At 46.3% G+C, this 55,570-nt stretch overlaps 1 protein-coding gene across 11 annotated transcripts; it reads right to left on the bottom strand.

The window, feature by feature from the left end:
* Positions 1–3,938: 3,938 nt before the first annotated feature.
* MX1 (MX dynamin like GTPase 1) lies at positions 3,939–38,524 on the bottom strand. Of its 11 annotated transcripts, none has more exons than XM_063720792.1 (17): positions 38,294–38,524; positions 37,150–37,248; positions 36,588–36,699; positions 33,870–33,945; positions 32,317–32,461; positions 29,676–29,868; positions 28,553–28,690; positions 25,867–26,021; positions 24,684–24,822; positions 23,624–23,822; positions 21,683–21,761; positions 20,011–20,133; positions 19,447–19,588; positions 16,304–16,462; positions 14,347–14,423; positions 12,710–12,958; positions 3,939–4,625 (listed from the first exon to the last, which is right to left on the bottom strand). In XM_063720792.1, exons 5-17 carry the CDS (start codon positions 32,419–32,421, stop codon positions 4,395–4,397), a joined length of 1,989 nt encoding a protein of 662 aa, XP_063576862.1. In that variant the 5' UTR covers positions 32,422–32,461; positions 33,870–33,945; positions 36,588–36,699; positions 37,150–37,248; positions 38,294–38,524; the 3' UTR covers positions 3,939–4,394.
* Positions 38,525–55,570: the final 17,046 nt, after the last annotated feature.

The raw sequence follows: 55,570 nt of genomic DNA, 5'->3' as shown, positions 1-55,570 counted from the left end.
GAAGTGTTGGGGATGGCCTTGCCTTAAACTCAGGTGCCTCGTGTGTTCCCGCTTTTTCTTCTGGTTCTCCCATGGCTACCTGAAACAGCTCCAATCCCATTTTCCCTTCAGGCCAAGACTATCACCCCAGAGCCTGACTCCGTAAAGAGCCACACCCACCCCTGACTGGAGTTCAACCCCAGGCACAGCCCTCTGCTGCTCTGGACACGAAGGGAGCATGGTGTATTAAGATGGCTCAGCATGAGCCACAGCTCACATTCCTGGTGCACTTGGTGTTTTAAGACAAATGCTGGAATTTGTGCTACTTCTAAAGTACCACTGAAAAAATTCACTAATGCAGCAGCTTACTCCTTTTAAACGTGCTTACCCCATAAATAAGATAGATATTTGTAGGGCATATACAATAAGCTAGATATTTGTTGGGATATATTTGGCTAGATGGCTTGTTGGAGCCATCCTCTTTGCTGGGATTGAAGAGGCTGATTTTATAGTCGCCTAAAAATCTCACTGAACTACTTGGACAGTCAGATCTTTTATTTTACCTTGGATGAAAATGAAAGTGGGATCTGACCATTTGAAATCAAGGACTGTGTCCCTTTTGTTGCTTTTACTGCTACCTGGAGGAGGATTTGCCACTCGGATTGGATTCTCTTCCTCTGAAACAAAAACTGTTGTTTGGGGGACCTTTCTGGTTGGCTGGTTGCTTTTGTCTTTGCTTTTTGCTTGAGAAGGGTAGTAAGAGAGGCATGTGCTCCTGAGCATCTTAGAAGATAGTTACAAGTTGATATAGTCTGGCTGTGTCCCCACCCAAATCTCATCTTGAATTGTAGCTCCCATAATTCCCACATGTTGTGGGAAGGTCCTGGTGGGAGATAATTGACTCATGGGGGCAGTTTCCCCCATATTGTTCTCATGGTAGTGAATGAGGCTCACAAGATCTGATCATTTTATAAGGAGTTTCCCCTTTTGCTTGGCTCTCATTCTCTCTTCCCTGCCACCATGTAAGATGTGCCTCTTTCCTTCTGCCATGATTGTGAGGCCTTCTCAGCCACGTGGAACTGTGAGTCCATTAAAACTCTTTTTCTTTATAAGTTACCCAGTCTTGGGTATGTCTTGATCAGCAGCATGAAAACTAATACACAAGTCCTGAATGTCATTCAAACAAGGCTCACACCCAGCACCCCCAAGTCTCCACTCCTCCCACAGCATTTATTAAGCACCTGCAGCATGACAGACCCTGGGTTCCAGAAAACCGGGGCTTTCTGCTTCGGTTTGTTCAATACGCTCCTGGCCCTGTCATTGCTCTGCTCCTAATTCAACCCATCCTATGGGGTCCCCTGAGCCCCAGATGTGCCTGGAGTGAAGGTCACTTAGCAGACATCATTATATTCCTGTCTGTTCTACACAGGCCAATGGACCATTGAGCCAGTGCTTACGTTGCTGATGGTGAGTGTCCAGGTTCTTGGTGTCTTGAACAAAGAATTAGGCAGAATGCACAAACAAAGCAAGAAAAGAATGAAGCAACAAAAGCAAAGATGTATTGAAAATGAAAGTACACACCACAGGGTGGGAGCGGGCCCAAGCCTAGGGGCTCAATGGCCCCATTACAGTTTTTTGGGGGTTTAAATACCCTCTAGAGGTTTCCATTGGTTACTTTGGGGGCCCTATGTAAATGAAGAGGATAAAGTAAAGTTACAAAGTCATTTACTCGGCATACGCCCTGTGAAGGGGATAGTTCCTGTTAGTGTTGAAGTGTGACTCAGCCTTACGTTCCTGCCTCCAGACCCGATTTTCCTGCCTCACTTACAGGGCAGGCCACAGAAGCCGGAGACAGGCTCTGATCCCGGCGCTGCCCGTCATGGGTGGGAATGGAGGGGTGGGTAGGGAGGGGGCAGTTCCATTGCTTGCCTGAGCCCAGGGCCCCTCTAAGTGCAGGAAGGAGTCACACAAAGTGGTCTCCAGGGCTCTTTCCGAGTTCTGGCCACTGGCGCCACTCCCCTCTCCGCTCTCGATGACTAGTTAGGACAGGCCTGGGGGATCACCACACATGTTCATTTTGGCTGAAAGGAATGTTCTTGCGGGCACCTTGGAGCATCCCCAGCAGGTTCACCCCCCCCTGGGGAAATTGAAATTGCTGTTCTCTGGGACACATACTGTAAACTTTCTTCCTCCATCCTCTCTGGTTATCACTAGCAAAATTCTAACAACAGGAAAATAGAATCCCGTGCAACGCTTTGACACCTCTGACTCTGTCTCCTGTGCAGCAGAAACTTAAGGCGGATGGAAGACTGACTTGGGTGGTGGTGGAAGGAAGGGATATCTTGTAGTGGAGAAGTTTCCCAGGCCTGCCACGAGAGGGCACCCGCCTCATTGAAGGGCCAGCCCGTCTGACGCACCAACACAGCCAGAGGACCTGGGCCATGCCCACTGCGAGAATGCGTGCCTAGTATTGAATTAAGAATGCTTGGATCCGCCCAGCCTTACTCTTGCAAACCTGTGTGTGTGTTGGTGTCGTCTCTCCCTTAAGCATGAGTCAAACTGATCAGCCTCTGCTAACAGTAGATCGCGTCAACCTGCCGGTGCACTTAAGCACCCGGGGGAGCCATAAAGGTACTGCCCAGCGGCAGCTGCTGACCTGGGCTTGTGAAATGCCCACTGCTCTCCAGACATCCTCTCTTATAAATGAATTCTCAAACTTCCCGAAGAATTGAGAATTATACAGTCCCAAGAGTCAGAAGAGATCTGGGATGGGGGTGCGGTCCAGAGGGGAGAGGATGGTGTTGCTGGTCCAGCCCCCACCCCCAACCTGACAAGAAGCTGTGCAGCTTGGCCTGATGCCCCCACTGCCTGGGACCTCACAGCTCTTGAGGAAGCCATGCCATCCGGGGGCCCCTCTGTAGAAAGTACCCCCATTCCCCACACTGATCATCTAGAATGTACCTCCCCAGAGGATGTCGCATCTTGGTGCTCACACTTCATCTCTCTTGTTGCCTCCTGGCCTTCTCTTCCCTAGGCGTGGGGAATCCTGATCCTTCAACTCTCCCCTTGAGGGACAGAGTGTCCGGTCCTCTCCTGCCCCATCCATCTAGTCCACTGTTCAATTTCCTGCCCTTGAGCCTGCCCTGGCCTCATGGTGAGGAGGCCCAGCAGCAGCACTGATTGGGAGCCACGGTTCTCAGAGTCAGGGCGTAGGAGTGTGGCTCGAGCCTCCCCCCAGCAGGCTAGACCAAAGAGAACTTCAGTAGGGTTCTCCTCCAAGGTTAGTGTTCTGCCTTCTCTGCTTCCTAGACCACTCCCCCAGCCACAGCCTCTGCAGGTAAAGTCTCACTGGGAAACCTTTTTTTTTTTTCTGAGATGGAGTCTTGCTCTGTAGCCCAGGCTGGAGTGCAGTGGCACAGTATGGGCTCACTGCAACCTCCACCTCCCGGGTTCAAGCAATTCTTCTGTCTCAGCCTCCCGAGTAGCTGGGACTACAGGCACATGCCACCACACGTAGCTAATTTTTGTATTTTCAGTAGAGACGGGGTTTCACCATATTGGTCAGGCTGGTCCCGAACTCCTGACCTCAGGTGATCCACCCACCTCGGCCTCCCAGTGCTGGGATTACAGCGTGAGCCACTGCACCTGGCCTGGCAACCACTTCTTGACGGGGCCTTGTGCTTTTCAACTCCACGCCAGGTACCCAGTGACTCAACAAATTGGACATTTGATCAATGCACATTATTAAGAGTTAGCACCGCTGGCTTCATGTTCTGTTTCATTTTTTAAAGTGTGTTCCCCCATTTCCCTCCAGTCTCTGGGAAATCATCAGACCCTGTTCTTTTGCTTGTTCCTACCTGGCCCCGCCACAGAGGGCAGCTTTAGCGCCGACTGCTCCACTGCACCCTACCTGCTAGTTTCAGGCTTCTCGCCAAAATACAAAACATGGCAGAACAGTGTCTGCTAGAAATGAGTTTATTACAAACAGAGGAGACAGGGCTCTGACAGGACTCACACACATGGCACTCATGCCCCTAAAACACTGGGTTTGTGAAGGGATCTTATAAAAACCAGGAAATAAGCTGTGATGCTCAGCATGTGTCTGTTTCTAAGAATACAGAGAAGGGGAGAGCTGCAAGGCGGAGCGATTCTGAGGGCTGAAAATCCCTTTCCCGGTACAAAGACAGCATCCTTCATCCCCGCCAGCTCATGTGCATCTGAGGGTGGGGCTCTGTCTTCATGCTGGAAACCAAATGGCTCTCACAGCTTCTTGCTAAATCGCCATGGCTAATGGATAAGCAGAGACTGACTATCAAGTCTGACTACTGAGCACTCAAGTAGTCTGTCCAGTGGCTACCCGGGAACGGGGGCAGACGATGTGAGTGCACGTCTACGGGGCTGGACAGAGAGCTTGGTTAACCGGGGAACTGGGCGAGCCGGCGCCGAGCCTGCGTCAGCCGTGCAAGCCGCTCCTTCAGGAACTTCCGCTTGTCGCTGGTGTCGCTCCGCTCCTTCAGGAGCCAGCTGTAGGTGTCCTTGTCCTGCAGGAGCTGCAGCATGGCCTTCTGAAGCTGCTGGCCGTACGTCTGGAGCATGAAGAACTGGATGATCAAAGGGATGTGGCTGGAGATGCGCTTGCTGGCCTCCTGGAAGGAAAGAACAGTTCACGGGAGGATGGAGGGGACACTGTGAGGAGGGGACTCTGACCTCACCATGTGCACATGAGGGGATCCAGATTCTCAATGAGGGAGACCCTCGCAGGGCAAGGACCTTCCCCTGGGTTTCAAACCCATCAGTCTCCTCCATGGTGGTGGTAGAGAGGAACTATGCACAGTGCAGAGAATGTCCCAGCTATGAGTCATATTCCCACCTGCTTTTCCTGACCATTAAATGGGTAGCTCTGATGGAAGAGGGCAAAATATGCTCTATAAAGGTAGGCAGGCAGACAGTGCAAAAACTGCATTTCCAGACCAGCCTGGTCAATGTGGGGAAACCGCGTCTCTACTAAAAATACAAAAAGTAGCCAGGTGTGGTGGCATGAGCCTGTAGTTCAGCTAATTGGGAGGCTGAGGCAGGAGAATCACTTGATCCCCAGAGGTGGAGGCTGCAGTGAGCCGAGATTGCACCACGGCACTCCAGCCTGGGCGACAGAGCAAGACTCCGTCTCAAAAAAAAAAAAGAAAAAAACTGCATTTCCAAATTATTTACAAGCCTGCCAAAGAGATTTGAAGGTTTCTTTTTCTTTTTAATCAACACCAAATGACTCAAGAAAAGACATTGGGCTTTCAAAAGCCACAAAATGGAGCTGTCCGAGTTACGCGCATGTAGACATTTTCTACCACTTCCTTTCTCCCTCCCCAGGTCCCACCTATTAGCAAAACTTTTTCTTTCCCAGGATGGGTGGATCTCTCAGGAAGTTGCAGTGTACTGGTCCCTCAGCAAGGTTCTGGTATCTTCTCTATGAAACAGGGCTAATGTGAGGCACTGGTCTCATGGGGTTCTTAAAAAGCTTAAAGGGGTTAAAGGATGCAAGTTTAGAAAGATGCCAGGCATGTAATAAGCACTCAGTATTGGTGAGACTGAGGCAGAACTCCCGATCCGTGTTCTGTGACCAGAGTGACCGAGAGGCAGGGTAGTCACCACCTGGACATGGGGGGAAGGAGACAGGACCAGGCCGAAGGCAGGCATTCAGGGCAATGCTAGAGCCCCAGACGGGGGCAGACAGTGTGAGTACTCACCAGGAGAACTGATGAGAATCAGCTGCAAAACTGCTGCAAACAGTAAGAGTCAGCAGGGGTGTGAGGTGTGGCACTGATACATCTAAAGCTCATATACCAAAATCGCATCTACCACCACCAAACAGGAGACATAAAGGGAGAAAAACCCCTTTACAGTACACAGCAATGAGAACATGTAGGCATAAACCTCGGAGATGTGCACCTTATACAAAGAAAACTTTAAAATACTCCTAAGGCCCCGGCAAAAGGAAGCGTTAAAAACGGAAAGACTTGGGAGGCCGAGGCAGGTGGATCACGAGGTCAGGAGATTGAGACCATCCTGGCTAACACGGTGAAACCCAGTCTCTACTAAAAATACAAAAAAATTAGCCGGGCGTATTGGCGGGTACCTGTAGTCCCAGCTACTCAGGAGGCTGAGGCAGGAGAATGCGTGAACCTGGGAGACGGAGCTTGCAGTGAGCCGAGATCGGGCCACTGCACTCCAGCCTGGGCGACAGAGCGAGACTCCATCTCAAAAACAAAAACAACAACAACAACAACAAAAAAAACCGGAAAGACTAGGGCCGGGCATGGTGGCTCACACCTGTAATCCCAGCATTTTGGGAGGCTGAGGCAGGTGAATCACTTGAGGTCAGGAGTTCGAGATCAGCCTGGCCAATATGGTGAAACCCCATCTCTACAATAAAACCACCATCACCACCACCACAACAACAAAACTTAGCAGGGCATGGTGGTGTGCAACTGTAGTCCCAGCTACTTGGGAGGCTGAGGCTGGAGAATTGCTGGAACCTGGGAAATGGGGGTTGCAGTGAGCTGAGATCGAGCCACTGCACTCCAGACTGGGCAACAGAGCGAGACTCTGTCTCAAAAAAAAAAAAAAAAAAAAAAAAAAATTCAATAAAAAACCGGAAAGACTGAAGATGTTCTTAGAAAAAGACATGGTGTCAGCACGACATCAGCTCTCCCCACAGAGGGCTATTCAGTGAATGTAAACCCAGTACATACAGCAGCAGTTCTCCTCGTTCATGAGAAACTGGATACACTAATTCTGAAATTCATATTGAAACTGTACAAACACAAAGAGGCAGAACATCTCTACATAAAAACAAGTGGGAACTCAGATAACTGGACACCCATGTTCTTAGCAGCACTGTTTACAACAGCCAAAAGGTGAACAAGCTAAGTATCCACGGATAAAATAAATGGGTAAAAATAATGTGGTATATCTATCAACGAAACAGTATTCTGCCTTCATTAAAAAGGAATGAACCTGTAATCCCAGCACTTTGGGAGGCTGAGGTGGGAGGACTGCTTGAGCCATCAAAGTTGAGTTCAAAGACCAACCTGAGCAACACAAGGACACCCCGTCTCTACAAAAAATTAAAAAATTACCCGGGTGTGGTGGTGCACGCCTATGGTCCCAGCTACTTGGGCGGCGGAGGTTGGAGGATGGCTTCAGCCTGGGAGATTGAGGTAGCAGTGACCTAGGATCACACCACTGCACTCAAGCCTGGACAATAACAGCGAGGCCCTGTCTCTAAAAATAATAATACACTTTGGAAGGCCTAGGCGGGCAGATCATTTGAAGTCAGGAATTTGAGAACAGCTTGGCCAACATGGTGAAACCCCATCTCTATAAAAAATACAAAAATTGGCCAGGTGTGGTAGCACACGCCTGTAATCTCAGCTACTCGGGAGGCTGAGGCAGGAGAATTGTTTGAACCCTGGCAGGGGGAGGCTGCAGTGAGCTATCACACCATTGTGCTCCAGGCTGGGTGACAGAGCAAGACTCTGTCTCATAATAATAAATAAATAGGCGTGGAACTCTGACACTTGCTACCACCTGGATGAGGACATCATGCCACATGAAGTAAGCCAGTCACAACTCCTATGAGGTACTTAGGTTAGTTGAATTCACAGAGACAGACAGTAGGATGGTAGCTGTCAGGGACTCAGGGGCGGGGAATGGGGAATGTGTTTAATGGGGACAGAGTTTCAGCGTGGGAAGGTGATAGGGTCCTGGAGGTGGCTGCTGGTGATGCTGGCACAATATGAATGTACTTAATGCCACTGAGCTATGTACCCCAAAATGGTTAAGATGGCAAAATAGACATGATGAATATTTCTGCACAATTTAAAGAAAGAAAAAGTGAGGGTGATGTGGGGGTGCTGGCTGCACTAGATGGTAAAACATAAGAGAGTGATGTACCAGTGTGACCTTGGTGACACTGACGGATGAAAAGAAGGAAAACAGGGCTGAAGACAGGATGCAGACAGGACCCAACGCAGAGGGGAAGTGAGTGCCTGAGCGGGCATGTGGAGTACCAGCGGGAACTAGACGACCCTTCCAGGATGGGACTGGGACCTCTGCTGCCATCTGGATCCTGCCTTATTCTTGACATCAAAGAACTCCAAATGGACCAAAGGTACCATGTAACAGTTAAAATAAGAAATTACTTAAAGAAAATATTGTCCACCTCATTTATCATCTCAGGGAGACAAAGTCCTTTTAAAGTATGGCAAAAACCACTGAGGTCCAAATCCAACTCGAGTTTTCTGCTCTAGAAAACTTCAGCATAGTCTAAAACAACCATAGACAAAAATGACAAAGCAAATGACAAAATGCAGATCGTCTGCATCAGAAATTGCAGAGGTCTACTATCTCACCGAGAAGCTCCTCCTGGATGAACTGTTTGCTGAGGAAGAAATAGAAATAACCCTCAACACACAAAAAGATGCCCCACCTTGTTGTCATAAGAGAATGCCAATTAAAATTGTAATGAGATGTCATTTTCACCTATTAGGCTGTCAAAAAACCCCAACAAGGCCGGGCAGGGTGGCTCACGCCTGTAAACCCAGCACTTTGGTAGACCGAGGTGGATGGATCACAAGGTCAGGCGTTCAAGACCAGCCTGGCCAATATGGTGAAACCCCGTCTCTACTGAAAAAACAAAAATTAGCTGAGTGTGGTGGCACGTGCCTGTAGTCCCAGCTACTCAGGAGGCTGAGGCAGGAGAATCGCTTGATCTCAGGAGGCAGAGGTTGCAGTGAGCTGAGATTGCACCACTGCACTCCAGCCTGGGTGACAGAGTGAGACTCTGTCACCAAAAAAAAAAAAAAAAACAAAAAACCAACAACAGACTAAACTGGCCAGTGTGGATGGAGCAGGCCTTCTCTGGGTCATCTTTACCAGTCTAAGACAAGCCATCCTTTCCTCAGATGGTGGTCTGTTTCATGTGTCAGCTTGGCTAGGCTCGAGTCCCCAGTGATTCCATCAAACACGAATCTAGGTATTGCTGCGGAGGTATTCTATAGATGTGGGTAACATGTGTAACCCACTGACTTTAAGTGAAGGAGACCATTCTCAATGATGTGGATGGGCCTCATCCAATCGGTTGAGGGTCTTAAGAAGAAAAATGAGGTTTCCCTAAAAAGAAAAAATTCTGCCTGTGGACTCAGCCTTAGCTCCTGCTGTAATTTCTGGCCTGCTCTCCCTGCTGACCTGCCCTGGGATTTTGGACTTGCCAGCTCCCAAAATGGCAGAAGCTAATTCCTTGAAATATATATATATTTCTTTCTTTCCTTCTGTTTTTTCTTTGTTTGTTTTTGTTGTTGTTGTTTTTTGAGATGGAGTCTCGCTCTGTCACCCAGGCTGGAGTGCAGTGGTGTGATCTTGGCTCACTGCAACCTCTGCCTCCCAGGTTCAAGCAATTCTCATGTCTCAGCTTCCCAAGTAGCTGGGACTATAGGCATGGGCCACCATGCCCAGCTAATTTTTTTGTATTTTTAGTAGAGATCGGGTTTCGCCATGTTGGCCAGGCTGGTCTCAAACTCCTGGCCTCAAGAGATCCACCCACCTCAGCCTTCCAGAGTACTGGGATTACAGGCATGAGCCACCATGCCTAACTGAAATATATTTCTTTACATACATATATCTGTGGTTCTGTTTCCCTGCACAATCCTAATGTACCAGGAATCTCATTTCTGGGAATTGATGCTTCCAGATACATGATATACAAACAAGCCTATTCACAGCAACACGCCTGCATTAGCAAAAGACTGCGAACAAACTGTCCGCTTAAAGGGAGCTGGCTCAATATACCACATCCATAAAATGGGATACTCAGCAGCCATTGAAAAGAACAAGGCAGGCCCATCAGAACTGAGGCAGAACAATCTCCCAGGTACAGCAAAAGAGGCAGGGTACAGAGCAGCACCTCCACTCCTCTGCTAACCTTTGTGTAAAAACCATTATAAAATGTATATGCATGGGAGCTTTTGAGTGCATGAATCAGCCTCGGAGGACAGAAATGAACCTGGAGAAGGGCTGCTTCTGTCCGGGGAGCTGCTTGGCTCAGAGATTCCTTTGTCATTGTCACTCATCCTATTGTTGGGATTCTGTGCATGTGTATGCCTCACCTACTCTCAAGGTAACTGTTCATTCTAGGAGGCAGTGGAAGCAGCAGACAGGTGTGAGCTTGGCTGTAGGAGAAGCTGATGTGCATGCCTGTCTTCCCCTTAACTGGCTTCACTCACGTGCGTGCAGCTCCCAGTGTCTGGAGGAATCGATGTTGACCCTCGGTTTAGAGCCTTGCTGCTCAAAGTGTGGCCTCCATCCAGTAGTATGGCGACCCCTGAGAGCCCGTTAGAAATGCAGAGGCCGGGCGTGGTGGCTCACACCTGTAATCTCAGCACTTTGGGAGGCCGAGGCAGGCAGATCACTTGAGGTCAGTAGTTCAAGACCAGCCTGGCCAACATGGTGAAACTCTGTCTCTACTAAAAATAGCAAAAATAGCTAGGCATGGTGGCAAGGTGCCTGTAATCCCAGCTACTTGGGAGGCTGAGGCAGGTGAATTGCTTGAACCCAGGATGCAGAGGTTGCAGTGAGCTGAGATTGTGCCACTGTACTCCAGCCTGGGTAATGGAGTGAGACTCGGTTTCAAAAAAAAAAAAAAAAGGCAGAATCTCAGCCTCATCCTGACCCGCAATCAGCATCTGCATTTCCACAAGATTCCAGGAGGCCCCTGTGCTGGGTGCAGTTTGAGAGGCACTGCTTTAAAGCATCCAAATAGTAAGGCAATGGGGACATCTGATAAACCGAGAGATTACAATTTGCTTTACCTCCTCAGGTGTTTACACATCCCAAGGGCTCTACCTGAGTTGTGCCTGTGTTCACTGCCTCCTTCCCTAGGATGAATTAGATGGTACTTCAGGTTATCTGAATCATGCAGTATCAACCAAAGCATGTGTCTACGAGATAGCTTCCATTTAGTCTGCTACCATGCATTCCCATGCTGCACTAAGGAACTTGTTGTAAACCAGAAATAAAATCCTATGCCTTCCAGCCAACTCAACAGACCCCCTCTTGGCCAAGTGGACCCCAGAGAAACCAGAAAATCTGAATTCCTGGCCGTAACAGGAAGAGAAGCCAGGCTCTTTTGGAGTTTAGGTTGAAATTGAGATCATAAGACTGGCCAAAAAGACTCTGTGGTAGTAAGATACCATATTATAAAGTCATGTGAGGCAGGGGTTAAGTCACACACACCCCATAAACCATAAAATCTCCTTGGATGAGTTTTCATGAACTCAGTGTAAAGTGGCTTACTTTCCAGCCCGACTCTAGTATAGCATCACAAGACAGATTGCAGACCCTAAAGAACATACAAATATTTTACCTAAAAATATATTTTTTGGACATATTTTGAAATGGCTGTAACAGGACCAACAGATCGAAATGGCCCTGCCATGTTCTGTGGTGGGGAATTCACACCTGTAGAGAATCTCCATTAATGCAGTCAGACCTCTCCCCTTCTAGGCCTTCCCTGAATCTAGGAGAGATTAACTGAGAGCCTGCTGCCTCTAAGGCCTGAAAAGAAACATTTACCATTTATTCTCTCTGAAGGCTGCTACCCAGAGTCTTCATCTACATACCTTTGGCCTCTAACACTGCCCTTAACTCAGGCATTTCTTTCTATTGATGTCAAGTCTGTAGACAAAGTTTAACTCTTTCAAGCAATTGCCAACCGGAAAATCTCTGAACTCACCTACGACCGGTAAGCTCCCCTCCTTCAAGGTGTCCTGCCTCTTTAGGGAGGGCAAGTACACCTCCCATGTATGGATTTATGATTTTACCTACAATTTCTGCCTCCCTAAAATGTATAAAATCAAACTGCATCCCGACAGCCTCAGGCACACTTCCTCAGGACCTCCTGAGACTGTTCCCAGAGCCATGGTCCCTCATATTTGACTCAGAATAAACCTCTTTCAAATATTTTAACAGAGTTTGGCTTTTCCATTACCAATCCATTATCATCATCCACACTCATCTCCTGGAGTATGCACTAGAAATCTATGAGGAGACACCATTTTACAAAGAAAGCTGAGGCTCAGAGAGGTTAAGTAACTTGGCCAGAGCTAGACAGCCATCAAAACCAGATGTCAGTGGCTCTAAAGCCACCATCTCTCTGTCTGAGGTTGAGCTGCCTCTATGGAGGCGATATGGTTTGGCTCTGTGTCCCCACCCAAATCTCATCTTGAATTGTACTCCCATAATTCCCACATGTTGTGGGAGGGACTCAGGGGGAGATAATTGAATCATGGGGGCAGTTTCTCCAATACTGTTCTCGTGGTAGTGAGTAAGTCTCATGAGATCTGACGGTTTGATAAGGGGAAACCCCTTTCACTTGGCTGTCATTCTTTCTCTTGCTGCCGCCGCCAGGTAAGAAGTGCCCTTTGCCTTCTGTCATGATGGTAGAAGGCCTCCCCAGCCACGTGGAACTGTAAATCCGTTAAACCTCTTTCTTTTGTAAATTGCCCAGTCTCAGGTATGTCTTTATCAGCAGCATGAAAATGGACTAATACAGGAGGCTAACAAGGAGGTAAACGACAGAGCTGACCAACGTCACCTACAGAGAGAGCAAGACTAAAGAGAGAGGCGTTCAGAAGAAAAGGAAAGAATGGAAGCTGCCATCCTGAACCACGCGAAGACGTACCTGGTGATAGGCCATCAGGTGCTGAAAGATCTCCTCCATGGAAGAGTCTGTTGCCGAGCTGGACTGGAAAGCCCCAAAATCCCAGGATTTCTTCTTCTTTTCTTCTTCCAGCTCCTTCTCTCTGACCTTCTGCAACGCACCCCTGTATACCTGGTCCTGGCAGTAGACAATCTGCTCCATCTGGAAGTGGAGGCGGATCAGCTTCTCACCTTCTCTCTCTTGTTCCGCTCTAATGTCTTCGATTTTGGACTACAGTAAAAAAAAAAAAAAAAAAAAAAAAAAAAAAAAAATACACAACTCAGTTTCCCTCAAGACACAAATTCCTGAGTCACAGGAAAATAGGTAAGAAGTCCGTAAACACCAGGTTACCCAATGTGAGTGAAACGGCACGTTTCCCGGAACGCCCTCTGGGCAGCGCCCTGGTGTTTCTAAGGCAGGTTTCTAGCCCTGGCTGAGGGTCAGAGCTTCCCAGGAGGCTTGAGCCACAGATGGGCCGGACCCCCATCCCGGGGCCTGGGGACTTGCACAGGCTTGCTTTCAGGCCCCGTAACTCAGCTTCTTTCCTTTCTCTTTTAAGGGCTTCTATATCTGATGGCGAGGATTGTCATATCCATCGGATAATCCACAGGGATGAGCAGGGGAGCCATGTTTAAGTCAGACAAATTCTGTTTTACGTTTCCGGGGTTTAGAGAAACTGGTTGCCAAAACCTGAGGAGGAGAAACTTCACCCCTGGACCCTCCAGGCCTTGATGAGAGGCACAGTGCACAGTGGCAGGTGCATCCTAAACATCTTACTCCACGTCCATCTCGACCTTCTGAGGAAGGCCTTATTAGTCTTATTTTATGAATGAGGAGTCAGGGGCACAGGCTGGAAGTGGCACATCCCAAGGCCTCCAGCTGGTGAATCATGGGGCCAGGCTCCTCATCTGTGCCGGGGATGCCTGTTTCTAAGAGTGGCTAAGTCTGGTCTCTTGGCCCAGTCTGTCCCCCAGGCTCATTTCCTGTAGGCTCTTTCCTCACTCTGGATGGAAAGATTTTTTTTTTTTTTTTTTTTGAGACAGGGTCTCGCTCCATCGCCTAGGCTAGAGTGCAGTGGTGCAATCTTGGCTCACTGCAACTTCTGCCTCCTGGGCTCAATCAATTCTAAAGTGTCAGCCTCCCAAGTAGCTGGGACTACAGGCATGCACCACCATGTCCAGCTACTTTTTTGCATTTTTAGTAGAGATGGGGTTTTGCCATGTTGGCCAGGCTGGTCTCAAACTCCTGGCTTTAAGTCATCTACCGGCCTCAGCCTCCCAAAGTGCTGGGATTACAGGCTCATCGTGCCCACTCGGGCCAGAAAGATTCTATTTTTATATGTAGTTTCCTCAGTGAGTTTCTGGATTTGGAGCCATTGCCCTTAGATGTGATAATCTTCTCCACTAACTGTGGATCTCTTGTTCTATGCGTTTAAGCACTCCCTCCTTTATTGCTTTTAACCAGACATCACCAGTAACATCAGAAGAAGCACTAGTGAGTGATGTTATTTGCTGCTCTAAATGTATACAATAAAGTTGAAATAATCCTTATCCAAGAAATCTGTTTTCTAATGTCAAGCTTATTATTATTTTTTTTTAATAACACATGGTTGGTTTTACCTTGGCGGTTCTGTGGAGGTTAAAAAATTCTTCAAAATTTTTTATCGAAACATCTGTGAAAGCAAGCCGGACCATATCTAATCAAAGAGAGAAAAATAGTTCAATATTGGTAGGATCATTTGTTCTCTTCCTAAGATGCAAAAAAAATATGAGGATCAAATGGTATGAAGTAAAGTTTCCCCTCTCGCCGCTCCCTTCTTCTCTTTACCATGAAAAAGGAAGGCGTGCTCTTTTTGCTTAATAACTTGCTAGAAGAATCTTAAAAGCAAATGACCCCTGGCATACGTTTATTTGATATTTAAACTTTTTATCCTAAATAGTTGCAAAGAATGTAATTTCTGTTAAATTATAAATATTAATATTTTATAATACAACTCTTAATAAAAAGTCAAATCACTCTTAAATATATCAATGGAATTTGAGTATCTACATTATCCATTTGAAAAAAATACAAGAACAAGCTCTTATTTAGATTTAAAAATTTATATTATTTATCTTTTATTTTTGAAATTCATTTCTATTCTACTTCCTCACAGAATTTTACTGTAATACAATGTATAATATCTTTATGATTGAAAACCTCTTATTGATCTCCATGTCATACATTTCAGAAAAAGAAATAGGTATATCTATATTGATTTTTATGACTATCAGGCTCTAAGTATTACAAACTTTCCTCTGGAATGAGTTAAGAGTCTACAATGGACCAAAACAACACGATTGCAGGTTTTGGTATATGATTACTAGGGCTAAAAGGTCAATTTTACTGGAAATACACCTCTGAATGAGCTGTTCTGAGGCGATCTCCAGCTCCTTAGTTCATGGATCCATGAGTGATTATTAATTACTGCTAAGATGAGGCAGCTGAAGTATAAGTAAGGATGCTGTCAGTCAAGGAGAAGATGAAGAAAAGAGATTCAATAACATCTGGAAAATCAAGAAAGCAAAGCATTTCAAGAAGGGAGTGGATCCACAGTAGGATCTAGTTTCCTACCTATCCGTGACACACCTCGATTCCTACAGCACCCTAAAAGGCTCCAAACACGTCTACACGTGCAGTTATGGGACCATTGGCTTTACTCCTCGGAGATTTCAAATAAACAGCCTATTTTGAGTGTGAAGTCAGCATAGCAGTGGAGCAGGGTGGAGGTGTGGTGTGATAGGAAAAATATAAATATTTTGTCTTTGTCCCCAGTTCCTAACACAGAGCCCCTACATCTCTTGGAATGTCCGGCCTTAGGAGTATCTCGTGTTTTTAAGAGATGATGCCTGGTGGGCCCCTACATAGCTTCAGGATTGGGGCCGGGCACTAGAAAGACCAAGCCTTGGCTAGAAACTTAGAACTTCCAGCTCCACAGAGGAAGGAGGGCCTGGAGATTGAGTCAATCCTCCATCACGCCTTCATGATGAAGCCTCCATAAAACCTTCTCAGCGGTGGGGTTCTAAGAGCTCCCTGGCTGATGACCACATCCCTGTGCCATGAGGGTGGTGCCCCCAATGCCGTGGGGACAGAAGCTTCTGTGTTCAGGCCCCTGCTATGTGCCTCTCCAATAGCTTCATTTGTGCCCCTTATCAAATCCTTTCTAATAGACCAGTAAATGTCAGTGAAGTGTGTTCCAGAGTTCTTGGTTGACCTGAGGAATGGGTTGCAAGAACCTTGATTTATAAACAGTCCGTCAGAAGAATGGGAGACCTGGGACTTGTGACCAGCATTTGTAGTTGGGGCCACTGTTGTGGAACTGAGCCCTTAAGCTATGGGGTCCACACTGACTCAGGGTAGTTAGTGTCAGAATTGAATCGAATTGTTGAACACCAACTTGGCATCTGGAGAATGAGAGGTTTGCTCGTTGGTGTGGGATGCGCCCCAGGAGGAAAGTGCTGAAGTTTGGTGCTGGCTTTGGTTCGAACCTTTCCCTTCTTTAGAAATCAATGCTCAGAAGTGAAACTGAGCACTCACCCGTCACGGTGTGTAGCATATCCACAGCCGGCTCTTCCAGCGCCTTGATTTGCTGTTTCACGATTGTCTCAAATGTCCTGTAATTCACAAAGCCTGGCAGCTCTCTACCACGATACTGATTTTCAAATTTCTGGATTTTTCTACTCAAAATTTTATGGCCTATAGCAGGAAAAAAAAAAAAAACCTCTAAATTATTTTACAAAAATAATCTTGCACATTTTTCTAAACACAATACCGTTCTAAATTTTCTGAAAATATAAATGGCAAGAAAAAGTGGTATCAAATCAAATCTAACTGGTAAACTAAAAATATCCAGGGATTGCACACACACACACACACACACACACAGACACACACAAGCCAGATCTCAAGATAATTTTCCTTAGTCATCTCAGGAAGGGGAGTGCAGAGCCAGGTACGATGCCAGGAACCCACACCTGCAGAAACTTCGAGTAAGACCCTTTTTGTTCATTTGTTTGTTTGTTTGTGACGGAGTCTCGCTCTCTCACCCAGGCTGGAGTGCAGTGGTGTGATCTCAGCTCACTGCAAGCTCCACCTCCCGGGTTCACGCCATTCTCCTGCCTCAGTCTCCCAAGTAGCTGGGACTACAGGTGCCTGCCACCATGCCCGGCTAATTTTTTTGTATTTTTAGTAGACACAGGGTTTCACTGTGTTAGTCAGGATGGTCTCAATCTCCTGACCTCATGATCTGCCTGCCTCAGCCTCCCAAAGTGCTGGGATTACAGGCGTGAGCCACTGTGCCCGGCCAAGACCCCTTCTTAAAAACGTACTCGAGTATGAAGTTTTGTGAATCCAATTTTAGTTTTACCAAAGAAATTGTACCATAATACATTCCTTGCCCTCAACTGCACGCCCATTAGAAATGAGCATGAACACTTTCTGAAATTAACAGTACATCACATATTCATATGTCGAAAGTGTTGCCACGTGTAGAAAGTGTTTACAAGTCAAATGGGATAACAGAGTAAACCAGGCACATCAACTTGTATGAATGTGATACAGTAGCACTGTTCACTGTGTAAGATGCTGCATTTTTCTTTAAACTTTTGGAATTATTTGTACTCCCAACAGCCCACACTATAGAGAGTTAGCCCCATCAGAAGTTCAGAGGGTTTGAGATCCTTTTTGAATGGTAATCTAGAACACTTTTTTTAGTCAGGAAATATTTTCCCATATTTTCTAACTGAGATGTCATTTACATAGTATAAAATTCACTCTATTAAAAATATATGGTTCAGACCAGGCACAGTGGCTCACGCCCGTAATCCCAGCACTCTGGGAGGCTGAGGCCGGTGGATCACCTGAGGTCAGGAGGTCGAGACCAGCCTGGCCAACGTGGTGAAACCCCATCTCTACTAAAAATACAAAAATTAGCCAGGTGCCTGTAATCCCAGCTACTAGGGAGGTGGAGGCTTAAGCAGGAGAATCGCTTGAATCTGGGAGGCAGAGGGTGCAGTAAGCCGAGACTGAGCCACTGCATCCCAGCCTGGGCAACAGAGTGAGATCCTGTCTCCAGAGAAAAAGAAAAAAAAAGTGTATGGGTGAGTGAATTTTAGTATATTCACAAAGTTGTGCAACCATCCCCAGACATAACTCCCAAACCCCATACCCATCACCCATCAGTGATCACTTCCCACTTTTCCCTCCCCAGCCCCTGGCAGCCACTATTCTGCTTTCTGCCTGCCTGGGTTTGCCCGTTCTAGCCATTTTCTATCAATGGAATCATAGACCGTGTGGCCTTTGTGTCTGGCTTCTTTCACTCAGCATGACATTTTCAAGGTTCATCCATGGGGTGCTGTGGACCAGCACTCTGTGCCTGTCTGTGGCTGGAAATATTCCAGGGCTTGGTATTATGGGCTGAGTTTGAGTTGTGACCTCTTCAAATTCCTACGTTGAAGTCCTAACCCTCAGAAACTCGGAATCTGACTGTGTTTGGAGACAGGCAAAGAGGTAATTAAATTGAAATCAGGTCACTAGGGTGGGCTCTCATCCCATCTGCCTAGTGTCCTTGTAGGAGGAGATGAGGACACACACACAGAGGGACAACCACACGGGGACCCAGCGAGAAGACGCCATCTGCAAGGCAAGGAGAGAGGCCTTAGAAGGAACCAACTCCACGAACACCTTGAGCTTGGACTTCCAGCCTCGAGAACTGTAAGAAAATAAATTTCTACTGTTTAAGCCCCCCCAAGTCTGTGGTACTTTGTTATGACAGCCAAAGCCAACTGCTACACAGACACACGACAGTTGGCTTATCGATTCATCAGTGGATGGTCATTTGGGTTCAGTGCTATAGAAGAGAGCAAATGTGGCTTTAGTTGTCACTAGCTCGTTATCCTGACCGTCCTCCCCAACTGCCCCACTCTTCTCTGTCTTAAGCCAACATATCAGGTTTACTACGCTATTGACTCATTGCTATGATCTACATGTTGGTGTCCCCTAAAAATTCCTATGTTGAAACTTAATCCCCAGTGTGATGGTATCAGCAGAGGAGACCTTTAGGAAGGACTGGGTTATGAGCACTCTGCCCTCATGAATGGGATTCCAGGCATACCTTGTTTTATTGCACTTCACAGATACCGTATTTTTTACAAATTGAAGGTCTGTGGCAATCCCATGTCAAGCAAATCAGCACCATTTTTTTCCAGTAGCACATGCTCACTTTTTGTTTCTGTATCAGCCATTTTTTAGCAATAAGGTGTTTTAAACTAAGGTACATACATATTTTTAGGCCTAATGCTATTACATACTTAATAGACTGCAGTACGGCATAAATGAACTGTTTATGCACCAGGAACCGAAAAGTTTATGTGACTTGCATTATTGCAATATTCGTTTTGTCTGGAACTGAACCCACAATATCTCTGAGGTATGCCTGTGGTACCCCTGTAAAAAAGAGGTCCGAGGAAGCTTGTTCGTCCCTTATCCCATGAGAGGACACAGCTAGAAGGTGCCATCTTTGAAGCAGAGAAAAAGCTCTCACCAGACACCAAATTTCCTGATTCCTTAAGAACAGATTTCTCGCCTCCAGAACAATGAGCAATAAGTTTCTACTGTTTATAAATGACCCAGTCTCAGGTATTCGGTTGTAGCAGCCCAAAAGAAGGGACTAAGACACTCACCTTCTTGAAAATTGTTTTCAATTATTATACTCCATTTGTGGAACTCGTGTCGGAGTCTGGTAAACAGCCGAATGTCTTCCTCCCCTACAGTTTCCTCTCCTTGTATGAGAGCAGTGATGTCCTGATTAAAGGCATTAATTTTCTGTCAAGAAGAAAAACATCAGTATAAGTGGATAGAATTCAAATCTAAGTGTCAAGGTCATTTGGAGGCCGTGCCTATGTGGAGGGTGGAGAGTCATTCTTTGCTTTCTTATGGGACACTGTGGATCACGGGAAAGAAGAGGTTTTGGCACCAGAAAGTCCTATCCCACCCCTTACTGCCTTAGGGTTCTGGGTGATGCTCATGACAGAGTGGGCACAATGCAGCCTGAGCATCCCTCGCTGCTGACTCCACCCTGCACTCCCTGCCCTGCCTCCCTCAGCCCTGTCCACCCTTTGAGTGCTATGGGCCAGATGTCTTTGGATCAGCCTTGGGGGAGTGAAGAAGGAAGTACATAAGGCCCAGGGTCCCTTTTTTGACCATGACATGTGCTTCTCCAGCTCCATGCAGCTGGCAACACTCACATCTATCAGGAAGAACATTTTTTCATTTTCATCTTCTGGTACGTCGACACCATACTTTTGTAGCTCCTCTGTTATTCTCTGGTGACTCTCCTTGATTTGATTTTCTAACAGGGGCAGAGATTTCTGAGGAAAATGGAGAGAAAATAATGGAAATGTATAAAGATGAACAAAGAATGAGAAGGAGGTCCTGGGCCTCCCTCTGCAGAGGAGCTGTGTGGGCCATTTGACTTCCTGGCTTTAGCTTTTCCAGACCCGGGGTGGGGGGGCAGGAGGGCACACACTAGGGGCACTGTTTTCTGCCCAGGTCTTCCCCTTTCCCCACTCCTGCGACAGCAGCCTCATGAGCAGCACTGAGGCACCCATTGTGCATGGGTCCTGGGCCCTGGTAGAGTGACCCAGGAGCAGTTCCTCTGTGGTCATATTAGGTAAACTCTCCAGAGGGAGACTGGAGAGATCCACTTGTCTAGTAAGTTCTGAAAAAGTGACATTTGGAGCAATTTGAGATTCAACAACTTTTATGTTGTTTGCAATCAATAAAAAGTGATCAGAGACTTCTGTTTTTAACAATACGGTTGACGCCACATGCTGGCTCACCCTTCCATGGCAAACATCTAAAAATGCCGGCTGACATGCGAAAGCCGCACCTTTAAACGTATCGGTGGACTCACAAGTTAGGGAGGGGTAGTCAGAGGCCAGCCTCAGTAACAGTGGCCAGGCAGGGGCTCAAGGAGAAGGCAGCAATGGAGCCTGGCTCAGCCACAAGGGCATCTGTCTAGGTAAGAAAACTCGAACGGGAACCTATGAGCCTGACTTGGTGCAGAGGCAAAAAAATCAATCCCTATGGGCTTGCTCGAGGTGGGGAATCTAATAAGGAAGCATCCTCTTTCTGCATACAGTGGGACCCCAAAGAGCTCTGCGCTCATCACGGTCAGCTGGAAACAACCCCGTTCTACACCCGCATTCCTGGGGACCACGTGGAAGACCTTGCACTCTGGTGCTGAGTTGAAAACTTGAAAAAGGCCAGTCTGGCCAACATGGCGAAACCCTGTCTCTACTAAAAATACAAAAATTAGCCAGGCATGGTGGTGTGCACCTGTAATCCCAGCTACTAAGGAGGCTGAGGTAGGAGAATTGCTTGAACTCAGGAGGCAGAGGTTGCAGTGAGCCGAGATCACGCCACTGCACTTCAGCCTGGGCAACAGAGTGAGACTCTGTCTCAAAAAAAAAAAAGAAAAGAAAGAAAATTTGAAAAAGGAAGAGACTACATTCAGGCAGATTTTTAAAAAGAACCACAGAGAGCTTTTACAAAGCTTTTAGAAGTTAAAAAATACGTTCATTAGAATGACTAAGACATTATAATAGTGGTTGTCAATGAGAAAGGAAGAGTTAGTAGCCTGTGCATAAGATTTTAATTTTTATTTTGGCCCAGTAGATACAGTCTATCAGCATCCCCCCAGACTGTGGTCCCCTGAAAAGCAATATCCACATTGTCTGGGGGCTTGCTGGAAATGCAGAATTCTAGGTCCCACTCCAGACCCACAGAATCTGAATCTGCATCTTAACAAGATCCTCAGAAGATCTGTGTGTACAGTGATGTTTAAGAAGCCAGCAAGATTCAGCTCTGTGTTCGTAGTATTCTTTTTAGAGAACCCACAGTTCTGCCCGTGCTTACACAGATGTGTGTGATGAGCTCGCTGGTAAGTTTTTCTGCCAGGCAGGGAACTGTGGCCTTTCCTTCCTCCAGCAGATCCCTAGAAGAGAACACAGGACCGATTTCCACCTTGATATAGCCAGAACACGCATGTCTGCCTTTTTGCTGTTGGCAAAAGTCAAGGCAAATTTCAGTTGCTTACAACTGGATGGAATGTCTTGCAATTGGTACCCAGCAAATACGCAGAATTGGATTGAATAGGATTATGACTGAATTTTAGCAATCTAGGATATTTAAACAATGATATGGAATGAGCCCTTCCAGCTGATATAATAAATGTGTATCATGGTGTTTGACTATAGACTTGGTCATCACAAAAATACACAGACAGGTATAGATATGTTTTTATAACACATACCCCCTTCTATGTGTAATATGTGTAGGTAATCATAATGGATACAGACATATCTTCATACGAATACATTGAAGCATATTGAGATAAATGGGTAGCAGAACACTGAGGAGAAGAGACACAAGATATCTTGTCCAAGATAAAAACTTAAATCATGGGCTGTCTGGAGGAAGGAAGTCAAGCATCTTCTCACTCGATCCAAATTCGTGCTCACAGAGTGAGTTATTACAGGGTTTCCCACATTTTATAGGACATTTTAAGATAAAGGCAGCAGTGAAGCATGAGTTTCTGTGCCTTTTTGTGAGAGTATACTCATACCTAAGCTTCAGTTTCTCTGTCAATTTTTCTAAATTGTGGTAAAATACATATAACATAAAATTGACCATTTAACCATCTTTAAGAGTACACTTGAGTGGCATTAAGTACGTTCACGTTATTATGCAACCATCACCACTGTCTGTCTTCAGAACTTTTCATATTCCCAAACTGAAACAATGGCCCCATTAAACACTACCTGCCCATTCTTTCTCTTCCAGCCCCTGGCACCCATCGTTCTTTCTGTCTCTATGAATCTGACTACTCCAGGGACCTCAGCTAAGTGGAATCAGACAGTATCCGTCCTCTTATGACTGGGTTCTTTCACTTAGTAGAATGTTCCCAAGCTTCATCCAGGTTGTAGCATGTGTCAGAATGTCCTTTCTAAGGCTGAAAGTATTCCATGTTTTTGTACAGACCACATTGCTTTCTGCATCCATCCATCAATGGACACTGAGTCATCTCATCTTCTGGCAATTGTGAATGTGCAGAACAGCATGTAAGTTTCCATTTGATGTTCCTGGAATTCTGAGTAATGGCTCTCTGTAGGCTTCTGGGAGAACTGAATGCAAGAATGTTTACAACTCTACATAGTCTCATCATTTTAAATCTTACCAATTTATCAAGTCTTTTCCTTTTAAAAAATGTCACTTTTGGTAGGAGGGATAGAAAATTCTTATAAACTATTCACCTACCTTTTCTTCTGGGATGCTTATTGCTTCCTTTTAATATCTAACTTTAAACTTTAACTATTTTGGTATAATGAGGTAAGTAAGGGCAGTATTTTAATTTTTCCCCAAATATTAATTATCTCAACACCATTAATAGATACTCAAGCTGATATAGTCCACTATTTGATTTGAAATGCTGCATTTATCATGTGTCAAATATATATATCTGGGTCTATTTCTGGGATTTCTACTTTTTTCCTATTCTCTTCTATTTATGTTTTTATAAAATATGGTTCCAGCACCATGCTATGTAAATTATTGTACATTGTTCTCTCCCTATTTTGATTGGTTTTTAGTTTTTTTTTTTTTTTCTTGCAGTATTTTGTAATCCCCTTCCTATTTTTCTAGCTAAATTCCATAGTCCTTGTTGGGGAACAAGCATAGTCACACACACACACAGACACACACACACTCCACACATCTGTGGGATGGCCGCCACTGTCCCCAGGAAGGCCTAACATCCTGGGCTTGGACTGATCCATGATGAAACCCAGGCAAGCGCACCTGAAATATGGGTGGTCCTCAAAGAAGATCTTCTCTCTCTGCAGGGCTTCGGACAGGCTCAGCTGGTCCTGGATCTCCTGCTGGCCCCGGCACTTGACGATCATGTAGCCCTTCTTCAGGTGGAACACGAGGTTCCGCACCACATCCACAACCTTGTCTTCAGTTCCTTTGTCCACCAGATCAGGCTTCGTCAAGATTCCTGCGAGCCAGATGTATTTGGGGAGAGAACGTGCCCAGTCACGAGGCAGAGGTGAACGAACAACCGCTCACGCCCCCGGCCTCCCAAGGTTTCCTCCCATCCTTGCTTGAGGACAGGCCATGGCCCCTGCAGAACCATGGGGCCAGTGGCGCCCCACTCCAGAAAAGAACTCCACGACGAGCCGCGTGAAGGCGGGGATGCCTCCCAGAACAGCGTGTGGCTCTCCCCAAGCTCCTTCACCTGGGTCCACTGTAGAACACGCCACGTTTTGTTTATCCCTTGAGTTATGGAAATCCCATCTCAAATGCATTCTTAATGAGTACCATGTGCCTCCTGAGTTTGCCCTGCTTCCGAGCCCACTGTGCCTTTCTGAGCAAGTAGATGAGGCTTACAAGGCAACCCATCCAGCGAGAGTCAAAAGTAGCTCATTTCACTTGGCCTTGGTGGGCACCAAACCTGCTCCCTTAGCAGGTCTTAGTGGAGGCAGGTCCCCACTGAGCAAAGCCCATGGAGACTGGAGGGATGCTTGCCCACTGGCAGACCACTGAGCACAGGCGGGCTCCCCCATTCTCATTGAGCACAGTGGGGCTCCTCCACTCTCACTGAGCACAAGCGGGCTCCCCATTCTCACCAAGCACAGGGGGGCTCCCCCATTCTCACTGAGCACAGGAGGGCTCCCCATTCTCACCGAGCACAGGGGGGCTCCCACATTCTCACCGAGCACAGGCAGGCTCCCCATTCTCACCGAGCACAGGCGGGCTCCCCCATTCTCATTGAGCACAGTGGGGCTCCCCCACTCTCACCGAGCACAGGCAGGCTCCCCCATTTTCACCGAGCACAGTGGGGCTCCCCCATTCTCACCGATGGTCCTGTCTCCCTCGGGGTCCACCTCCTGGGCCATGCTCAGAGCCTCTGTGGTGGCGATGTCCACATTACTGGGGACCACCACCAGGCTGATCGTTTCCTGCCTCTGGATGTACCTCTTGATGAGTGTCTTGATCTGTAAGGAAATGAGAGGAGGTGACTCGTGAGTACGGCAAAGGCAAGTGAGAGGTGAGGCAGGTCCTGACCTTGCACTTGCTTCAGGCCCTAAGAGTCCCAGGCGTATTTCCCCCAAAAGAAGTAACTTTGGAGAAATGAACCCACAAATGCAACCCTGGAGGTACCTACCAAGCTGGAATTATGAGAAAATAAATTATCTGCAGCAGACACAGAGCTATAGGCTCAGGGAAAACCATGAGGTTTCAGATAATTAACCCCATAGACCTCAGATCTGATGGTCACAATGAAAAATGGTGGCCAAAAAACACCACTTCACCCCTAAATCTTTAATCTGTAAAGTAAGATTCACTGATACTAAAATATCATTATACCTATTTCTTTCTTGCTTGTTTTGTTTTGTTTTTTGTTTTGAGACAGATTCTTGCTCTGTTGCCCAGGCTGGAGTGCAGTGGCACAATCATGGCTCATCGCAGCCTCCCTGGTTCAAGCAATCCTCCCAGTAGCTGACAGGTGCATGCCACCATACCTGGCTAATTTTTTAACCTTTCTTTTATAGAGAAGGGGGTCTCACTATGTTGCTCAGGTTTCTGTCAAACTCTTGGGCTCAAGGAATCCTCCTGCCTCAGCCTCCCAAAGTGCTGGGATTATAGGAGTGAGCCACTGTGTGTGGTCCATTATACTTATTTTTAATGCTCTCTTCCCACATAAGACCCCTTCCTAATACACAGCACTTTAGATATGCTGCAAAATGTATATAACCAAAAACGAGTCATTGCATAAAACATAAAACAAATACATAGAACACATTTCCAACTGTGCCCGCTGGCCTCACTTTCTCCAAAGAAGCTTCCATTCAACTTGACGGAAGAGACTGTGACCAACGGGCTCTCTAAATTCCCCACTCACACCTCCAAATACTAACTCCAAAACTCAGCTCTGGACTCAACGGTTACTCTGATACAGTACCCCCTTTCTCCTCCCACCCCTCCCACAACCCCATCCCCACACCATGGCCAAGGTCAGAATGGGTCTGAAGTCTGACCTTATACCCAATGTCAGCAGGCTGATTGCCCACAGCCACTCTGGTTATCCCGGGAAGGTCTATTAGAGTCAGATCCGGGACATCTCGGGAGCTGATCTCCAGGGTGATTAGCTCATGACTGATTCCCATTCCTTCCCCGGCGATGGTATTCTGGGCTAGAGAAGAGACGGGGAAAATCAAACCCAAACAAAGCTTAGGATGAAAGGATCTCGTGATGGTGAATACTCTGAAAGCATCTTCTCCTCTCTGCGAGTCACGGAGAAAAGCATATTTGGAGCAGATTCAATTTTCTGTGATTGAGATGAAAGAGATCTCAAAGGATAACTCAGTATTTTCCCTGCTGTTGGCCAGCATGGTGTGTAAAGAGACCTTGTGAGAACATCACCATGAGTGACACCCACTTAGACCAGTCCAAAGCTGGGTGGAGGCAAGAAGTTCTTCCTGGTAGCATTTGTAAATCCTTCTCATTGATGTCAGTAGGAAATTAGCAACCAAGCAAAATAGAAACAAATAAAAATATATGGAAATGCCTAAAATATAAACTGGAAAATTATATGGGGGGAAATGTGCTTATTTTAGCTAAGATAAGCACTGGCTGTTAACATCCCATTAAGAGATTTTATTTTGCTCCTTCCTCCTTAATGAATTTTAGGATATGAATTTGTTTCATCAAATTGTTGGCTAACACCACTTTACTCTTTTCTACATCTAGAATGCCTTTTTGGGATGTTTGATATCAATTTAGAACTTAGGAAATAACAGTGGTTATGGTCCACTAATTGTTCCCCCAATATCCGTGTACCTGCCATGTGGTCATGAGATCAGGTTCTGGCCAATGGGCCATGTGAAAATGTTATGCGCAACTTCCAGAAAGTGTGCTTACGAAGGCAGAGAGATGCCCCTTGCCATGGTCCAGCTGGCTTCAAAGTGGACTTGCTGACTAAGTCACAGGGGGGCCTTGGAAACAGAGGCCATACCCATTGAAGAAATGGGATAAGAATAAGTCTTGGTTCCTGACACTGGAATCCCCAATCAGCTCTGGTCTGCTCCGCTTCAGACTTATATGAGAGGGATAGAAAGCTTCTACATTGTTTAGACCACTGTGTTAGCAACTTGCTGGCACAATGGCATCCACATTCCCTTCCATCCCTGTATGCACACTACTTTACAGGGTGCCTTTGTCACTTCCATGGAGAGAAAGAATCGCTCCCTTGAAATTGGGCTTGGCCACGTGACTTTCTCTGGCTAAGGGGATGTTACACAGTGTGACACCAGGAGAGATTGAAAGGTGTTAGATGTCGGGTCTTGCCCTCTCTTGCTGCTGGGAACCCCTCCACCCACATTAAGAAGTCCAGCTTAGCCTTCTGGAGGGTGAGAGACCACACAGACAGAAGGCCTGGTCACTCCAGCCAAGGGCCATCCTGGACCATCAGCCCCAGCCCAGCTAGCCCAGAGAAGAACTGCCCAGCTGGTCCATCAAATCATGAGAAATAAAAGTGGTTAAGCCATTAGTTTTAAGATGGGTTTGTTACACAGCAAGGGCTAAGGCACACAGTTATTTTGAGTTTTCTGCTGCAGGCAGCCAACCTAATTCCAACTAATTCAAAATCATGGTTTGTCAATAACATTATTTATCTTTCTATAAACAGTCAACAAATGTGATTAATGCTCCATCTTTACAAATGCTAAACTCTTCCTACTGCTGGGCATCAGTTCATGTCTCTTTAGTACCTTCCCAGTGTGAATGAAATTTAATCATGTGACATGCTAGAAAAACATGAAGGTCGACAGGAAGATGTTATCCATGCATCTCACAGAGGCTGTTTTTTGTCATCTACTCTGCCCTGTCTACACTGCTGGTGTCATTTCCCCTTGCAGACACTTAAAATTGATCCTTATGGTTTGCATTTATGGAGGCCTGCCATGAATTAGCCTAAGCTGGGATTATGCAAACACAGCCACTCCCCTTTCTCAGAAAAGGGTGCTGGTTCTGAGTGGGGTTCAGTGACGATCCTGTCTACAACGTGGAGTTCCTTGTACAAAGGAACAGGGGGAGGAGCTCCCTCACCCCCATATCTGGCTCCTCTTCCCGCCAGATCTAAGTAGGGAAGCCCTTGAATAAGGGACAGATCGTCCATATTTGGGGACTTTTTAAAATTCACATTATTCTAGATACTTACATAATAAGCAATACATGTGTTTTTGAGACAGGGTCTCACTGTTGTCAGGCTAGAGTGCCGTGGCAAGATCACGGCTCACTGCAGCCTTGACTTCCCAGGCTCAAGCAACTCTCCCACCTCAGCCTCCTGAATAGCTGGGACCACAGATGCATGCCACCCTGCCCAGCTATTTTAATTTTTTTTTAAGAGATGGGGTCTCACTATGTTGCCCTGGCTGGTCTTGAACTCCTAGGCTCAAGCAATCCCCCCGTGTCAGCCTCCCAAAGAGCTGGGATTACAGGCACAAGCCACTGTGCCCGGCCAGAAATAAATTATTGCTATCAGATGCTGATATCCAAGCGTGCTGGTCATAATGAGGTAAAAGAAGTAGAAGGAACCAGGGCCTGATGTGCAGGAGAAAGGGGTCCTAACAGCACAGGCCCAGGGAGGTGGGAATATGAACAGTTACAAACAGACCCCATGCATGTCAGAAGGCTTGACCAGGCATCCAAACAGGGGATACTCACCTTTATTAATTTCCTTTTCTACCTCTGAAGCATCCGAAATCTCAATCTCGTAGTCCTGGTAACTGACCTTGCCTCTCCACTTATCTTCGTTCACAAGTTTCTTCAGTTTCAGCACCAGCGGGCATCTGGTCACGATCCCTAGGAGGCCACGCCCACATCAGTGCTCCACTTTGCTCTTAAAAGATCTACATAGCGCCTTAGGCCCATGGTTCTCAAACTTTTATACAATCATCTGGGGAGACATTTAAAACTGGAAACTTTCTGGTCTTACCCTCTGATATGCGGGGACATCGCACTGTGTCTGGGTGACCTCAAGAACATGCATTCTGAATATGTAACCCAGGTGAGTTTTTGCTTACTAACGCTTGAAAGCCACCACTTTCGGCTTCCTGCCTCATCCCAGTGTTCTGCCATCAGCTCAGGTGGCAGACCACATCGGGAAACCCCCGAAACTCATCCAAACATCTTCCATTATCCTCCCAACATACACACTCTACCCCCATTAGGAAAGCATCCTGCTGCTACCAGGCCACCTTACAACTGTCCTCCTACTGTAAACTCCTTCCATATTCTACCTACCATGCCTGACCTGTATTGCAAGACCCATCCCAGGCCTGAACTCTTTGAGCCCTCACTGATATAGTTCTGAACTGGGGGACCCAAATGCGTTTATTCAGATCCTTCTCAAACTGTAGATTACATATGACTTACGTGAAAAAAATGTGCAATGAGACAGCGTTATGAAATGGTGTTCCCTCCAAATTCCTATGTTGAAGCCCTAACCCCTAATGGGACTATATTTGAAGACAAGGCCTTTAAAGAGGTAATTAAGGTTAAATGAGGTCATTAGGGTGGGCCCTAATCCAATATGACTGATGCCCTTATGAAGAAGAAGAAGAGACAGCAGAGATGCTTGTGTGCAGAAGGAAGGCCGCATGGGGGAGCCGTGAGGAGGTGGCCATCTGCAAGCCATGGAGAAAGGCCTCAGGAGAAGCTAAACCCTGATGTTGGACTTCCAGTCTCCAGAACTGTGAGAAAATAAACTTTTGTTGCATAAGCCACCCCGTCTGTGGTATTTTGTTATGGCAGCCTGAGCAGACTAACACAGAATGTAAGTTCTTACCGCTGCCTCTGGGAAGGGCAACTCCTGACAGTGCCTCCAACACAGAGCTCTTGCCCGAGCTCTGGTCCCCGATGACGGCGATGGCTGGCAGGGCCAGGTCCTGCTCCACACCCAGAGCCCGCAAGGAGTCAATGAGGTCGATGCAGGGGCGCACCTTCTCCTCGTACTGGCTGCACAGATTGTTCTCAGCCACCTGGAGGAAGCAAAAATGGAGAATTCTTCATGGCCTGCAGATCATGCTCATGATATGGTTTGGTTCTGTGTCTCTATCCAAATCTCATCTCCAGTTGTAATCTCCATAATCCCTACGTGTCGAGGGAGAGGGCAGGTGGAGGTAATCGGATTCTGGCGGAGGTTTTCCCCATGCTGTTCTCATGATAGTGAGTTTTCATGAGGTCTGATGGTTTTATAAGTGTTTGGCAAGTTCCTCCTTCAGTCATTCTCTCTCCTGCCGCCTTGTGAAGAGATGCCTTCCTCCATGATTGTAAGATTCCTGAGGCCTCCCTAGCCATGTGGACTGTGAGTCAATTAAACCTCTTTTTTTTAAATAAATTACCCAGTTTCAGGCAGTTCTTTATAGCAGTGTGAGAACGAACCAATACACTTCATTAAAGACGGCCAACTTCAATAAGTCTAATACACAGGTTACTGGAATCCCCAAAAGAGAATGGGAGACAGAAAAAAATATTTGAAGAAATAATACATACAATTCCCTCAAACTTAATGAAAACCATAAACCCAAAGATCCCAGAAACTCAACAGACATTAAGCACAGCAAACATAAACATCATCAAGCCTAACATGATCAAATTGCTCAAAACCAGTAATAAAGAGAAAATGTTAGGAGCAGCCAGAGAATGATATAGTGTGAGCAGAGGAACACAAATGAGAAATCTGCTGTCAATCTTATCAGAAGCAATAATAAGTGAGAAGACAGTGAAGCAGTATTTTTAAAGTACTGAAAAACACCATCAATCTAGAATTCCATACCCAGCAAAAATATCCTTTAAAAATGAAGGCAAAACAAAGACTTTTTTAGCCATTCGAAAGCTTAACTAATTCATTACCAGCAGACCTGCACTACAGGAAATGTTAAAGAAGTTCTTCAGGTAGAAGGAAAATGATATTGAATGGAAATCTGGATCTATACAAAGGAGTCTATACTAGAAGGGGCAACTACTACACTTTTTCGTATTCCTTTGCTCTCTTTATTTAAAAGATAATTGAATGTTTGAACATCAATAATAACAATGTATTCTGGGGTTTATGATGTATGTAAAAGATGCATGATAGAAATAGCATGAAGGCTCAGAGTAGAGAGATGGAAGTACACTATTCTAAGGTTCTCGCACTATACATGAAGTGACAGACTATCACTTGAAGGTTGACTTATTAAGTTAAAGATATATACTAAAAACACCAAGAGTTATGCTTAATAAGACAACAAAGGAGACATGATGGAATCATAAAAAATAATCCAAAAGAAGGCAGAAAAAGATGAAAGGGGGAATGAAGAACAGATGGGACAAATAGAAAACAAATAGCAAGATGATATTCTCAAACCTAATTATATTACCAGTCACATTAAATAGAAATGATCTAAATATTCTTAGTCAAAATGACTTCGAAAAAGAAGAACAAAGTCAGAGGACTAGCATTACCTAATTTCCATAATTACTATAAAACTAAAATAATCAAAATAGTGAAGTACTTGCATAAAAACAGAGAAAGCAGCAGACTTCACACTCGGTCCTGCCCACCTACCAGCAGCTGGGTGCAATTTTCCGAATGTGGGCTGACTGGGGTTCAGGAAGAAAATATGAGAAAATCATTTTGTCTTTTACCTCTTTCTAATGACTATTTTTGTGCATGCTTCATCATAGACATACGTTTTTACTAGAATAGCTTCTTTATAACAGGACAAGAAGCTATTCATATTTGGGGTTAGATGATTCTTTGTTGCAGGGGCTACCCTACACATTGTAGGAGGTTTAGCCAAATACCTGGCCTCTATTCACTATTCACCCTGAGTTGTGGCAACCAAGATGTCTCTAGACCTGGCCACAAGTTCCAGGGAGCAAAATGGGCCCTGACTGAGAAAGAACCACAGCCTTACCAAATGTACGAATACAATTGGTAGCCTCAGTCTTAGTTCACCTTATAACTTTTTGTTTGTTTTCATTTATTTATACTATCTATTTACAAAAGTGTGTCAAACATAATAAAGCAAATATGCATGTACCAACCACTTGGGTTAAGAACACAAACACTCCCAGTACTTAGGACATTGCACACACCTCCCTGGGTCAACTCCTTCACCTCCAGAGGGTCCCTCTATCCTGAGGCTTGCAATCATCACATCCTTGCCTTTCTTTATAGTTTTGCCACCTATATGTTTTTCCCACAATGGTATATTGCCTTCCTGTTTACTACTAGTAGCACCTCCACCCACGGTGAGCTAAGGCAACGAGTCTACACATGGTTGTAAGTTGGCAAGTAGAGGGTCAGGATCTGCGTCCTGGCACAGGAGAGGCGAGAGAGCAGGCATCTCTGGGCAGCAGTAGCACCGCTGTAGAAAAGGGCAGCCTCGAATGGGCATGGCTCATGTCACATGGATAGCAACTTTCAGAGAACAACTTACCGAGCCCAGATTTTTCTGGGCCACGTTAGCATCTCCATTCAGTAATACAGGGTGGGAGGCAGCAGCTGGATCAGCTTTTGCGATGTCCACTTCGGAAAGAACCATCTTCCTTCTTTGTAAGGTAAGCTTAAAATAAAGCAGATGCCTATTGAACAGATAAGCAGCTGGGTACATTCAACCATGGAACCAAACCCACTACCAGAAGGGAAGGCCCGTGGAGGTGGGGACTCTGACTAGTTGTTCATGGTGATGTCCCCAGAGCGTAGAAGAGTGCCTGGGACACAATGTGTGCTCACTGGCTCTTTATTCACGGAAAGAGAAACAGAGTGACCCAAAGAAGCCAAGGTCAGATGAAGACAAACGCTGCCTCCCTGCTCAAGGCACTTCAAGAATATCCCTCTAGGCCGGGCCCCAGGGCTCACGCCTGTAATCTCAGCACTTTGGGAGGCTGAGGCAGGTGGATCATGAGGTCAGGAGTTCAATACCATCCTGGCCAAGACAGTAAAACTTGTCTCTACCAAAAATACAAAAAAATTAGCCAGGCATGGTGGCGGGCACCTGTAATCCCAACTACTCGGGAGGCTGAGGCAAAGAATTGCTTGAACCTGGCAGGCAGAGGATGCAGTTAGCTGAGATCACGCCACTGCACCCCAGTCTGGGCGACAGAGAAAGACTCTGTCTCAAAAAAAAATAGAAGATGCCTCTGTTCCCCAAAATATTTTCTAAAACTATCTCCTGTCATAATTTTAGGTTGAACTTCAAAAACGTTTTCAGTATAAATTTGAATAGTTGCAAAGGATACAACTTCTGATGCAATTGTAATACAATTAAAAAGTTTACATTTAAAGGCCGGGCGCAGTAGCTCATGCCTGTATCCCAGCACTTTGGGAGACCAAGGCAAGTGGATCACCTGAGGTCAGGAGTTTGAAGCGAGCTTGGCCAACACAGTGAAACCCCATCTCTACTAAAGATACAAAAATTAGCTGGAAGTGGTGGTATGTGTCTGTAGTCCCAGCTACTTGGGAGGCTGAGGCAGGAGAATCACTTGAACCTGGGAGGTGAAGGTTGCAGTGAGCCGAGATCGCACCACTGCATTCCAGCCTGGGCAACAGAGCGAGACTCCGTCTTAAAAACAACAACAAACAAAAACTTTACATTTAAAAATAAAATTGTTATAGAACTGTTTCCAATGTAGCCAAGAGAATCCAAATATTATGGTAATTTGATACCCAAACCTTTAGTTTAAAAAAGCTCTAAATCTTTTATGCTCTTTCTTTTGATCATCAATTTCATATTTTCATTCTTTTACTCCCACAAATGGGGGAAATGAAGTATCATTCATTTTGCTCTTGAAAGCATGTAACTGACTGCCTTATACTTGTCTGCATTACAAATACACATGTATGTATTTGAAATTCATTTTTAAAATGTTGTAGGACAAGTGCCTAAATATGAAATTTTACAGTGTGTAATAATCTTGGATAAAAGTAACTGAAAATCTTTCTCCTATGACTCAAAATAAATGTTAAAGAAAATAGCATGCACCAACTTACCTCCAATATATGTTCCTTCAAATAAAAGTAACGTCAACAAGTGAAATGGTATCACAGAGCTGTTCTCCCGCACCTCCTTGAAATCAAGCAAAGTGTACAAGTAAGACCCAAACCCGGAGAACACCCGAGAGTACCCACCCACCCAGTCCCATTCCCAAGGCTGAGAATGGTGCGAGTGCAGGAGGGGTGTGCTCTGAAGCCGATTCTGATTTCCCAGAATCCTTTCCCTATGCTTTGACTATTTTAATAGATGAATAAAGCACAGAGCTTTGCTGCAAATCTGCTGCCTGGATCAATAATATGTAAGGATGCTCTCCTTGCTTCTCCTTGCAGGAATCTCCCCCGAGAGCCACGTGATATTTGTCAGTACCATGAGGGTTGAAGGGACAGGTTGTTAAAACAAAACTCATCACCCCTGCCTGTCACCCTGCTCTGTAACATATCTAGCTGCACACCTGAGCCAATGCCATTTCTCCTGTCACACTGGAGTTCACAGAAACGCCCATGTCAGGAAGGCCGGGAAGCACTGCCATGGGTTCATACTGCCTTGGCTAAAGTACACGTCCCCGACACCAATACTTAAAACTATCCTTTTCTGTCTCCCATCCCCGGGTTTATACACTTCCAGGGCAGGCACCCTTGCTTGATTTGGAAGGGAAGAAACGGATGTATTCCTTTTTTTTTTTGAGACAGAGTCTCACTTTGTCACCAGGCTGGAGTGCAGTGGCGCGATCTTGGCTCACTGCAACCTCCACCTCCCGGGTTCAAGCAATTCTCCTGCCTCAGCCTCCCAAGTAGCTGGGACTACCGGTGCATGCCACCAGACCCGGCTAATTTTTTGTATTTTTTTAGTAGAGATGGGGTCGCACAGTGTTAGCCAGGATGGTCTCAATCTCCTGACCTCATAATCCGCCCACCTCTTTTGTCAGGTAGCAGTGGGATGTTTATAAAAGGTAATCCATTGTAAACGGTACTTATGGAGTCTGACAATCTGGGAATTTATTCCCTAAAACTCCCATGCCTTTGGAAAGACCTCATGTGCCCAGGGCATCCCAGGCTCGATATCAAAGACCACCACTTCATTTGCCTCTCAGGAGTACCAGTCTTCTGGGCTATGGTTGCCTCAGTTGGCCTTTCTGCAGCCAGATAAGGAGCATCATTGAGATCAGGACTTGTACCTCATGACCGCAGGTTCCACTCAATCAGCTGAAACAGGACTTGGTGAGTAAATTCCTTTCCCTAATTTGCTTCATAAAATGAGATCCTCTGAAAGCTAAACCTTATGGGTTTTGTCTGTAAACCATAAACGTTTGTACCTTTCCCTGATCATTTGGAACATCAGTTTGGATTTCAGGGGCAGGGCAATCTCGGGAGTTCAAACCGGTTTCTTACTCCTCCATGGAATTTGGCATCCAGCTGCAGTTTTCAAACTGAACTGAGTGCAGGCACCAGTTCCGGCCTTGGAAGAGCCAAGAGGTGGCGACTCCTAGCTCTCCATCCCAAATTGCTCCTAAAATGTCTTGGCTGCACCCTGTGTTTGGAGAGGAGGCTGCAGGGTTCCAGCCCTCCAGCCACTTGCTACTGCACAGCCCCACTGGTCAGAGCCTGAGGTGTTAGGTGGGCATGGATGGGGTTATGCACCAGGCTCTTCTCACATCCTGAGCAACTGCCCCTGTGCAGGGGCTTCCTTCCGTCCCCGCCCAGGGCAGGTTTGTGCCCATGATATATAATAATGACTTGTGACCCTAATGTCTCAAAATGGAGGCACTCATATTAGGTGGCATTAAGCCCATAGTAAGTTTTTTTCTTTAGAAACAATAAACATACGTGTTTCTCACTTTCGCTCATAGTAAAGGGGTTTTTCTTCAAAGTGGTAAGCATGTGTGTGGTAGACTAAGGGGATGAGGGAACACTTGCTGTGGCCCAATGCCACCAGAGACCCCGGTGGATAAGGACCCAGTGGCACGCACACCTGTGGAGGATCGCAAAAGCGACAAGGGACTGGCAATGTCTGAAGCGTTTTTGGAATCTTGGCAGTGAGATTTCTGAAAGCTTCTTCCTGACTTTGGCAGCTGGGCAGCCCAGGACGAGGCCCCTGGAGGAACAGATTTCCCTCTACCACCCAGCACTAGAGAGGGACTTCTGGACTCCCTGGAGTGGCTGTCAGTGGGCTGGCCTCCAGAGCCTCCACTGTGGGTCCTTACCCTAATCACTCCCTTTAATCATTGTACTGTGAATGCTCAATTGTGTGTGTGACTCTCTCACAATAAATCCTGAATTTGAGAATCACTCATTGCCTGCTGGGTCATCCTGAAACCTTTTGGGAAAGTGAAAGTTAGCACACAGGTGGAGGAAACCCGGTTAACATAACAACTAAAATGAACCTGACTGGGTGCAGTGGCTCGTGCCTGTAATCCCAGGGAAGCCAAGGTGGGTGGATCACTTGAGGCCAGGAATTTGAAACCAGCCTGGCCAACATGGTGAAATGCTGTCTCTACTAAACACATACAAATTAGCCAGGTGTGGTGATGTGTGCCTGTAATCCCAGCTACTCAGGAGACTGAGGCACCAGAATCGCTTGAACCTGGGAGGCGGGGGTTGCAGTGAGCTGAGATGGCACCACTGCACTCCAGCCTGGGCGACAGAGTGAGACCTTATCTCAAAAGAAAGAAAGAAAGAACAAAATGAACCAAACGGCCCACTTAATTTCGGCTGTACCTTGGAATGGTGGCTGGATGGCGGTGTTCTCCACTCCAGATTTCAGGGAGTGGGAGTTTTCATGTAGCCTCCGACCCAGAACCGATCTCCCAGCAGTGTGGCAACAGAATTCCTGCAGTGAGGGTAAAGGTGGCATCCAAGGTTGTCAGGGGGGTTCTCTCCTTGTGGTGAAGCTTCCTCAGCTCAGACCCCATAGAGGAGCAGGGATGGAAGGTAGGATTCAGCCCCCTTCCTCTCCCAAAACCCCTAATAAGGACCACCTACTGCCTACGTTCTAGGAAATGCCTAAGATGGAAGAGGCTACACTTTCCCAACATAATCCAGTCTAGTTTTTTCTTTTTTTTATTCTTTTAAGTTCTGGGGCACATGTGCAGAACGTGCAGGTTTGTTACATACGTATACATGTGCCAATCCAGTCTAGCTTTAAAACTAACTCTTGCAGGACTGACATTCACCTTTTCTTCTGAAAGCGTTTTTCCCCCCAAGCCCCGCTGGCATTTAAATTTGTTATGAATAAAAGAGAGAACATCTTGCACTTTAGACCAAATGCACTGCTACCTACCAAAGCCCCTGAGCTGGGTGAGCAGGTGGGCGGCAAGGGCGCGAGGGAGGCGTGTCCACTGCGACGCTGGGATTCCTGGCCAGCAACTGCAGTCCAAGGCTGAAAGATGACACAGCCATTTTAGGAGCCCTTTGGGACTGACACCGGGGGTGGAGGTAGAGGCGTGGTTAGCATCACTGGACTCTACTTCCCAATAACAAACGTGATTTAAAATTTGACCAAATAACTTGGGCCATCCCAATTGCCCCGCTCGGCAGTCACCCGCTGTGAGTGTTGGTGGGGTGGGAGCGCAGGTCTCAGCTGTGCCCGGGTTCCTTCTGCCACCCCCGGGACAGTCCTGCCTCCCTTCGTCCACCGCACCCACTCCACGATCCCGGCCAACTACGATGGAGCCTGAGGGTGCGTCAGCCCCACGCGCCGCGGAAGCCCCAGGCATGGCATCCACCGGGGCGGTGGTGGGGAACAGCGGGCAGGGGTCTTCACGCACATGCCCCATCTCGGCCCAGCTCGGAACCCCCTTTATTCAGCAGGATCGGCGAGAACTCCTTGAACCTTCCCTCCCCAGCGACCTCCGCACTCTGACTTGGGTTTGCTTTCGCGCGTTTGCAGGAAATAGAAGTCGACGGAAAGCGGTGGTCGGCGTTCGGGTGGGCTCGCGGCCAGCGCAGCCGTGGACGTGAAACTTTCCCGGCGCCCTTCCCCGCTTACTAGAGTCCCTCGGAGACCTCCCCCGAGCCCCGTCCCCCACCCCTCCCCAACCTCTCCTGCAGGAAGGCCGCGGGTTAGGGAGATGTTTCTGATGAGTCATCAGAAGCCTGGGCGGCCTGGTGGGAATCAGAATCAGGCGTGCTCGGAGCCCGCCCATCAGCGCCCTTGCTATGATGATGATGATGATTACTGTTAGTTACTAGCAGCCGAGAAGGTGCCCCCGCCGTGCCCGTGCTCCGGAGCGCTAGTCTCCGCCACGAACGCCGCTCTCCCAATGCCCTTCTCCGCGCTCCTAGCGCGGTTACTGGGCGCTGCCCCCAGAAGCGACACTCACCGGTCCCTGCGCAGTGCGGGAGTGCAGCCTCCGCTATCGCTCGGCTGCTTTTACCCCGCGCCCAGCTCCGCCCCGCGCCGCGAAGAAATGAAACTCACAGACCCTGTGCTGAGGGCGGCTCCGGGCGCAGAAACGAAACCTAGCTCCTGGCCCCGCACCGGCAGCAGGTTCCTCCCGGGAACTTGCGGGAGACGCAGGTTCTCGGGCCCGAACCCAGGCCTGCTGAATCAGAGGCTCGTTTCATCAGGCCCGTCTGAGGATCGGGGTGCTCCGGAGGCTCCCTAATGGCCCGGAGTCATCCAAGCCTGCACGTATCCTTGAAGCTAGGCATGCCCTTCCCCCCGTCGGTTTTGAAAACAGATGCATTGGTACTTGGGGGTCTTCAATTCCCTCCCAGGGCTCACTGGGATGATCCCAGCACCAGCAGGGACTCCCAGGCATTGTGTGCCAATGGCTGCAGAGCCCCTCTTGTCCCGAACTCCGTCCGGCACTCCCACCCCTAACCAGGCACACCCATAGCATCTTCCTCCTTTCCCGTTTCCCCTTGTCCACTTCTAGGCCTCCCTGGAGTCTGGCTCATCTGGTCTCTCTCCAGGGTGGAAAAGGGTGTGTGGAAGGAAAATAAAACAAAATAAATAAAATAGTAATAATAAAGCTTAAAATAATAAACATAACATAGGTAATAGTTAACATTTAGTATAAGCTATTTAGAAGTAACACAGGCTAAAATTTTAAGCAGCCTCTCCCAGCATTGTAACAAGTTGCAGATGCAAGCTTATCTTGAAAGCTTATCACCTGCCTCCGGACCCCAGCCTCCAACCTTAGTCCAGCTTGGAGGATGACTAGTCAATATAACTAAATCGCCAGTTTCCTCAGAATTGTCACGGGTTAAGTAATTTACTGTCTTTGTCTGAAACCTGTATCCTACCTTGTTTTTCCTGTCTCAAAGGACATATAAGCAAGCTGCTTTCTTTGCTGGGGTTGGCAGGCATTTTGGGCATGAGCCTGCTGTTGGCCCGAATTAAAAGTTCTGTTTTGGTCTCCAAAGGTCTCTGTCTTCCTTGGCTAGAGTTTTACTGCAAAGGTGAAAGGGGTTGGGGAGGGCTGAGTCAGGCAGACCCATGGGTGGCCCTCCCTTTGGGAGCTCCCATTCCCGGCTAACTGGATGTGAGTGGGAGATGGTATTTCCCTTCGGCTAACTGGATGTGAGTGGGAGATGGTATTTCCCTTTGGGAGCGGTTGGCACCCCACCTCCATTCTCCTTAGCTCAGCTCACAGTCCCTTACAAGCCCCCGCTAAAGACTTCCATGATTAGGAAGGGTCACCCCCAACCAACCCCAAGGCCCAGAACCTGCCCCAGCTTTATGAAGGGGTGGGTTGCCCCTCCACACCTGTGGGTGTTTCTCGTTAGGTAGAATGAGAGACTTGGAAAAGAAAAAGACACAAAGTGTAGAGAAAGAAATAAGGGGACCCAGGGGACCAGCGTTCAGCATATGGAGGATCCCGCCAGCCTCTGAGTTCCCTTAGTATTTATTGATCATTCTTGGGTGCTTCTCGGAGAAGGGGATGTGGCAGGGTCATAGGATAATAGTGGAGAGAAGGTCAGCAGATAAACACGTGAACAAAGGTCTCTGCATCATAGACAAGGTAAAGAATTAAGTGCTGTGCTTTAGATATGCATACACATAAACATCTCAGTGCCTTACAGAGCAGTATTGTTGCCCGCATGTCCCACCTCCAGCCCTAAGGCGGTTTTCCCCTATCTCAGTAGATGGAACATACAATCGGGTTTTATATGGAGACATTCCATTGCCCAGGTTCGGGCAGGAGACAGATGCCTTCCTCTTGTCTCAACTGCAAAGAGGCGTTCCTTCCTCTTTTACTAATCCTCCTCAGCACAGACCCTTTACGGGTGTCGGGCTAGGAGACGGTCAGGTCTTTCCCTTCCCACGAGGCCATATTTCAGACTATCACATGGGGAGAAACCTTGGACAATACCTGGCTTTCCTAGGCAGAAGTCCCTGCGGCCTTCCGCAGTGTTTGTGTCCCTGGGTACTTGAGATTAGGGAGTGGTGATGACTCTTAACAAGCGTGCTGCCTTCAAGCATCTGTTTAACAAAGCACATCTTGCACAGCCCTTAATCCATTTAACCCTGAGTTGACACAGCACATGTTTCAGAGAGCACGGGGTTGGGGGTAAGATTATAGATTAACAGCATCCCAAGGCAGAAGAATTTTTCTTAGTACAGAACAAAATGGAGCCTCCTATGTCTACTTCTTTCTACACAGACACAGTAACAATCTGATCTCTCTTTCTTTTCCCCACAGCTTTAGGTCCTGGGGTCAGGGGAAACCTGGATGGAATCAAATTCAATACTGCTGCACCTACAAGAGAGGGAGAAGCCCCCCAGCCCGCTCCCTGTGCTGAAGTCTATTTTGCTTTGCAGGATCCACTCCTAGGGCTGGGCAACCCCATCCAAGGGGCTCTTCATCCAAGGGGAACACAAGTTTTCCCAGAAATTAGCAATGACCTCATTTCAACACACACACACACACACACACACACACACTCAACCCCTCTGGGCCTGTTATTTCCTAGTCAAGAACCCAGGCAACAGCATATCCTGGGGGGCTGTGAGCAGGCTGGGCTGATGCTTTCTGAAGCAGGAACAGTGCCTTGGGAACACAGGGTAGGTGTGTGCGAGCTGGCACTCATGTGAACAGAGACTTCACTCTGGGTGATGCTGCTGCTGCTTCTAACAGCGAGAGGCTTCCCTAAGGGCCCTTGTTCACAAACAAAATCAGAAAGAGCTGCAGGCAACTGATAACCAGATAGAGGCACAGCCTCAGCCAGGGCAGGACTCGGAAGGGCAGTAAGGCGCCCTGCCCAGGAAACACAGCACACACAGCTCACTCCCAGTTGGTGCAATGCCTCCTTAAGTTTTAACGCCCTAGGCACTTCCCTTGCCCACTGCAGTCCCTCCCTGGCCTTAGATTTGGGTGCTTCATTGCCTCTAATATGCATATGATATGGCAGGGCCCTGGGGAGTATAGGTGGTTGTTTTGGGGTGTAATTCAGCAGTCATACAATAACAGCTCATGTCTACTGAGCATGTAGTATGTGTTATGTGTCAGTGAGAGACAGGACTAGCTGGATTTCCTAGGCCGACTAAGAATCCCTAAGCCTAGCTGGGAAGGTGACCACATCCACCTTTAAACACAGGGCTTGCAACTTAGCTCACACCCGACCAATCAGGTAGTAAAGAAAGCTCACTAAAATACTAATTAGGCAAAAACAGGAAGTAAAGAAATAGCCAATCATCTATTGCCTGAGAGCACAGGGGGAGGGACAGTGATCGAGATATAAACTCAGGCATTCGAGCCAGCAATGGCAACCCCCTTTGGGTTCCCTCCCTTTGTATGGGACTTCTGTTTTCACTCTATTAAATCTTGCAACTGCACACTCTTCTGGTCCGTGTTTGTTATGGCTGGAGCTGAGCTTTCACTTGCCATTCACCACTGCCATTTGCTGTCTGCTGCTGTTTGCCGCCATCACAGACCCGCCACTGATTTCCACCCCTCTGGATCCGGCAGGATGTCCACTGTGCTCCTGATCCAGTGAGGCACCCATTGCTGCTCCCAATCGGGCTAAAGGCTCACCATTGTTCCCGCATGGCTAAGTGCCTGGGTTCGTCCTAATCGAGAACACTCACCACATGCCCCAAGATTCCATTCCTTGGAATCTGTGAGGCCAAGAACCCCAGGTCAGAGAACAAGAAGCTTGCCGCCATCTTGGAAGTGGCCCGCCACCATCTTGGGAGCTCTAAAAACAAGGACCGCTTGGTAACATCAGCTAGAGGGACTCATGTGCAATCACTCACCTTAACAGCCACCCTCCCAGAGGAGTAGGATTATCACACCATGTTCTCCATGAGAAGACTGAGGCTTAAGGAGCTGGGTTCCATATTGGTAGAGCTATGGTTCCAATCCAGGTGATTATTCTCCAAACCTGCGCTCTTCAGCACCTCCTCGCTATGCTTAAATCAAGAGGCAGCTTCTGTACTTAGGAAGCTCACAACCTCCCACCTGAATTGCAGAGGATGTGCGCTCTATTAAACAAACAGCAGTTACTCTTTTTTTTTTTCCTACCAGTTAAGTTCCACACTCTTATACTTTGAGAATGGCCTTCTCTTCTTCCAGGCAACTTCTGATCCAGTCTCAGTCCGTCCATTGCCATCCCTGAACTCAGCACCCAGGTCACACTCAGAGGCTTTGTTGATGCCCGTCCCTCTGCCAGGCTGCCCTCTGTCCACAGGCTCAAAGGGAAATTCATCTCCCCTGCCTGAAGTAAAGGAGTAAGAGAATGGCTACTCCACAGAGCAACCCTGAAGGCTGCTGGTCGCCCATTTTTATGGTTATTCTTGATGATATGCTAAACAAGGGGTGGATTATTCATGTGTCCCCTTTTTAGACCATATAGGTAACTTCCTGACGTTGCCATGGCATTTGTAAACTGTCATGGCACTGGTGGGAGTGCAAAAATGAGGACAACCACAGGTCATTCTCGTGGCCATCTTGGTTGTGGTGAGTTTTGACCAGCTTCCTTATTGCAACCTGTTTTATGAGCAAGGTCTTTATGACCTTTATGACCTTGTGCTGACCTCCTATCTCACCCTGTGATTTAGAATGCCTTACCCGTCTGGGAATGCAGCCCAGTAGGTATCAGCCTCGTTTTACCAGCTCCTATTTAAGATGGAGTTGCTGTGGCATGCACCTGGTGTGGAGTTGCTCTGGATGTGCCTCTGACAACAGGGATCTGTTTGGGAAAAAGCATGGCAGGGTTGATGGCTCAGTTCCCAGGCTTGATGTTTCCCTTGGCATAAGGAGTTTGGGGGTCCTGAGATATTTTCTTTTGCACACCTGTCCTCCTCCAGGCCAGGTGGACTTAGGTGCCTGACACCACAGGCTCCTGGGCGGGCAGGGCCCAGTGGAGCCTGGCCTTGTGGCACTGGCCTGGCCTCTGCTACCAGGCTGAGGACCGGGTCAACCGGCAGCCCCAGGCCCACGCTGGGTGCCGCTGCACTTGGGATCCGGGCACAGGGTGGTTCGGTGCTTCTGGGATGAATGAATGGGGAATCGGAAGGCCGGCCCTGGTCCTGCAAAGGCGGGCCTCAGGGTCCTCCACTGGGCTTACTTCTCCCTGCGCTCCCCGCCCCCATCGCGAATTTCCCAGACAATTCAGTTTCGGTTTCATTTCTGCTCCCTGGTTTCCAGAAACGAAAAGTCAAATTGCATGACTTCAGGCTTCAGAATCAAGGGGGCGGGGAAGGGGGCGGGGAAGAAGGGGGCGGTGCCACGACGAGGGGGTGGTGTTACTCACAAACACCACTAGCACCTCCCCCAGCCTGGACCCGGTTCTGCTGGGCCGGGGAGGCGGGTGGTCGCGGAACGGCGGAGCATCCCACAACCTGCTCATCCTCCCGGCTGCATTTCCTGCAAGCCCGTCCGCCTGCCCGCGCCCGCGCCCCCGCCCCCGCCCCCAGCCTTGCCCGCTTTGTCCTGCCTGGGCGCACAGGGACTGGTTTCCTTTGCCTCGTTTCGTTTCCTCTTCTGTGAGTGTGGTATAGACCCGTGCTTCTCAAAGGGTGGTTCCTGAAACAGCAGCATTGGCTTCACCTGGGAAATTATTAGAAATGAAGGGTCCGGGGCCATCCCAAGACCCCTGCATTAGCACCTTTATTTTAAGGGCCTTCCTTAGGTGATCCCTTGGCAACTGGGCACGAGAGCGCTGGAGTCTGACGTGGTTGCTCTTGGCCCTCAAGGTCAAGGCCGGACTTTTCCTTCATGTCTACCTGGGGCCCACCAGAGAGCCCTGCGGGGAGGAGCAGAAGCTGAAATCCTTTGTTACTGGTGAGCTCTGGAGAGCCGAGCTGGGGGCTGCAGGACCTGGGTTCAGGCATTGTGTACAGGTGGCCCAGCCACTGAAGGAAAGCAAAATATTTTACCCCCCAAATCTTTTTTTTTTTTCTGAGATGGAGTGTCACTGTTGTCATCCAGGCTGGAGTGCAGTGGGGCAATCTCGGCTCACTGCAACCTTTACCTCCTGGGTTCAAGCGATTCTCCTGCCTCAGCCTTCTGAGTAGCTGGGACTACAGGCATGCGCCACCATGCCCGTCTAGTTTTTGTATTTTTAGTAGATACAAGGTTTCACCATGATGGCCAGGCTGGTCTCGAACTCCTGACTTCAGGTGATCCACACGCCTCGGCCTCCTAAAGTGCTGGGATTACAGGCATGAGCCACCGTGCCCGGCCCAAAATCTATTTCTTTCGCATAGTTTGAGATGGCTGCTCAGAAAGCCAGCCCACAAAAGCACCCCCGTGGAACTGTCTTACCCAGGGAAGACTTGCATCTTAGAGGGTCTGCACTGAGGCGGTCAGGCTTGCTTGCTTTTCTTTCCCTTGTCCGAATCTAGGAAGGGAGAACTGAAAGCCTGACACTTTTAAAGGTCTGACAGAGGCCGAGTGCAGTGGCTCACACCTGGAATCCCAGCACTTTGGGAGGCCGAGGTGGGCAGATCACGAGGTCAGGAGTTTGACACCAGTCTGGCCAACATAGTGAAACCCCGTCTCTACTAAAAATACAAAAAATTAGCCGGGTGTGCACCCCTAATCCCAGCTACTCAGGAGGCTGAGGCAGAAGAATCACATGAACCAGGGAGGCAGAGGCTGCAGTGAGCTGAGATCGCATTGCACTCAAGCCTGGGTGACAGTGCGAGACTCCGTCTCAAAAAAAAAAAAAAAAAAGGTCTGTTAGAAACAGTCACCATCTATTCTCCCTGAGGGCTGTTCCTTGGTAGGTTTCTCTTAGGTAACAAGACCACCTCTGCCAGCCAGGCCTCCTCTTCTCCCTCTCCCATAGACTCTTTTGCCACCATCCAAGCCCCCATTCTTTTTGTTTGTTTGTTTTGTTTTGTTTTAAGGATTTTTTTTAAACTTATTTCAGGTTCAGGGGCACATATGAATGTTTGTTACATTGGTAAACTCGTGTAAGCAGGTTTGTTATACATAGTATTTCATCGGCCAGGTATAAAGCGCTCCTCTTCCCACTCCCACCTTCCACCCTCAAGCAGACTCCAGTGTCTGCTGTTCCCTTCGTGTTCATAAGTTCTCATTTCGCTCCCACTGAAGTGAGACTGTGTCTGGAGTTTGTTCCTTCCAGTGGGTTCGTGGTCTCGCTGACTTCAAGAATGGAGCTGCGGACGTTCGTGGTGAGTGTTATAGCTCTTAAAGATGGCACAGGCCCAAAGAGTGAGTAGCAGCGAGATTTGTTGTGAACAGCAGAAGAACAATACTTCCACAGCATGGAAGGGTACCCAGTGGGTTGCCTCTGCTGGCTAGGGGGTGGCCAGCTTTTATTCCCTTATTTGTCCCTGCCCATGTCCTGCTGATTGGTCCGTTTTACAGAGCACTGATTAATCCATTTTACACACCTCTAGCTAGCTACAGAGCACTGATTGGTGCATTTTATTTTTACAGAACACTGATTGGTGAATTTTACAAACCTCTAGCTAGCTACAGAGTGCTGAGGTGCGTTTTTACACAGAGTGGTGCGTTTTTACAGAGCACTGATTGGTGCATTTTACAAACCTCTTGTAAGACAGAAAAGTTCTCCAAGTCCCCACTCAACTCAGGAGGTCCAGCTGGATTCACCTCTCAAGACCACGCAGTATTTGGTTTTCTGTTCCTGACTTACGTTCAAACTACCATTCTTTCTGTAACCTCAAGATGGTGTGTAAGCTTCTGCACCCCATGGCTGGATATGTGGGTGGCACGGCAAGGTGGAGATAATGGATCCATGGTTCTCCCCTGTGAGCAGGTCAGTAAATGGTATGCCTTTTCTCCAATTCATCTGCCTTCTGTGTGCTGATTTTTCATGACTCTTCAGAGGGTGAAGGGGGAGTTTTCCCTTGGCCCCTACCCCATCAGCACTGGTGTTTACAATACTGGGAAAAGTCTGGTGGCCCTTCCCAAATCATTTTTTTCCCAGACAGGGCCAGCTGTCCACTGGCATTCACACACAGGAAAGAAATAGTGCATTGTGGTAAATCCCATTACATGGGGATTCACTGAGCAAAACATCCCCTCTCTTGCCCTCCTTTTCTCCCTCTGTCTCCTCCCTTCTTCGCCTCTTCCCTTTCTTTCTCCACAAACACGACTGGGCCCCATGCTGGCTTCTATGCTGGATGTTTGTGATATGCAAATGAGTAAGACAAAGCCACTGCCCCTAAGGAGACAGGTGGGGGGTACAGGTGAGCAAGGAAGGAGTGAGTTACTAGCAGCTGGAGCTAAGTGCCACTCTTGGGGCTCATTCCAGAAGCTGGAAGCCCAGGAGAGAGACTTTGAGGGGGTCGTCGGAGCAGTGGCCAAGAGGAAAGCATTCAGGAAGGACTCATGGAGGAAGCGAATAGCCCACTTCAAAAGCTCATTTTCCATTTCCCGATACACAGGAGTTATGGTGAAACGTAGAACATGTTAATGCTTTCCTTGAGCTGGGCTTCCAGCTACTCTGGAGGCCAAGGTGGGAGGACTACCTGAGCCCAGGAGTTCGAGGGTGCAATGAGCTATGTTTTCACCACTGCACTCTAGCTTGGGCTACAGAGTAAGGCCCCAACTTAAAAAAAAATAAAAATAACAAAAACAAACAAAACTTTCCTTGATCCTTGTTTGTGTCACAGATGTGAGGACAGCTAAGCCCTGAAAGCTCAGCTCTATGCTCTAGATTTCTGTACCCCACAGTGCCAGGGGTGTGCTAGGCACTCAGCACATGATCAAGGGGTGCTCCGGTGAGGTTGAGCATGAGGGCTCACAGTGATGAGAGAATAGCTCAGCTAAGGGTCAGGGTCGTGCCCCCAGGGAGATCCAGAACTGATATTTCAGATTGTGGCCCTCTCTTCTTTATTCCTGCTCCTTCTACCTGAAATATAATTGCCTACAGGTGCCATCCACCTCTCATAATAGAAGCCGGTGCAAGAAGTATTTGGGGCTGGGCCTCCGCCGTTCCTTTCCAGACCCTCTGAGCAGCAAGGGAGCTGTATGGGCAAGTTTGCTATTTCAGAGTGTAGGGAAAAGGAAGAGAGAGCAGACTGTCACTGTGTCTATGTAGAAAGGGAAGACATAAGAGACTCCATTTTGAAAAAGACCTGTACTTTAAACAATTGCTTTGCTGAGATGTTGTTAATTTGTAGCTTTGCCCCAGCCACTTTGACCCAGCAACTTTGACCCAACTTGGAGCTCACAAAAACATGTGTTGTATGAAAAGGTTTAAGAGATCTAGGGCTGTGCAGGACATGCCTTATTAACAAAATGTTTACAAGCAGTATACTTGATAAAAGTCATTGCCATTCTCTAGTCTCAATAAACCAGGGGCACAATGCACTGTGGAAAGCAGCAGGGACCTCTGCCCTTAAAAGCGGGGTATTGTCCAAGGTTTCTCCCCATGTGATAGTCTGAAATATGGCCTCATGGGATGAGAAAGACCTAACTGTCCCCCAGCCCGACACCCGTAAAGGGTCTGTGCTGAGGTGGATTAGTAAAAGAGGAAAGCCTCTTGCAGCTGAGATGGAGGAAGGCCACTGTCTCCTGCCTGCCCCTGGGAACTGAATGTCTCGGTGTAAAACCCGATTGTACATTTGTTCAACTCTGAGATAGGAGAAAAGCTGCCCTGTGGCGGGAGGCGAGACATGTTTGCAGTAATGCTGTCTTGTTATTCTTTACTCCGCTGAGATGTTTGGGTGGAGAGAAACATAAATCTAGCTTACGTGCACGTCCAGTCATAGTACATTCCCTTGAACTTAATTATGATATAGATTCTTTTGCTCACATGTTTTTTGTTGACCTTCTCCTTATTATCATCCTGCTCTCTTACTACATTCCTTTTTGCTGAAACAATGAAAATAATAATCAATAAAAACTGAGGAAACTCAGAGGCCGGTGCCGGTGCAGGTCCTTGGTGTGCTGAGCGCCGGTCCCCTGGGCCCACTATTGTTTCTCTATATTTTGTCTCTGTGTCTTATTTCTTTTCTCAGTCTCTCGTCCCACCCGACTAGAAATACCCACAGGTGTGGAGGGGCAGGCCACCCCTTCACAGACATTCCCCAGTACTAACATGGGTGAATGTCCATAAAGTTTATCCAGTAGAAATTGGGTTTACCTAACCAGCTTCCAAGCAGCCACGATCAGAGGTGCTGCAGGTACAGGTAGCCAGGCAGCCTTTCTCTGTTGTTCTTGAAAAAAAAGAAAAGAACTTGTATCCGAAGAATGAAAGGCTTTTAAAATTATCAGGCCCAGAGACACATTAAAATAAGACAGCAACCACTCCCTACTTCCTGCTTTCAGCTGTGTGTTCATCTCTTGAAACCTCTTACTATTGCCACAGGTATTAATAGCTATGGATTAACCTAATAATGCCACACTGGATGCTGTAACCCACACCCTGTAGCTTAACAATGTATAGTCAATCACTCTGATATGGTTTGGCTCTGGGTCCTCACCCAAATCTCATCTTGTAGCACCCATAATTCACTTATGTTGTGGGAGAGACCCGGTCGGAGATGATTGAATCTTGGCGGTGGGTCTTCCCTGTGCTGTTCTCATGATCGTGAATGGGTCTCACAAGATCTGATGGTTTTAAAAAAGGGAGTTTCTCTGCACAAGCTCTCTCTTTTTTCCTGCTGTCATCCATGTAAGATGTGACTTGCTCCTCCTTGCCTTCCACCATGATTGTGAGGCCTCCTCAGCCATGTGGAACTATAGGTCCAATAAACCTCTTTCTTTTGTAAATTGCCCAGTCTCAGGTATGTCTTTATCAGCAGCATGAAAATGGATTAATATGCACTGATCAATGTTATTTCTGTAAACCAATGAGAATTCCTGACAAACAGCTTTGTATCAGCCCTCTCCTTGTCTCCCCCTTTTGCCTTTAAAAATCCACTTATAAATGCCACTCATCAGAGTGTAGATTCAGGGCAACTTAAATCTGTGCTCCAACATTGCAATCCTCAAGCTTGGCCCAAATGCACTCCCTACTTAGATTAATTTAACCTCAACTTCTTTTATGTATTTATTTTTTATTTCAATAGTTTTTGAGGAACAGATGTTGTTTGGTTACATTGACAAGTTCTTTAATTGTGATTTCTGGGATTTTGGTGCACCCATCACCCAAGCAGTGTATACTGTACCCAATGTCTAGTCTTTTATCCCTCACCCCACCCTCACCCTTCCCCCTGAGTTCCCAATGTTTATTGTATCATTCTTATGACTTTGCATCCTCATAGCTTTGCTCCCACATATGAGTGAGAATATACAATGTTTGGTTTTTTATTCCCGAGTTACTTCACTTAGAATAATGGTCTCCAACTCCATCCAGGTTGCTGTGAATGCCATTACTTCATTCCTTTTTATAGCTGAGTAGTAGTAGTGGTATTCACATATATATATCACGTTATATATATATACACATATATATCACATTATATACATATATATCACATTTTCTTTATCCACTTGTTTATTGGTGGGCACTTGGGGAATTGTGCTGCTATAAACATGGGTGTGCAAGTGTCTTTTTCATATAATGACTTATTTTCCACTGGCCAAATACCCGCTAGTGGGATTGTTAGATCAAATGATAGATCTACTTTTAGTTATTTAAGGAAACTCTACTGTTTTCCATTGGTTGTACTAGTTTACATTGCCGCCAGCAGTGTAAAAGTGATCCCTTTCACCACATTAATGCCAACATCTATTATTTTTTGATTTTTTGATTGTGGCCCTCCTTGCAGGAGTAAGGTGGTATCCCATTGTGGTTTTGATTTGCATCTTCCTAATAATTAGTGATGTCGAGTTTTTTTTTATATGTTGGCCATTTGTATATCTTCTTTTGAGAATTGTCTATTCACATCCTTAGCCCACTTCATGAGGGAGTATTTGTTTTCTTCTTGCTGATTTGTTTGAGTTCCTTGTAGATTCTGGATATTAGTCCTTTGTTGGCTGCATAGTTTGCAAAATTTTCTCCCACTCTGTAGGCTGTCTATTTACTCTGCTAATTATTTCTTTTGCTGTGTAGAAGCTTTTCAGCTTAATTAAGTCCGATCCATTTGTCTTCATTTTTGTTGCATTTGCTTTTGGGTTCTTTGTCATGAACTCTTTGCCTAAGCCAATGTCTACAAGGGTTTTTCCAATGTTACCTTCTAGAATTTTTATGGTTTTAGGTCCTAGATTTAAGTCTTTGATCCATCTTGAGTTGACTTTTGTATAAGGCAAGATATGAGGATCCAGTTTCATTCTTCTACATGTAGCTTGCCAATTATCCCAGAACCATGTGTTGAATAGGGTGTCCTTTCCCCACTTTATGTTTGTGTTTGCTTTGTCAAAGATCAGTTGGCTGTAAGTATTTGGCTTTATTTCTGGGTTATGTATTCTGTTCCATTGGTCTGTGTGCCTATTTTTATACCAGTACCATGCTGTTTTGGGGACTATAGCCATGTAGTATAGTTTGAAGTTGGGTAATATGATGACTCCAGGTTTATTCTTTTTGCTTAGTCTTGCTTTGGCTATGTGGGCTCCTTTTTTGGTTCCATATGAATGTTAGGATTGTTTTTTCTAGTTCTGTGAAGAATGATGGTGGTATTTTCATGAGAATTGCATTGAATTTGTAGATTGCTTTTGGCATTGTGGTCATATTCACAATATTGATTCTATCCATCCATGTGCATGGGATATGTTTCCATTTGTTTGTGACATCTATGATTTCTTTCAGCAGGATTTTGCAGTTTTCCTTGTACAGGTCTTTCACTTCCTTGGTTAAGTATATTCCTAAGTTTGTTTGTTCATTTGTTTTTGCAGCTATTGTGAAAGGGGTTGAGTTCTTGATTTCACTCTCAGCTCTCAGCTTGGTTGCTGTTGGTGCATAGAAGTGCTACTGATTTGTGTACATTGATTTTGTATCCTGAAACTTTACTGACTTCATTTATCAGATCTAAGAGCTTTTTGGACAAGTATTTTAAGGTTTTCTAGGTATATAATCATATCATTGGTGAACAGTGACAATTTGACTTACTCTTTACTGATTTGGATGCCTTTTATTTCTTTCTCTTGTCTGATTGCTCTGGCTAGGACTGCCAGTACGATGTTGAATAGATAGAAGTGGTGAAAGTGGGCATCCTTATCTTGCTCCAGTTCTCAGGGGGAGTGCTTTCAACTTTTCCCCATTCAGTATAATGTTGGCTGTGGGTTTGTCATGGATAGCTTTTATTACCTTAAGGTATGTCCTTTCTATGCTGATTTTGCTGAGGGTTTAATCATAAAGGGATGCTGGATTTTGTCAAATGCTTTTTCTGCATCTATTGAGATGCTTATGTGATTTTTGTTTTTAATTCTGTTTATGTGGTGTATCACATTTGTTGACTTGAGTATGTTAAAACATCCCTGCATCCATGGTATAAAACCCACTTGACAATGGTGGATTCTTTTCGATATGCTGTTGGATTTGGTTACCTAGTATTTTGTTGAGGATTTTTACATATTTCATCAGGGATATTGGTCTATAGTTTTCTTTTTTTGTTATGTCCTTTCCTAGTTTTGGTATTAGGGTGATACTGGCTTCATAGAATGATTTAGGGGGGATTACCTCTTTCTCTATCTTTTAGAATAGTTTCAAGTTTTTAAATTGCCAAGATTTCAATCTTGCTACTTGTTATTAGTCTGTTCAGAGTTTCTATTTCTTCTTGGTTTAATCTAGGAGGGTTGTATATTTACAGTAATTTATCCATCTCCTCTAAATTTTCTAGTTTGTGTGGATAAAGATGTTCATAGTATCCTTGAATGATCTTTTGTATTTCTGTGCTATTGGTTGTGTTATCTCCTATTTCATTTCTGATTGAGCTTATTTGGATACTCTCTCTTCTTTTCTTGGTTAATCTTGCTAATGGTCTATGAATATTGTTTATCTTTTCAAAGAACCAGCTTTTTGTTTCATTTGTCTTTTGTATTTTTTTGTTTCAATTTCATTTAGTTCTGCTCTGATCTTTATTTCTTTTCTTCTGCTGGGTTGGGTTTGTTTTGTTCTTGTTTCTCTAGTTCCCTGAGGTGTGATTTAAGATTGTCCATTTGTGCTTGTCTATTTTTGATGTAGGTATTTAATGCTATGGACTTTCATCTTAGCACCACTTTTGCTGTATCCCAGAGGTTTTGACAGGTTGTGTCACTATTATTATCATTCAGTTCAAAGAATCTTTTAATTACCATCTTGATTTCATGCTGGACCCAACAATCATTCAGGAGCAGATTATTTAATTTCCATGTGTTTGCATGGTTTTGAGAGTTCCTTTTGGAGTTGATTTCCAATTTTATTCCACTGTGGTCTGAGAGAGCGCATGATATAATTCCAATTTTCTTAAATTTATTGAGACTTGTTTTGTGACTATCATATGGTCTGCCTTGGAGAATGTTGCATGTGCTGATGAATATAATGTATATTGTTGGTTAGAATATTCTGTACATATTTGTTAAGTCCATTTGTTGTAGGGTATAGTTTAAGTCCATTGTTTCTTTGTTGACTTTCTGTCTTGATGACCTGTCTAGTGCTGTCAGTGGAGTATTGAAATCCCCCACTATTATTGTGTTGCTGTCTATCCTGTTTCTTAGGTCTAGTCGTAATTGTTTTATAAATTTGGGAGCTCCAGTGTTAGGTGCATATGTATTTAGGATTGTGATATTTTCCTGTTGGACTAGTCCTTTTATTATTATATAATGTCCCTCTTTTGTCTTTTTTTTTTTTAACTGTTGTTGCTTTAAAATCTGTTTTGTCTGATATAAGAATAGCTACTCCTGCTTGCTTTTGGTGTCTATTTGCATGGAATATCTTTTTCTACCCCTTTACCTTAAGTTTTGTGAGTTTTTATGCATTAGGTGTTTCTCTTGAAGACAGCAGATACTTGGTTGGTGAATTCTTATCCATTCTGCAATTCTGTATCTTTTAAATGAAGCATTTAGGCCATTTACATTCAACATTAGTGTTGAGATGTGAGGTACTATTCTATTTATTGTGCTAGTTGTTGTCTGAATACCTTGTTTTTTTTTTCCATTGTGTTGCTGTTTTATAGGCCATGTGAGATTTATAATTTGAGGAGGTTCTATTTTGGTGTATTTCCATGTTTTGTTTCGAGATTTAGAATTCCTTTTAGTAGTTCTTGTAGTGCCGGCTTGGTAATGGTGAATTCTCTCAGCATTTGTCTGTCTGAAAAAGACTATTTCTCCTTCATTTATGAAGCTTAGTTTTGCTGGATACAAAATTCTTGACTGATAATTATTTTGTTTAAGGAGGCTTAAACAAATTATTAAATTATTTTGTTAAGGTAGGACCCCATTCCTTTCTAGCTTGTAGTGTTTCTGCTGAGAAATCTGCTGTTAATGTGATAGGTTTTTCTTTCAACCTAATGCTTTTGCCTTATACCTCTTAAGATTCTTTCCATTGTCTTAACTTTAGATAACCTGGTGACTCTGTGCCCAGGTGATCTATTTGCAACGAATTTCCCAGGTGTTCTTAGAGCTTCTTGTAGTTGGATGTCTAGATCTTTAGCAATGTCAGGTAATTGTTTCTCAATTATTTCCTCAAATAAGTTTTTCAAACTTTTATATTTTTCTTCTTACTCAGGAACACCAATTATTCTTGAGTTTGGTTGTTTAACATAATCCTAAACTTCTCTGAGGCTTTGTTCATTATAATTATTTTTTTCTTTGTCTTTGTTAGATTGGGTTATTTTGAAAGACTTGTGTTTGAGCTCTGAAGTTCTTTCTTCTGCTTGTTTCATTCAATTGTTGAAACTTTTTCCAGTGTGTTTTCCATTTCTCTTTAAGTGTGTCTTCAATTTTCAGAAGTTGTGATTGTTTTTTATTTATGCTATCTAGTTCTCTGGAGATTTTTTCATTCATATCCTGTATTATTTTGTAAATTTCTTTTAGTTGGTATTTACCTTTCTCGTGCCTCCTTGAGTAGCTTAATAATCAACCTTCTAAATTCTTTTTCTAGGAATTCAGAGATTTTTTCTTTGTTTGGATCCATTGCTGGTAAGCTGGTGTGATCTTTTGAGGGTGTTAAAGAAACTTGTTTTGTCATATTACCAGAATTGTTTTTCTGGTTCCTTCTCATTTGGACAGACTATGTTAGAGGAAAGATCTGGGACTCAAGGGCTGCTGTTTAGATTCTTTTGTCCCACAGGGTGATCCTTTGATGTGGTGCTCTCCCCCTTCTCCTAGGGATGGGACTTCCTGAGAGCTGGACAGCAGTGATTGTTATTGCTCTTCAAGGTCTAGCCACCCAGTGGAGCTACCAGGCTCTGAGCTGGTACTGAGAGTGTCTGAAAAAAGCCCTGTGATGTGATATGTCTTTAGGTCTCTCAGCCGCGGATACCAGCACCTGCCCTGGTGGAGGTAGCAGGGGAGTGAAGTGGACTCTGTGAGTGTCCTTGCTTGTAATTTTGTTTAGTGTGCTGGTTTTCTCAAATGCTGGTTATGCTAGCAATAAAGTTGTCACGCGGACAGACTTGGGACCTCTGGCTAGCCAGGATATTACAGGCAGTGGAATTAGCTGTTGTTTTCTTTTTCTCTTGGGGCAGGGTTGTTCTGTTATGAGTTGCTGTAATGCCTTGAGTGGGTTGGCCTCCAGCCAAGAGGTGGCGCTACAAAGAGGGCAATAGCTGCCATAGTATAGGGAGGATACAAGCTTGCCCTAAGGTTGCCTGGGTAAGTATTTCTGTTTCTTAAGTGATGGGTGGGGCCATAGAGCTCCCACGAGATTGTGTCTTTTGTCTTTGAATACCAGGGCAGGTAGAGAAAGACTATCAGGTGGGGCAGGGTTAGGCATGTCTGAGCTCAGATTCTCCTTGGGCAGAGCTTGTTATGGCTGCTGTGGGTGATGGGATGTGCTTCTCAGGCCTATGGAGATACATTCCCAGGGGGATTATGTCTGCCTCTGCTGTGTCATACAGGACACCAGGAAGGTGAGGGAAAGCTGGCAGTGACAGGCCTCATCCAGCTTCCATGCAGCCAAGAAGGCCAGTCTCACTCCCACCATGCTCCCCCAACATCCAACAGAGCCGAATTTATATCCAGGCCTCTAGTGCACAGGACTGAGATCTTGCCCCAGGTTACAAGCCTCCCTGTTGAGAAAGCAAGCAGGGCTTTCAGGCCACGCCCCTCCCCACCTGTCATGGCTTCTGTGCTCCTACCTGCACTTCCCATTTCCCCTTCTCCCTGCCCTGGATGCTATCCAGGAAAATTCATGATCAGTCAGCATTATTACAAAGTTCAGCTGGAAGTCTC

The sequence above is a fragment of the Pongo abelii genome, chromosome 22, assembly GCF_028885655.2.
Source record: "Pongo abelii isolate AG06213 chromosome 22, NHGRI_mPonAbe1-v2.0_pri, whole genome shotgun sequence".
In the NCBI taxonomy this organism is placed as follows: Eukaryota; Metazoa; Chordata; class Mammalia; order Primates; family Hominidae; genus Pongo; species Pongo abelii.
The sequence above is the reverse complement of the archived record's forward strand: the minus strand, read 5'-3'. Positions and strand labels throughout refer to the sequence as shown.

Coding starts and splice junctions, on each gene's coding strand:
- MX1 (XM_063720792.1), bottom strand. CDS start 32,421: ATGGTTCTTTCCGAAGTGGACATCGCAAAAGCTGATCCAGCTGCTGCC. Junction 29,869..32,316: donor CCCAGAAAAATCTGGGCTCG/GTAAGTTGTTCT, acceptor TGCTTCCTCCAG/GTGGCTGAGAACAATCTGTG. Junction 19,589..20,010: donor AAATGTTCTTCCTGATAGAT/GTGAGTGTTGCC, acceptor TCTTCTTGACAG/AAAATTAATGCCTTTAATCA.